Source organism: Stegodyphus dumicola, chromosome 9 (genome assembly GCF_044657685.1).
Source record: "Stegodyphus dumicola isolate Sdum_Otavi_A_Nest chromosome 9, ASM4465768v1".
Lineage (NCBI taxonomy): Eukaryota > Metazoa > Arthropoda > Arachnida > Araneae > Eresidae > Stegodyphus > Stegodyphus dumicola.
In genome coordinates, this window is record NC_140776.1 from 175,532,364 (window position 1) to 175,604,452 (window position 72,089).

The window sequence follows — 72,089 nt, forward strand, 5'->3', positions numbered from 1 at the left end:
ATTAACCTCTGAAATGTGTTGAAAAGAAATTCCTTTCTCATTCGTTATAGGTAAAAATGTGAAGATTCCCAAAATACAATCCTTTGACACGAAGCTGTCCATCTTAACAGAACCGTTTCCTTCCCGCTCTCAAAAAATAAACAAGCCGCAGGCAACCACGCGAAAGAAACAGCATTTGTTTTGTTTTATTTCATAACAAACTTGCAATGTTCCAATGATCAGACATTACATATTCACAGAGAGATAGGAATGAATGCTTATCGCGAAATTGGGTCACCAAAACGAACATAGGCGGTGCCGGTGTGGAAAGGAAGGCCGGCTTGGATATGTGGCATACCGGCTTTGGAGTAAAGCTATAAAACCTGTCCCAGAGGCTCTCGCAAGCATTATTTGTATTTTGTGCAGCGAAAAGGAAGTTATCGAGGTAACGGTCTTAAACAAACTTCAGCATCATGAATCAGGTGAGTTTGTTTTCTAATGGTAACATTTCCTGCCTTAAGGTATTGTTTTGGCGATCTTGTAAATTCCGTAATTACTTAGTTACTTAGAGCGCGGTTTTTGAATCTGAAGGAACGTGATATAATACTTATTTCGGCAGTTTTTATTGATACAATCTGCTTCAGTCCGTCGTACTATTGTTTACACATTTGTTGGATTTTGTTAAAGTTGTAAAGAAGTGTATAATTACATTCCGTCTTGGAAGATATGCTTCGAAATTGAGTGAGGTTACCAAACTTCGTCATAAGGCAATATGATATTACTTGTTACTTGGAATATATAGTTACTTATTTGGAATATTTGTTGTATTTCATTTGCTTTGATGCTACCTTTAATGTCATTCTTCTTGCAGCTGATTGCACATACAGTAAGACCCCGCTTAACGCTGTTTCGTTTCGCGCTGTTTCGGTTTAGCGCTCTTTTATTTCAACCCGGGGATTCTCCGAAATTGTGCGCAGCGCTAGGTTTCCAAATAACATATCCGAAACAGTGTAGTTGTGTTTCTTGCTTGGTGGACGCATTTTTATCATTTGAAACATTTGTTGACATTATTGTAAGTTTAAATTTGTATAATACTATAACGATTAATACAGTGACAAATATTATGATCTTTAGTTTTTATCATGGGTGATAATAAAAAACAAGAAAAGAAAGCAACCAGAAAAAGCATTTCACTGGAAACTCAAATGCAAGTGATTAGAAGATTAGATTCTGGTGAACGTCAATCTCAAATTAGCGCTGCATTGATTTTGGCAACTTCAACAATAAGGACAATTCTTAAGAATAAAGAAAAAAATACTGTCATCGGCAACTGTAACTACGTCAAGCTCTGCAACTAGAATTACCCGTTCTAGAAATAACATTATAGAGGAAATGGAAAAACGACTGTCTATATGGATTGACGACGAAATTGAACGCAATATGCCATTAAGCCAATCTATCATAATGCCTTCTTAACAAAAAGACAGAAAATTGGAAACCCAGAATAGACTGAATGATCTGACTGAGAATTTTATTTGTTTTTAAAAGTATATGCGTTTATATTGTTGTTATTTTTGTAAGAAATAAATGTTTGATTTTATTTTTATTAAAAAAAAAATTATTAAATTTAATGCCTAACCATTTTTTATCCGTCTTCCCCTAACCCCATTATTTACATGTTAAGATAGCCTCGCTTAGCGCTGTTTCGCATTACGCTCTACTTCGATGGAACGTATCCCCCGCGTTAAGCGGGGTCTTACTGTACTGTAGAATTCCAAACATTGAAATTGAATGAGACCGTATATTAAGAAGATCCGGATAATTTGTTTCCCCTTTTTTCAGCGCAAATATGTTTTTATAATTCTGAAAGCATGAGAGTTTTACATTTTCGACTAATTCAAATACTGCTAATTTGTGAATTACTACTAATTTGTGAGTGAACTATTTGAATTATTGAAACATAATTGTGCAGTTAAAACTATTGCAGTGAAGGTTAAAAAATATTTTTTATCTTAAGGACCAAGGATCACACATAGCAGTTAACGCGATGCTCATCAAAATACAGAAATAATTGACTGCAAATTATTAAACAAATGTCCCTTGCATGGAGATTTAATTATCTGAATGTTATGAGGTTTGTTTAACATCATTTTAATAAAAGATAACTTTTAGAGCTTTTCCAGTCTCAATAAATAAGCAAGTGAGGAGTACACAGTTACTTTGTCGGGGGCTATTTTTTCGCAGATAGAAAAGTGAAAAACTTGTGCTCCCGCCCGGATTCGAACCTACTCGACAGCTGAATGGGTTAACCACCTGCATAGTAACAGCTCGCAGAGGAAACTGCAATATTTCCTTGCAGATTTTATTAATGTTTACTAATTGTACATTTGTTGAATATTACAGCTCAATTTACATATCACATACAATTAAATTCATAATTTAAAAGCTTCTTAAAATTATGAATTTTTTTATTATTGTAGTCTTTTTAAAATATTTAATAAAAATTAAAATTTTATATTATAAATTTATTAATAAATTAATTTTATTAATTTTATATTATAAAAAAATTTATATTATAAATTTATTAATATTATTTAAATAAATTTAAATAAAAATTATGCAATTTTTTTATTATTGTAGTCTTCTTAAAATATTTATCTTAAAATTGTAGAGTCATTAAGTTACTTTTAAGCAGGAGATGAGAAAAATGTCTAGTGCCCTTGCCGGGATTCGAACTTCGGACCTCCCGAATACGCGTCGTGTATGCTTCCAGTTACACCACGAAGGCATGCGGAAAGGAGGGAGAAAATACCACACATACTCTCCCTTTTAAAGGGTAACTGGGAATGAGGAGACCTCCATTGCCAAATCTTGGTGGTGATAAATTATCAACAATCACCTTTTAATTTTATAATTTCATATTATAAAAAGTTCGGCAGCCACTTATAGAGTCATTAGGTTATATATTATAAAAAGTTCGGCAGCCACTTATAGAGTCATTAGGTTATATATTATAAAAAGTTCGGCAGCCACTTATAGAGTCATTAGGTTATTTTGAAGCAGGAGACGTGAAAATGTGCAATGCCCTCGAGTATGCTTCCAATTACATCACTAACGCATTTGGAAAGGGAGGAAAAAATACCTTATAAAGTAATTAAAAGCTTATAAAATAAACTGAAAAGGAGTTTAATTTATGCAATTTAGAAAACAAAAGAAATGATCCGAAATGTTAGAGTTATACTGTATGTTAATCTTACAATTCTTACATCCTTTGTGATGTTCATAATGACTGATAATATATATTCGAAACTGACGGATTTTAACGCCTTAAATAAATCTCAAAATGGGATTCCTAATTACCTGTCATCAGTTTCACTGTAATATTTAATTTGTGAGCTGTTTTACACTTTGTATGATTTCTTACCTAAGTTACATACCTAAGTCTTCTCATTTTAGGTGCAGTTCTGATTTCTTACCTAAGTCTTCTCAGTTTAGGTACAGTTCTGAAGATAATTTCACTGTTTTGCTATAAGATTTCTGTCGCAGCTTGATAGTTTGCTTATGAAAGAACCTTATTTCATTTACTTCAACGTTTTTTATATTTTAATTCATAACTTACGATTTCTGCGTTATTAAAATGTTTTTTTGAAGGGGAAACAATTTATATATAAATTTGTTACATCGAAGTATAATTTCTTTAAAGGTGCTTATAAGGGAATTTTAATGAAAACACCCTTCTGAAATGGCCAGTTCTGAGTCTTGCCAAGTTTTTGAAAGTAATTCTGGTGGCGTTCAGTTCGCATAGCTGAAGTCTCGGATTTCTTAATTTTGGCTTAGCAGCAGAATCTTGTCAGTAAATGATGTGGGATGATGAGATTCTTCATTTAGTTGTCTCGCTCCTTTGGTCAAGGCAGGTGGTCTATTAACATTATTGGACGCACTAACAGACAAGATGGGAGAAGTTAATATTTGCATTTTTCTACTTAATATAATGTGCAAATTAATTGGAACAAAATGAGTTTTTTCTAAAATTTATGTACGTACTTTCATATACTCTGATAATAATAAAATTAATGGGAACTATGACCTTATTTATCAAAAATGACCTCTAGATTTGCTTAGGCATTGGCTTTACTGGTATTGTGAATATTTTTACTTCTTTATCATGGAACCACACTTTTATATCATTCTTAATCATGCGCTGTTTTGTCGTACAATCCATTTTGATAAGATGTTCCTGTAGAATTGCACTATAAGTTTTTGATCGGATTTAAGTCTGATGAATTTTGAAATTCCAGGCCAATCTAGTGCAATAATTTATTTCATAAAATGTGTGTGTGTGATTATGGCAAAGCCTCGAGGGCTATCTGCCTAAGGGGAGGGATGCCTTCGTGGAGGACTTTCTAAGGGAAACTGGCTCGTATACACGTTACACATGGGGAAAACCACGAAAACGCCCATGCAGCCAGCCCGTTCGCGGGATTCGAACCTCGGACCGAGCTACCAGTGTTCAGCTACTATACCGCTCGGCTGCTGGTGGGCATTTCATAAAATGAACTTTCTGACAGATTTCAATGTGTGGCATGAAACCATTCATGTTGAAATGTCACTGCAAAGGTTTTGCATAATTGCGCAATCCTACATTTAAAAATTTCTGTATATATACTTCAATAAATTCATCATTACATGAATAGGAACTAGGCTTCCAGATTCATCTGCTGTGAAAAAAACCCCAAACATTTGTTTTTGAGGGTATTTTACGGTTTGTTGAATATGCTGAGATTTTCTAGATTCACTCTTGCTTTGTCTAACAATCTTACATTTGTAACCATGCACAAAAGACCGAGTGTTCATCGCTGAATGAAGATTTGTATTTTTGGGGCCCACAATTATCGCTTTTGCTGTATTTGGAATGACAAAAGTTTTTATTAGTTATCTTTCTCGCCTTTGAACCAGCAGTGAGAAATCTATGCCCAACATTTGACGTATGAATATTAACACCAATAGACAATAAGTATTTTATGATCTTTGCTAGTTTTTGGTGAATTAACCCTGTAGCCGGCAAGGCCGTATATATACGGCCTAGAATACTTTTGTTATGCCTGTTAGAACGTATATATACGTGTATCTTGAAATGCGTGCAAAACCTTAAGGCAGTATATTAAAAGTGATCCAGATTTGGGAATTGTTTTCCTTTTACGTTTGCCCTTGCGTTCCGGAGAAAATGATCCAGTATTATTACCTCCCCTCAGAATTAGAGAAACGCTCTATTTTTCAACACCAACCACGGAAGCAATATTTCTTACACTCATTAGATGTGTGAATATTTAGTGCAATAATCTGTCCTCTTTCTAAGCGTTATATTAACTTTTAATACATTAAAATAAACGAATCCAAAACATATTTAAAAAATACGCAAAAGTAACTTCAAAAACCAGTTTAAAATAGTGCAGCAATCCTAATTTATGGTCTAAATAGTTCTAAGTAGTTCAAAGAAGACGTGTCACACGACATTAAGACAGATAAAGCTTTTTTGAGGGACCTGCTGGCAGTGAGTTACCTTTGCACCACGAAGGCATGCCGAAAGGAGGAAGTAAATACATTATAAGTTTATGACCACTAAATACTTTAATTGTTAACGCTAATCACAGTATGCTACTTTCATATCTCCTGCGTGATACTCGTAATCACAGTATGTTACTCTTGATCACAGGTATGTTACTTACCTGCGTTTGGAAGTTATTTGAGTAACTTTATTAGCTAGTCTATACACAATGCGGAAAAAAATAAGTAGAAGTCTTCGCTCTGTAATCGTTCATTAGATTTGCTTTAATCGTTTTAATAATGTGTCTAGCGTCTTAGACTTCAGTTGCGTGACACATTAAATACTACTTTTTAAAATTCCCAGCACGTTTCCGATCGAGTTGTTGATCGATGCGTAACAACGATCTCATTCATGGATCGTAAAGTGTTTTCGTTTTCTTTTGTTTCTCTCATATGTTTTCGGAGGATTATACGTGATTGACAACTACCTGACACATAATCGTCCAATGATACAGGAAGTGATTAGTAATGTGTCCCATCGTTGTTGTTGCATTCTGTGAACAGTTTACGACTTACTAGTTAAGTGAAGCGGAACTAATAATGGATTATCTCAATACGTTTTGCGAATTTTTATTTGTCAATACATGTGTTTTTACTCTTGAGAATAAAAGGTAAAATTATCATAAGAAGTTTATTTCACTTTTTTTTGTTGTGAAGAAGTTTTCACAACATATGTACGTATCTACGTACGTATCTCGCATAACTCAAAAACGAGTAGCCTCAGAACGTTGAAATTTTGTATATAGGAGTGCTATGACATGTAGATGTGTACCTCGCATTTTGGTTCCAATTGGCCTCGCCAAACGTATATAAATATATTTATATATATATCCACTCTGTTACCCGGCTCAGTGATCCCAGTTTCTTTACTCTTATATGTTTGTAAATTGTACATTTTTTGCTTTAAAAATGATTGAATTATGTTGTTTATATCTTCCAGTTAAGTTTTTTATGCCTTTAGTAAATCTGTATGCAATATTTTTAGAATTATCAACAATTTTAAAGTTGTTTAAGTGCCGCTAAGCATTTCTATATGGCGGCTATTAATTGTTTACATTTGAAACAGCAGACTAGTGGATTTGTTGCCAATCTAGAGAAACTTAGCTTCGCAAAAACAAAGATAAGGCCTTCATTTATTATTGCCAATTAAATCATGCTTAATCCTTTCTGGAATGTTTTCGAGGAAATAAGTGTTTAAGATTTACTTCGTAATTTTTAATATAGATATTTTTAGTTTTTATGTATTTTTGCCTTGTCGCGAAGTGAGAACCGAATTAATTGAATGAGAAATACTCAATCGTCTGTGAAAAACTGTTTCTTTTTTGTTTTGTTTGCTTAATTTCTGTTATACATCGTTCTAGCTTTATTATAGTATTTGAATAGAACATGTGGCAACGATTAGATAATTCTATTCTCTAAATGATATAAATTTTGCGCATTATGAGTTATAATATGAACGAAATATAATACTGTTAAGTGAATCTAGCGCCAGAGTGTCGCTATGGTAAACAAATACTAGAGTGAATTTTAAAGAATGCATTTATTCTATTGTGGTTTATGCGCTGTCGGCGAAGTAGATTTAATTCAATCCAATAAGTTTAAATGAAATGCAAGAAAACTGCGTATAATTTAATATTCCGTACAAGGAAGTCATGTGGTGTAAACATCAGATTTTTTTTTCCCTGGTAAATGATGTTGGCAACAAGAGCCTAACCTCTAAGGAGTACATAATATATTTTTTTTCTAGTTCTTAGAAACATCGCTCATCTTCAAGAACAAATTCGGAGAAGAATAAAAATACTGAAATAGAAGGGTTATATTTTTCAGTTGCTGTAACTGAAATAAACAAAAAGTTATATCAAAGTAGCTATTAAAAATATGTATTACTAAAACAAAAAAACAAAAAAAAAAAAAAAAAAAAATCTGATATATTTCAGATTTTACATTACGCCCAAAGGGGCGTTTTTTTAACGTTTACTGTGTTAGCTTTATTTATTAAATATCATGTTCTTCGCACTTAAACGATACAATTCAATTCAACAGCAATATCACAAAATAATTTTAAAATAAGCATACGTTTAAAATTTTCGATACATAGTCTCGTGCGCTGGAGATAATTTTTTTTTTCTGTACAACGTTGCCATTGCTCGCTTTTAAATCCTTTGAGTTTGTTAATCAAAACTTCGTTAATGTGTTACAAAATATGAAATCGATAATAAAACAAATTCCAACTTCCAAGTTGGGGGTTTCCAGATGCCCACATTCGGAAGAGAGTTATGTTATTCAAAATTGGATAGCTCTAGGTACCGCTGTTTTATCACAATGCGAGAAACATGCATACATTTATGCAGATTTTTTATTATTTAATTATTATAATACAGGGCTGTAATACTTGGTGGGAACAGTTTGAAAAGTGAAACAACGCAGAAAGTGAATCGACGCAAAATGCAAAAGGAAATTAATAACCCTGAGCTTACGCTCGTTTGGGATAAAAATTTGCATTTAACCTAATTAATAATATTTTCAGTTTATTTCTATTCGTTATACATCTTTGCACTGTAGATAATTCCTACAAACTGCACATACATAGTACAAACATGAATGTTCTTTCATGAAATGAATAGAGTAAATATATGCTGAAGAAAATGTAAAATAATAATAATAATATAAAGTGTCGCTAAAAATTCATTATATCCATATTGATAGAAGTACAGTGTTAGAAAACCTGCAAGGCAAAATAAGTTTTAGAGATCTAAATTTGTTAATGTTTCCTTTTCTTTAATCATAAGAATATATATGCACTTTTTTCGAATTAAAAAAGAAAATCACTTAAATCATTTTAATTTTGTCAATTATTTACAATTAAAAATTTTAGGATTCCTGCAAGTATCAAAGATAAAATATACTGAGCTGATCAGATAAGGTAAACTTAAAGTGAATAATCTTTAGACAGTTTTTAATTGTGCATCAAAGGGAATGCAAAGTATTATTTATTTGGATAAAATCTTTAGTTACCTAATTATTTAAAAAAATTGAATTTTGAATTTTTTCTATAAATCCCGATAAATTTTACCCCATTCCTACTTTGATAATTTGACTTTCGATCCAACTATTAAACGTTTGGTGTTTTGGGGCATTCAGTCGCTGGGGAGCTTTGTAAGGTTTTTCTCCCTTTCCTTGTAAGGTTTCTTATTAGCATGCCTTCGTGGTGTAGTGGTCAGCACGCTCGACGCGTATTCGAAAGATCCATAGTTCGAATCCCTGCAAAAGCATTGCTTATTTTTCGTCGCTCCTGCTTCGAAATACCCTAATGTCTCTACAGTGGCGCCCGAACTAAAAAAGGTGGTGGATGATAACTCTCCACCACCATGATTTGGCTACTGCGTCCCCTAATCCCCAGTCACCCTTTAAAAGAGGGTAGTATATAAGGTATTTATCCCGCCTTCTTAGTAAGCTTTCGTAGTATAGTGGTCAGCACGCTCGACACGTATTCGAGAGGTCCGAGTCTCTGCAAGGGCATTGCTCATTTTCCGTCGCTCCTGCTTCTAAATAACTTAATCTTTCTACAGCTTCGCGGATGATATGGTAAATGTTTAAAAGGGGGAGGGGACTTAAGAACAGTCTTCTGCACATAAAAATTCGAAATTTAATTTTTTAAATTTTCATTCAAAAAACAAGGTTTCTTAACATATATGATAAACTCAAGCTCAAATATTTTATACATCTGTTACTTAACATTTTCATAATGAAATTCTTAAAATATAACCCTTTTTTTTTCAACATTGCTTAATAATGTATTTGTAAATATACATTTTGGTATATAGGTTACTTCGTAATTAATTAGCAAATGAAATATTTGGGGGAATTTTTTGATTTACTTGAGTATAACCTCTAGAACTCTAACACTTCTCACCCGGCGTGTGTCCTAGTGAATGAGTTGGCTGCATGTGCATTTTCGCAGTTATGTTTCCATGCAACCTCAACTATTTTCATTTAGAATGTCTTTCTTCTAGGAAGGTCGCTTTCCTATATTTTGTCGGAATTAATTAAACAAAATGTATAAACATATTTTCATTAAGTAAGCTATTAGTATGTTATTAAGAGAAACATTTCTATCAAGGAATTTTAATTAAATAAATAAAAAACAGTTATAACAAATTCTTTACAAATACATTTTACGATTTTTAACAAAATTAGGGTAAAAAATTTAATTATGGCTGTTTTTTTTTCATAAAAATTCAAGAATATTTAAATTCGTGTATAGGGATTTTTCAAAAATATTTAGAAATCGTATTCAATTTTTTTTTGGGGGGGGGCGGGGGAATATTTCTTTGCATAATGCCTGAAAATTTAGCCGCATACTTAAAAATAAACAATACCGGAATATAAGTTATTGTCAAGAGTAATATCGATTAGACGTATTGTTCTATATCAAGTACGCAATCTTTCCACATTAAGTATTATCTCATATACATTTCACAATAGTCCAGTCAGTGGCCAAAGTTATATGATCGCTGAATATTGCTGATTCGACCCGATTTCGCATTTCGACTACTAGTCTTCATGAATATTTTCGTAATTTTTCTTATGTATAACGTGAAGATGAGCCATTTTCCCTTAAGAAGTCTCTAGTGAAAGCATTCTTTTCCTTTACGTGGTCAGTCGTTTTGTAATTTATTATTATAAGCTGCACTGAGTATCTTGCAATAAACCCTCAAAATAAAATAGTTGATTGAATGCATAATAGAGATCTAATAGCCAAGGATAAGTAAGCAGAATGAAAAAGTAAGATTCTTAGCACATGAATCTCAAGTAGTATCTTATTTTCCTTCAATGTTTTCAAATTTGCCTCATGCTCTTTTTGTTTAAACAAGAATTTACAGCTGCATTACATTGCTAATTTGTCCTCTTTTTACTTTTAGCTTTTCATTCTAGTAGCCGTAGTGGCTGCTTTTGCTAATGCCAAAGAAGAACCATTTTCAATAGGCCTTGGCACTCTATCCCCTTCTTACAGGCAGACTGTTGGAAAAGAAAATGTTAAGGTCAATGTGGAACAGAGAGACGACGGCTTTTCTTACAGCGTTGGAGATCCTAGGACAGGTACAAACACTTATCTCAACTTTGGAGGAGCTTCAGCAGGTCAAGCAGTAAACCCAGCTGGTTATGCATCTGGATATGGAGCCTCAGCAGGTCAAGCAATTAACCCAGCCGGCTATGCATCTGGACATGGCGCTTCAGCAGGTCAAGCAATAAACCCAGCTGGCTATGCATCTGGACTTGGCTCAGGATATGGCTCACTAGGTGCTTCTGTCAACCCTGGTGCTTATTCTCAAATGCCATCTATCAGTCCTGGAGGATATGGTGGTTCAGTTTCTTCCCAATATGGCAGCCCTTCTGCTTATGGTGGACTTTCTGGACTCCCTTCCCCTTCTTATGGTAGCAACAGTGGTTTAGCTGGATATGGTGGACCTTCCGGTCAAAGTGGATTGTACAGTGGACCTGCTTCAGTCCAAGGTGGTTACGGATCATCCTCTCCTGTTGGTGCAAGTGGATTTTATGGAAGCAGTAATCTCGAAGCAGCTCGCAAACCTGAAGATAATCCTGCTCCAATAATACCAGCTGGATTCTCTTATCATGGCACTGAAGGACAAGCATTTTTGAGACAAGGAGATTCCCCTAATTTTGTTATATCTGATGACAACAAAGGTGCAAATCTCGGTCCTGCTCAACGAAGCTTTCAAACTCGTGGAGGTCTTCCAGTAGGGGGATATGCCGGACCTCAGCATTCTGGTACCTTCAAAGAGCAAAATGGATATTTTCCTTAAACAGATTTCTTCAACTCTAAATTAAAATTTCTAAGACTCATACTCGATATTTATGGGAGTAGTATTGCTCTAAAACGTGGAGCAAGTGGAAATCTTTCCAAACTAGAGAGCTGGACTGATCACTACCATCAGTTTAGTAATGTGAGTTGTCATTCAAAAATATTGTCAAGCAATCGATCTTTCGAAAACTATCCCTTTCTGAGTTTTGGTGAATACTTAATGTTTTTTTCGACGCTATTTTAAAAAGAAAACCAATTGCTGCTTCTTCGAAACAAAATGAAACATTATCGGTAAAAACAATACTGAAGAATAATTACTTTAGTGCCAGAAATAATCAAATATCAAGCTAAGAATGTCAGAAAAATGTACAAGATAAATGATAATTTTAATATTTGGCTTACATCTTGCAGTATTCTAGCGATATCAATTAACAATACATTACATATAAATTATACGTTTTCGATCGTTTGATAAAAATTATACACATCAGATTTTTTCTTCTCTAATCAGTCAATGCTTTAACATTGACTGTGTCTGCGCCTCAAATTTTTTTCGAAATTGCTGTGTTCGGAAAAAAATTGAGTATTTCATCGTGAGATTAAGGCACTACTCTTTACTGTTTTAAGTTTATCCCCATAATGCATTTTTGATGAAAACTAAATACTCATTGGAAGCATATTCAGGATCATAGTTGCATTTTTCTTAAGCCTATTTTTATTCCTAAGCCTATTATTCCGTTAAGCTTAATTTTTTCTATTTAACAATTTCATCCGAACGCTAAAATGTTTTACCTGTTCAGAGAGTGTAGAACATGCGCTGTGAAAAAGAGAACATGAGAAATGCAACAAGTTTAGGTTTTCTTTTTTCTTAGAAACACATTTCAATTTAAACATATTGAAGATTTTGTTTTTCAGTTTGAGCATAGAATTTATCGAAGAAGATTAAGTAGAACAACGTTCAAAAATGATAATTTTAGTCATGCTTACCCTACGTGCTGGCGCATGGGATTTTATTTATTTGTATATTCATTTCAATATAAAATTATCTGAAACGTATTCAGATTTGAATTCTGTTAAGTATAAGATCGAATGTTGACTCTATTTTTGACGCTGTAAAAAAGCACAAAATCAAGCACAGAGAACTGTGAATGAATGAAATTTATATGAGCACAATTATGTGATCTTTGTGATTTCAACTGTCAATAACTACATGTGATCATTGTGTTCCAGAAGCATTTTAATATTTATTTAATTTATTCTTCTGCAAATGCTACAAAGAAACTGTGAGATACAGTGTTTTTAATAAAACTATTATGTTGAATTCTTGTTGTACTTTACCTTTTTTAACACTGAGCGTTAAGGGAATGATTTATTCCAAATCAATACTAATGTTTTATCAATGCATTAATATACTAAGGCAACAAAACATATATATGTGTGTGTGTGTGTATGTGTGTAAAATTTAAGAATATTTAAGTAATAAATATTTTTAATGTCGAGCAAAACACTACAAAATTTAATCAAGAAGGAAATAAAATATGCATAATTAATATCAATAAAACTAAGAGGAAGGAACAAATTAAAATTAGTTTGATACCCCAAAATCTCAAAAAACAGTATCAAAATAAAAGTAAATTAATACAAAAATAAAAAATGTAATAATTAAATATTAAATCTGAATAGTAAAAACAATTGAAAATTTCTTGGTCTTTGTTTACTAATGTTTTATCAATGCATTTATATACTAAGGAAACAAAACATATATGTGTGTGTGTGTGTGTGTAAAATTTAAGAATATTTAAGTAATAAATATTTTTAATGTCGAGCAAAATACTACAAAATTTAATCAAGAAGGAAATAAAATATGCATAATTAATATCCATAAAACTAAGAGGAAAGAACAAATTAAAATTAGTTTGATACCCCAAAATCTCAAAAAACAGTATCAAAATAAAAGTAAATAAATACAAAAATAAAAAAATGTAATAATTAAATATTAAATCTGAATAATAAAAACAATTGAAAATTTCTTGGTCTTTGTTAAGGAGCATCCAAAAGAATTATCATTAAAGTAAAGTTTCTGAATTTTATATGGATGAATTACAAAAGAATAACCCAAAATTCTTTTTTTAATTTAAAATAAAAAATAATAAAATCTGAAAGCTTTCAGATTTTATATTGCGCCCAAAGGGGCGTTTTTTTAAACATTTTGTGTGTTACCTTTACTTATTAAATATCATGTTCTTCACAATTAAATCACATAAAATTTAATTCAACTAGCAATATCAAATCATATTTAAAAATAGCTTAGCTTTAGAATTTCTGATAGACAGCGCTCTCGCGCACTGGAGATAAAAACGTTATTTTCCATACAGCGTTGCCACTGCTCGCTTTGAAATCATTGAATTTGTTAATAAAAAATTCGTTTTTACATAAGTTTTACAAAATGTAAAATAGATAATAAAACCAATTTGGAATTCGGTTGGAGGATTATGCGAGAAACATACATACATTCAGGCAGACTCTTCATTCTTTAATTTTTTTAAATATAATACAGGGCGATAATATTTGGTGGCAACAACTGGAATAGTGAAACAACGCGAAGCGTGACGTTTCAAAACTAGTAGCCCTTCTGGACTACCACCCCTTTGGGCTAATAATTACATGATAACATAAACATACAGTTTTTTTTAAAGGGAACTTTTAAGAAATTACCAAATGCGATCATCAAAATATAACCGGCTCGAAGTGACATCAATGTATATAATATATAAATAATAGTAATAATAATATTCATAATAGGAAAAAAAATAAGAAGTAAAAATTCTGAAAAAATAGAAGGAATATACTATTTTAATTTTAAAAATAGTAACTTTGAATACCAAAGAGGCAAAATTACAATTAACTAAGAAAACATCAGTTGGAAAAAACAAACTTATAGAAAACGCAAAATATCCTAAGCTTTGTGGAAATCCAGCCCACCAGCAACCGAGTGGTAAAATCGCTGAAGAGTGGTAATAGTTCCGACTTGCGTTCGATTTCAGGCGAAAGAGCTGGCTGCATAGACACTTTCGTGGATTTCCCCACGTGTAACGTATATACGAGCCAGTTTCCCTTAGAAAGTTCTCCTTAAAGGCGTCCCTCCCCTTAGGCAGATAGCCCTCGACTGCTTTGCCATAATCTACCAAAATAAACTTCGTGGAATTAAAAAAAAAAATACACAAAAGTGAAAAATCAAATACAACTTAAATTTCCGGAAGTTAATTTAAATTTAGATTTCAGAAGGGAAATGAAGGAAAAGCAAATCAAAAATTGGGCAGCGAAATATGTTGCCAATTTCCGGCAAAACCGAAATGCTGTTGAAACTCGAGTAAAATTCAAACGTTAAAATGCAATCTATAAAATTGAAAATGCAAAATTAAATTTCAAAGTAAATGGAAATAACTAAAAAAGAAATTGTCCGAATTCCATGTCCTGGAATTTTGGAAAAGTGGTACTAAATAAGGAATAATAAAAATACATTTTTCGTAAAGTAGGAAATCAAAATAATCGTGTAAAGGAAAGTAAAAAACAATGAAATGAGAATAAAACTTTATCTCCTGAGCTTTCAAACTTGAATTTAAACAAGAATATGTATCTATCATTTCTAAGTGTACAAAAAGTGTACTAAGTTAGAAAACAAAAGTTTAGTATTTGTATTGCTGGGGAGGTATAATTTGAGATGTGGGAAACGCTGCTTTAGTAAAAATGAAAGCAGTACTTTTTTATTAAGAAAATAAAAGCGGTGTAATTTTTAATTTCAAAATTGTGGCAGATTAAAAGAAAAATAAAAAAAAATGGTGTTAAAACTGCTTAAAATTAAGGGGACTCATACACCTTAAAACCCATAAGATCTTCGAATATGTGACTGTTGCAAGAATTGGGATAACTTATTTATTTTAAAAGCAATTACTTCCAACGTTTTACAGCTGACTACATAATATAGCTGCTTTCTGAAATACTAATCAGAAAGTTTGTGTTGCCACAAATATTTTTATAATTTAATCCGCTTTGTGACAAAAGTTTTCCTCGTGTTCCCACCTTGCGCGCGCAGTTTAAAACTTTCTGTTGCATAATTTAATTCCATATTTAATATATAGCTTTTATAACATTTGGAAATGACTGTGAAACGAAAACTCTAAGAACTGCATGTTAAATTTTTATTTTATTTTTAGTTGAGTTTATGAAATGTATTTTATTAAAAAAATCTGTAATGTTTTCGTGCACAAAATTGTTTAATATTAAAATATTCATCAGATTTTTGGTTCAGTTAGAAAATAGTGCCCATATAAAGAATTCCACCAAATTTCAAGTATGTACCATTAGCCATTTTTAAAATATGTGCGCAAGGTGGAAACATGATGAAAAATTTTGTCACAAAGCGGATTAAATTACAAAAATATCTGTGGCAGCAGAAACTTTCTAGTTACTAGTTTCCAAAGCAGTTGTATATTATGTAATCAGCTGTAAAAAATTAAAAGTAACTGCTTTTAAAATAAATAAAATATCCCAATTCTTGCAACAGTAACGTATTCGAAGATCATAAGGGGTTTAAGATGCATGAGCCCCCTTAATTGACAGAGGAAGTAGGAGGCTCTAGTTAGGTTTAATAAAAATGTGTAAACTTTGACAGGGAAATTAGGAGAAAAATTTCTTGATTTTTATCCTACTTCTTCTGTTAATTAGTACGTTAGAATATTTAGCCCTGAGAATACTTTCAGAAATTCTATCCCTTAATACATTTTAATAAAATTAAAGTTTTATTTCACAGAAATTCACTTTCTAAATTTTCAAATCAAATCGCTGTAAATACGTTCATCAAAGTGTTAATTTCAAAATACAGAAGCACCCTGACTCTTGATGAAAGGTATTTGGAGGTAAAAACCGATCAGTTGATGTACAGTTTAGAAGCTAGTAATATATTGAAAATTAGTTCAGTCTTAGTAAATAGTATACTTGTGACCTGTCTGCAACTATGTGGTATGAAATAAAATTAAAGATTTTCATTCATGATACCGTTTCTGAAAGCAAGAGCCGAAGGATCATATATGGTGGAGTCTCATTCATCTGTTTTGCACTTTGATATGCCATTCTTAGACTTCGTTATTTTTTTGGGGTTTAAGCAACACAGTCTTGGTGTCCGAAACAGTTGATTATTGAGCAGTATAGAATAAGGAATTATTGCATTTATCTGTGCAATTTATAAATATCTAAGTATCGTTTATTCTTTAATCACTTCACCAGCCTATGAAATCCAGTATTTGCTTCCTTTTTTCCTCCAAAGAAAAATATTTTGCATCTGAAACTGGCATTAGAAATATTTTTCCCAACCCTTTCTCCAGTTGTCAAGAACTTATTTAGGAAACTGCCTACTCGTCTCCCTACCCAAGATAATTTTTTTTTTTTTGTTTCCTAGTTTCTTCTCTGAAAATTAACAAAAACAGTTCCCTGAAATCATGCATTTGTATGAGAAGTAGTTCCATTGCAATACCATCTGAAGGAAGTCGAAAGTAAAGTTCTAATAAACCGGATTTGTAAGTGAATTCACCTTTCGTGCGATCTTGATATAAATCCGCTTTGGTGTGGGGAAATCATGACCCTCAATCACCCCTTTTTTTTCGCTGGGGGGCTTTATTTTAGCATTCTTGGGGGGTTGGAAAATGACAATTGTCTCGGAAGTAGGCCTAATTTAACCCCAGTGAGTGGATCTGGCCGAGGAGTCTAAAGTAATAAGTCTAATATCACAAAAGGGAAACCAAGAAAATGTCAGCAACATGACTTATCATGGCCGCCATATAGCATACGATTAAGACTATGAAAGATATCGTTAAATAAAATTACACTGACTTTTAGAGCAAATATCAGTGTCGGCAGGTTCAGAAAAGGATTTTTAGTCATAATTTATACAAAATACTGTTAAAACTTCCACTGATTTCCAGGTTTTACCATGTATACATTTGTTTTACAGCTACCATTTATACATTTTCATGCACCAAAATTTTATTAAATTTGAAACAGTTATTTGGAATCCTTTTGATTTTCTGTACACTAAAGTAGAAAATCGTAAGTTATGTGTTTGATGAGAAAGGCACATTTATGTGAGTTAAACCATTTTCAACCGAATTAAAGAAAATGAAAAGATAATGAATGCTTATTTAGAAGTATACAAAAAAAATCATACTTCATAAAAGAAAGTTTTAATATTTCAGTAAATAGTAATTTAAAACCAACGCTTCTTATTCTGCCTCCATTTGTAGAAATGGTAGTTTCAAACCAATTTAAAATACTGTTTGTTCTAAAGAAATAAGTATTATCAAGAAATCTGCATTTGCTATTTTAACATGCGCCGTCGTGGATCAAATTAGTATAAAGCCAACATTTTATTATTTTGTCCATATTAACTGTCCTCCCCCCTAAATTTCATTAATAACATCTGATATAATTTCCATTGTATGAGGAGAGACGTTTTAGTTTAGTTTTTAGTTTTTATAATTTCCATTGTATGAGGAGAGACGTTTAGAGGAGAGACGTTAGACGTTTTATAAGGGCGTTAATCCAGAAGGGCAATTAATTTTGTTTCGGTATTTTGAGTCGGAAACTTTAAAAGTCTAAATCTGTCTTCAAATTGTTGCCACCGAATACTATCGCCCTGTATTATATTTAGAGAAATTAAATAATTAAGAATCTGCATAAATGTATGTATGCTTCTCGTAAAAAGCGTAAAAAAGCTTAACAAACCGTTTTGGGCGACAATTAAAATCTGAAACCTTTCAGAATTTTTTTAATTTCTTCCATTTTTTTTTTCTATAGGTTGGTTGCCATTATTAAATTCTGAAAAGGATATTTCTTTATGCATAATTATAAAACGTTCGTTTGATTTTTATTCTGAGCTTTTATAATCCAGCTACGGTCAAGAAACGGCAATGAGCAAGTTGTAATTTACATGTTATTTTCTTTTCGTAAGGCACATATTTGCTTCAAAAGAAAGAAAACCATTATGGCATTCAATAGTTTAAATACATTTAATCCGTCGAACCAGAAAGATGCATTAAATAACACCGAAATGACGCAATTTTTATTTCAGACACATTTAATTCTTTCAAGAATGGGTATGCTACAAATGAAAAAAGTTTTTCTATAGTTCTACTGTACATAATAAGCAATAAAACAAACTGGAAATGAAATTGTGAGACATATCTCCGAAGCGTATGAGAACCTTGCAACACATCGGTGATTTTGTAACACTGCTTAACGAAACTATAAAGCTAACTGAAATTTAAATTTTTAAAACTCGTATCAGACTAATTACATGCAAAGTTTCTTCATAGTTTTAATCTATTTTATAAGTTATGTGTTCTAGTTTTATCCTTTTTGAAATATTATTGATATCACGAATTTCAAACATTGCCTAAATTCTTAAGTTGTAATATCAAATGCTATTTTGTCCTTGAGAGAAGATTATGGTAATCCGAAAAGATAATCCTGATTCATTGTATTGCAAGAAAAAGAAGGTTTTAACAGACAAAAATGTAAATTTAAATTATGCACATTTATAAACTTTGACTTGGGGATTATTATACGGAGTGTCCCTGATTCATTCACCGGACAAAGAATTGTTTTAAATAATACAGAATTAGAGGGAAGGAAAAAAAAGCTGACTGAATTTTATTTATTTAACATTAAAAAATATATATACTAATACATTTCAAAAAGATCACCATTAGTTCGCTCGTGAGAATATCAAGATTTCCCTCCAGATGTTATTAAGCATAACCACAATAGCTCAGAGAATAAAATCAGCTAAATCAAATATGCAGAAAATTTGGCTAGGTTTTCAAGCCATCGAGATTATTTTGAAGTTTTGCAGTTCGAGATAAGCATAGCCGAGCGGAATAAATCCTCAAATTGCAGGTCCTCACACCGTGCGTTCGGGCCTCAACCCTGCTCACTCTCGTTTTAGACAAAAATGGATCTTCTTTTCTACTACAATTTTCGCCAAAAGATGGCGCCACGTTTACTTCTCTTCTACAGACTCTTCACTAGGTGCAAAAGTGTACACTCTGCACTAGGTTTTGCACCTTACTGGATTCAACTCATCATTAAAGATACCCTATTTATAACATATTGGTAAAGCCCGCACTAGGCAGATTGTCTCTTAATTGCGTTACGACATAATCATAGACATAGCTGTTGCTGAGATGATTCGATTTTTTAATTCTTCGATGCTGCGAATCTCTTCAGCGTAAACTCGGTTCTTCAGGTATCCCCAGAAAAAGAGGACGTGTGGTGTGACGTCCGGAAAAAGAAGGGGGCATGAAATTGGACCACTTCCCTACCAATCCAGCGAGCTGAAAATGTTTCATCAAAATATCACGCATGTGTTGTAGCCTATCGACATGGGTCCCATACTATTTTAAAATAGTTGTCTTTCTTCTATCTCAGCCCCCCATATCGTACCTGAAGAATATTAAAAGACAAAGCCACTCAAAAATAGCAACTGGAGATGGGCTCTGAAGACGCATGAAGGACGCATGAGTTATATCCAAAGGTGAGGACGGACCGCCTGCAGAACATAGCCGTGTTTACCAATTTTGTAACGGGGCACGGTCCGTACCCCACATATTACAACCGCCACGGCATTTCGAATACGGCAAATGCATATGCGGGGAAGAGGTCTTCCCAGATCATTATGTGTTTACATGTCCTGCAACAACAAATCACCATCTACCGCAACCCTCAACCAATATGACAGCTTTCAAAAGTTTCCTAACAAGAAACAGAACGGCCACAAGTAAGATTTGTAAAGTCACCAAATTCATCACAGCGTACGGCCAAGACATTTGTCAGCCGCACTAGAAAAGTCTCAACAGATTTACCCATACCAGCATTGTATATTATTGCATGCTCATTATATCTGCAATTAGCTTTTACAATCATCTATCATCTGTATTAAGTGAACTGTGCTTAGTTACTTCTATTCAAAGTGCAACCGCTTGCCCTTCGTGCTAAGTGAAATGCGCATTAAATTTTAAGTGCTGTGTCATCCTGTATATATTTTGCATATATCTTCTGTATCTTGTATGTATCATCTTATATATATCTTAAGTATTAAGTATTATGACTTAAGTAGTAAGTATTGCGCATTATATTTTAAGCGTTGTGTCATCCTGCATGTATCACCTGTATCCTGAGTCTTTCATCCTGCATATAACTTAGGTATTAAGTACAAAGTATCAGTATGTTCAGTATCAAGCGTTGCGTATTATATTTTCAGCACAGTGTCATCCTGTATATATCTTCTGTATCTTGTATATATCATCTTGTATATATCTTAAGTATTAAGCATAAAGTATCATGACTTAAGTATCAAGTGCTGCGCATAATATTTTAAGCACTGTGTCACTCAGTATATATCTCCTGTATCCTGTATGTACCATCCTGCTGTATATATCTTCAGTATTAAATATTATGACATAAGTATAGAGCGTTGCGCATTATATTTTAGGCACTGTGTCATCCTGCATATATTTACCGTATCCTGTATGTATCAGCCTGTACATATCTTCAGTATTAAATATTACATGTACCATCCTGTATATATCTTCAGTATTAAGTATTGAATGTTGCGCATTATATTTTAAACACTGTGTCATCCTGTATTTATCTCCTGTATCCTGTATGCATCATCTTGTATGTATTTTAAGTATTTAGTACTAAGTATCATGACTACATAAATGTTGCGCATTATATTTTAAGCACTGTGTCATTCTGTATGCATCTTCTGTATCCTGCATGTATCATCCTGTACATATTTTAAGTACTAAGTATTAAGCATCATGACTTAAGTGTTGCGCGTTATATTTTAAGTACTATGTCACCCTGCATATATCTCCTGTATCCTGCATGTATCATCCTGTTCATATCTTAAGTATTAAGCATTAAATAATATGACATATGTATTAAGTATTGTGCATCGTATTTTAAGTACTGTGTCATCCCGTACATATCTGCTGTATCCTGTATATATCATCCTGTATATACCTATCGAGTTAAGCATTCAGGAATTATGACTTAAGTATTAAGTATAGCACATTATATTTTACGTACTGTGTCATCCTGTACATACCTCCGCACAACGTACCGTGCACTATGTTCTGCATAATAATGTCTTAAGTATTGCATACTGTATCAAGTATAGTAATTCGTATTGTGTCAGCATATTGTAATAAATTTATAGTTGTACTAATATATTATATCTTAAGTAATGCGTTTTGTAGTAAATATTGTGTAGTGTAATGTGTCATCATATTAAATATATAGTTATATATAATATCTTACGTAATGAATATTGTAGTAAGTAATGCATTAAATATTTATGTACTATGTCCCGCATTATGTACCTAAACCAACTTTAAGTATTTATTCCTGCGATATGTACCACGTCCTAGAGTAATTCTTAGGCATTCAATCCTCCTTTTATGTTATATCCTTTTATGTGTTTATGTTTTTATTTTATGTGTTATCTGTGTGTAAATGGGCGGTGTTCAGTGTGTGTTAAGTGTTTACTTGGTTGAGTTCGTGCATGTATTTGTTTTATTTTTTCCGTTTTTATGTGTTATTCACTTTACTTTATAATGTACTTTGTATGTCACCTCAACCACATATGCAATCCACCAACTTATGTCAAAGAATTGCCCCTGTATGGCCTTGTAAACCTTTCTTAAATCTTAAATAAATTCCCCGTGCGGCCTCGTGCGGCTCCTGGGAGTTGTTGCCTCTGGATAGTGTAGGACGCGGGACCCCCAGATGCCTGTTTACCTCTGTTAAACACCAGGCGTCCCCGTTCTCCATCACCTGTCATCAACAATGCACTAATCAATCTCAGCATAACAAAGTAAACTCCGAATTAATTAAAGACTTAGAGAAAAAGAAGGAACCAATCAATAATTATGAGCACATCCAAACGTTTCTTTTAGAGTTACATCGCTCAATTCCCCATGCATAATATGCAGGTTTTCTTATCTTGAAATCATGCATATATGTCGGTTAATTTCTACTGAAACATGAAATTTTGCTTCGTCACTAAATGCGGTTTTCTGAAGAAATTGATCATCCTTAATGATACAGTCAAGAATATCTACAGAAAATTCCTTACGAACGACTCTATCATTAGATTTGATTTGTTGACAAATCTGCTGCAATTTATATGCAGTCAGTTTCAACCATCCAAAAATAATTTTAGTAAAAATCGACCTGGGAATTCTTGTTTGCAGGGTGGGACGGTGAATGATTTTATTGGGATTATAACACATTTTGAATGGCAGAACATTTTTATTACTGAATTTAGGTCTACTTGCACCACTTTTATGCAAAATATGTTCGGTTTGTTTTCAGCATCTCCTAATTATTGTCCCATTTGCGGAGATTTATTAAATTCATGTCGGAATCTTTTCTGAACTGTTTTCGGAGATTTCGTTTCCCATAGCTAGAAAACGCACATTGCGTTTTTACTGCACGACACCAATTAGTCTGTCAGTAAACTAGTTCCTTGTTGCCATTCCCAAATATTAGAGCAAATGAAATTCCTTGAACTAAATAAATTCAGAGCTTTAATTTTTTTTTTTTTTTGTAAAAAATAAATAAATAAATAATAAAAAATTAACTGTATGCTGTCTTTATCTCGACCCTAGGAACAGAATCCGAATCCAAGCTTAGTTGCAACTAAGTGTTGAGAAAGATTGATGCAATTTCTTGTGCAAAAGAAGGCAATAAAGCATTGAAAAATATTAAGATTGAAATAAAGTACTGAAAAATATTGATCCCTAAACATGTAACTGTAACAGTATCCGGCTTTTTATATGAAACTAATAACCGTATCAGGACTAGTGTTTCTTTTGACTTGCTTTGGAAACATGAATGGTCCTGAATAGGAACAGGGAGCTTACTCAAGCTATGTTCAAGAATGTGTGAAGTAGACAATACAAGCAGGAAGGGTACACGAAACCCTTTATTTTCTATACTTTACAGGAATTTCCGAAACTTCGGAATACAGAGACCAACCACTTGTGGTCTGAACGTAAGAATATAAAAACTACTAACTATTAAAACTAACTTTATTTATTTATTAGTATACAAGTGCCTAGCACTAAGATTGGCCTTTATTTAATGAAAGGTACTTATGTAGTACGCCGAGCTGCTTAAACTACAATAAGTTCGCAAATAACAAGAGGGCTAAACCTCTGGCCTTGAAGGCAACCAGCAACAGAGTGAAAACTCGTAAAACTACAGTGGCAGGCGGCTTGCTTCCAATAACTTCTTCCTCTCTCTTGCTTGGCAAAAAGCCACAACTTAAGTACTTGGCGTTAGCAAGACAATTTGCATAAATAAGTTAAAGCGTTTAATTCTGGCCGGAAGTAGAAAATAAGAAGTGATAGTACAGTTTAAAATAAAATAAACGTTAGTAAAACTTAGGATCCTTACAACCGTATATGCCTTCCAGTAATTTCGAGAAATGGAAGGTACTAGACATTTCTTGGCAATCTGGGAAAAACTATGTAAGCCTTTCAGTTTTTAGTTCAGAGTTAAATCTCGGAGCGAGGTTCGCTCTTCGCATTGCGATCTGTACAACATTCTTAGTAGTTTAAAGAGGTAACTACGGATTGTGCTCTATCATAAAGAGAAGAACTTTGCCATTACTTTTGGGAAAACTCCTAGGACTGTAAAGTGCTTATGGTGTGTGTGTGTGTGTTTGAAATTAAATTTTATCGATTCTGTGTGCATTCAGTCCATGTTTAAGTTTCATATTCCTAGAAAATTTAGTTAGTTTGTTTGGATGTAGACACAATTGTTTCATAAATCTTTAACTTTTCTTAGAATTTACTTACAATTTTACAGCCATATTATATCAATTTTACTTCTGGAACCAGCTTCTCTCAAAGCAATAAAATAATCGAATAATAATGAAGTGTTTGCTTTTAAACGTCTTTTAATCATAATTCTATGCAAATCTGCATTACTCGATCTAGAGGAAAATCTTACCAAATATTTTTTCAACTCATTAAGTGTTTTGACATCTTGTAGATCGTTTATAGAAGTTTTAGATAGGCCGATAAGCACATTTTTAGCCCAAAAGGCGTTAGTCCAGAAGGGCTATTAATTTCGTTTTGCCATTTTGCACTGAAAACTTTAAAAGGTTGTATCACCTTACAAATTGTTGCCACCAAATATTATCACCCTGAGCTATATGTAAAAAAATAACGAAGAATGTACATAAATGTATGTACGTTTCTTGCATTGTGATAAAAGAACAGTACCTAGAGCCATCAAATTTTGAATAACGTAATTCTCCACCCGAATATGGGCATTTGGAATTTCTTTTATTACCTATTTCTCATTTTGTAAAACTTTAACGAATTTTTGATTAACAAACTCAACGATTTCAAAGCGAGAAATGGCAACACTGTACAAATAAAATAAAAATTTAAAAAAAATAAAAATATTTTTTTTTTTTTTTTTTTTATCTCCAGCGCGTGAGACTGTGTATCGGAAATTCTAAACATATGTTCTTTTTAAATTATTTTGTAATATTGATGTTGAATTGAATTTTATGGTTTAACTGCGAAGAACATGATATTTAATTAATAAAGGTAACACACAAAACGTTCAAAAACACCCTTTGGACGTAATACAAAATCTAAAAACTTTTAGATTTTTTTAAATTTTTATTTTAACAGAAAGAGCACAACTTGTGTAACAAAAGAAACTTCAACTCTTTTTTTTTTTTTTTTTTTTTTTTTTAATATAACCTTGTGTAGTTCCATTCTGTTGAAATAATTCTTAAAATGATTATATTAAATTATCAGAAGAACCGTCAAAAGGTTTAAAGGTTTTATATATTCATATAAATAACGAAAAGAAATAATAAATCCACTATTTTCGTTTACCACCGATTACATGAATTTGTGTTATTTATTAAAATCTTTAATGTGCACTTTACCTAGCATTCTTGAGATTAACTGATTTGCTCCGTTAAAGTGCGGATCCAAAGGTTTTCCGCATTTTATCTAGGTATTGCACATTGACGACTTCCCTTATCCTTAAAGTTCAAAAGTTTGTTTCTCTCATTTCCTTTCCCTCTCCTTCCACTTTGCACAATTACCTACTAGGCACTCGCTAATGTGCACATTGCCTACCAACCACTCGTTAAACTGAAAATAAGAACTTTGCTGGATTGACAGCAACGTTTCTGTAAGCTGAAATTAACATAGATGTTATCTATTTATTTTTCGATATATATATATAAAAATTAATACTATAAAAAATCAACAAATTAATTGATAGAATCAATCATCAGTCAATTAAAAAACTATAACACAAAAAATAAAATGGTTTAAAGTATTATTTATTACAACTAAGGAAATAAATTTGCAAAATATATGATAAAATTATGCTCACTTATAAGTGCAATCTAAAGACTAGTGACACTTTGAATTACACAGCAATTGGATTTTGCAATATGCACACCTATTTTGTGGTACATTTAGATTTTCAGTAACATTTGCCGAAACCCTGCGCCATCAGCAATTTAAAAGTGTAATTGGCGGCTGTTTTAAGTGTACAAGAATATTGCTGTTGTTCCAGTAAAGATCTTATTTTCACTTTGTAGTAAGGCCTAGTAGGTAATCTGCAGAGTATCTAGGCAATTTGAGAAAAGAAACATTTTTTCGCACTTTAACGGTTTAACCTAGTTAATCTGCCGATTTGCTAGTTATATATAATTATAAGAATGTTGCTTTATATATGTATAATTCAGTTTTTTTTATAATATTAATATAATTTGTTTCGTATAATATTTCATATTTATTCTGTTCATGCAAGCCTTTTAATAAAGTTTTCATAACTCATCACTATGCTTACAAAATGATTTTCATTTTTCCTAATTACCGTGAAAGCAAAGGCTCAAGAAACTAAAGTTCTCGGGCTCTATAATTCATAGATTGAATTCTACATAATTTTTCATAAAGAGAAATGTATATAAAATATAAGATGATTGCGGAGGTAATCAAAATATTAGTTGCGAAAACATATAACAGATGGCGCCATTTGCTTTGGTAAACCATATTTGCCTTCGTAAAAGAGAAAGATTTTTTAAATCTAACGAAGACTCGATAATTCATCCTTTCTTTAACCACCACTTTCTGTTATCTCTCAGTCACTGATACAATATGATTGGCAGAATGGATTCATCAAAATAAATAAAATTTAAAACAGGTCGTATTGAGCAATAAAATATGATTATCTGGACGTCGTAGTTTGCAGCACGAGATAGGAGAAGGATCCTAGGTAGAATTTTTTTTTTTAAATTTAAATGCTATGAAAGTGGATCTGTTTCTATTGCTCATAGAATGATTGACTTGCAAATTGTTTCATTTTGGAAAAAAAAAAAAAAAAGAAAAGAAAAAAAATTAGGAATGAAATGCTCTTTTCGCGAGCTTCCTTTCTGATCAGCTCTTTTTATCTCAACAATATTCAAGCATCATTATTTAATTTCTAAATTAAAGTTACTAGAAAATGATGGGAATATATTCTTCTGCGGATGCGCTTGATTTCTTTCAATAATTCTAGTGCTATAAACTTAGGCTGATTGTTGGTATAGTCACGCTTATATATGCGCATATACACTGTAACAGTAGCTGCGCAGTTGTGATTTCGGCAGTTTTCATGCACAGTTGGGTAAGAACCATAATGCATACAAAATATATATATATATTGCATGTATTTCATATGCAAAATGTATTGTATGCAATATATTTACATACAAAAGGAACATATTACATACCCATATATTACATGCAATATATTTACATGCATACTGCCATATCGTCCAATGCATGGACATGCATGTCCAATTAATTTGCATAGTTATGAGCATTAATAAATTGCATACAAAAAATAATATTACAAATAATATTTAAATAATTAATGTTGCATACGAAATTGGTTAGGAAGCATAATTGGGTAGTTTGCGTACAAAATTGGGAATGAAAATGTCATTGTACAAGATATCGTAACGGGCCGAATTAAGGAATTTAAAAGAGGCGCATTTAGCCTGTGTGCCGGCTTTTGCCCATCCCTGGACTGGAAGAATGAGGGACGTTGTAATGTATCACATTTCTCTCTAGTATTTCATACAATAAAATGAAACATTACTGTCGTTCTTCAGATTCTGAATACAAAATGAGAGATATGAAGTCCTGTCCATTTAGGGATCAGAAGTGCTAACAGCACATCTCTGGATAATTCCTTGTTGAAATAAAAATCCAGATATTTTTTAACAGCGAGAGACTCGTGGTGGGGGGGGGGGAATAGTACATGTGAGAAACATTCAAGAAAAGAGAAGCAACTCTATAATGCAGAAAAAGATCGAAAAAAAGGAGTTATACCATATAAATATAAATATAAATAACTATTAATATTCCATATAAAGAACAAAAATGGAGTTTTTTTAGTAAATTCAAAATTAATCATTTTAAATAGATGCAAATTTTCTACTTTCGTGTTGTCCACGAATGGGGATATGAAGGCGTTTTAAGGCTGCTGTATTTAAATTTAAACATAAAGGCTATTTCAGTTAATGCCATCTCAGGTAATTTCGTCCTGAATGATTTATTCCTTTATCGGATTTTTACTTATTCGGCATTATTTCTGTGGGGGGGGGGCATAAAAATTCGAGAGACTTCTCTTACAAAGAATCACAGGATCAAAATCTTTGCAGTTCTGAAAACTTATTTCATATGTTTATTTTTTAAATTCGAATTCTGAGTCCAAAACCTGTCTTTTAACAGGCAGGTTTCGTACGCAGACTTTAAGAATAGGGAATCCAAAATCGAACCAATTTTACTTAAGTACATGTGGCCGCAAATGTCACTCGCATGTGCTTGTGCACTTGGGTGCCAGAAAAGGTGTTAAGCTGTGTGAATTATCAAGATTCGAGACACTAGGATTTACCATTTTAGGACGGGAAAGCTTTCTCTTCTTTCATTCCATGATTTTTCGAATCTTCCCTTGCTGATTTATTTTTCTGAGTTTACCTCAAAAACCTTCACGCTAGAACTTACAGCTTAGGATTCATTGCACAGAAATCTTTAAGAGGTCTGTTGTTTTGAAACATGATCATTGATTCATACTTCGATGCTGGAAGACATGCATTATAGCTGAAAGAGAAAAACTTCCAATAACTCATAATGCACTTAATGTTTTTGCTGTTTTCTAAGCTCCGAATTCCTAAAACTTCAGATGCAATTTTAGCTCACAGTGGACAGAATGAACAGTTGACAGATTACAGTCCACAGAATAAACTTACAATAACTGATAATGCACTTAATTTCTTTGCTGTATTCTAAACTTCGAATTTCTAAAACTTCAGATGTGAAGCAAATAATATAAATATCGAAAATAATACATAACTAAAATATTATTTTCAAAATAAAAAATAATGTATTTTAGTAACCCATTTTCATTTGCGCATGTTTGATGAACCTGTTACATTACCTTAATATGCGAGTTTAGAAATTCAAATGAACGCATATAAAATAATGCATTAGTTTCAATAGTTTCAGAGTCAGTATTAATTTTAAAAAATCTGATGTGTACACCACATGACTTCCTTGTACGGAATATTAAATTATACGCATTTTTTCTTGCATTTTATTTAAACTTATTAGATTTAATTAAACCTACTTCGCCGACAGCGCATAAACCACAATAGAATAAATGCATTCTTTAAAATTCACTTTGTTTACCATAGCGACACTCTGGCGCTAGGTTCACTTAACAGTATTATATTTCGTTCATATTATAACTCAGAATGCACAAAATGTATATCATTTAAAGAATTATCTAATCGTTGCCACATGTTCTATTCAAATACTATAATAAAGCTAGAACGCTGTATAAAAGAAATTAAGCAAACAAAACAAAAAAAAAAAAAAAAAAAAAAAAAAAACGTTTTTCACAGACGATTCAGTATTTCTCATTTAATTAATTCAGTTCTCACTTCACGAGAAGGCAAAAATACATAAAAACTCAAAATATCTATATTAAAAATTACGAAGTAAATCTCAAACGCTTATTTCCTCGAAAACATTCCAGAAAAAATTAAGCATGATTTAATTGGCAATAATAAATGAATGCGTGATCTTTGTTGTTGCGAAGCTAAGTTTTTCTAGATTGGCAACAAATCCACTAGTCTCCTGTTTCAAATGTAAACATCAATGGCCGCCATTAAAAACAGGTTTAGCGGCAATTAAACAACTTTAAAATTGCTGATAATTCTAAAAATATTGCACACAGATTTACTAAAGCCATAAAATCCTTAACCGGAAGATAAAAACAACATAATTCAATCATTTTTAAAGCAAAAAATGTACAATTTACAAACATATAAGAGTAAAGAAACTGAGATCACTGAGCCGGGTAACAGAATGGATATATATATAAATATATTTATATATGTTTGGTGCGGCCGATTGCAACCAAAATACGAGGTGCACATCTACATGTTATAGCAGTCCTATATACAAAATTCCAACGTTCTGAAGCTACTCGTTTTTGAGTTATGCGAGATACGTACGTACGCACGAACGTACATACGCACGTACATGCGTACGTACGCACGTATGTACATGCGTTCGTACAGACGCAACGGAAAATTCTTTTCAGAATTAATTTTAAAGCAGTTTTATAATTTTTTTGAAGGAAAAGAGTATTTTATTCTGTCCTTACGTAAAGATATCACGCAAAAACATCGTTAAATTGCATTCGATAGCGGTCAAAATGGATATTTTTGTTGAAATATGCTGCCTGAAACTTTTCGCGATTACAATACTTCCTTTTTACTTCGTACAAGGAAGTAAAAATCCTGGAAATTAAAGGTCTTTTACATAACTTAGACAAACGAATCATAGTAATATAAGCTTCCTTCCGCTTAAGTTGTATAGTATTTATTGGTATTTCAAAATTCATATAAAATACTATAACTAATTATTGATATATATATTAATATGTACATTAGTCAATTTTTACGAGAAAAATGAAATGGCAACAAGAATTGAAATCACATTCAGTTATCGAAGTCTTCCTCTTCGCTATCTTGTCTTCCACCAAACATCTTTCCCACCATGTGCTTTGTTCCCCATTTGAAGGTACCAGCGAAGTCTGTCTTCACGTGGGTGTATAAAGGACCGATACGACCTTTGGAACCCCACGAATCTCTTCTCACTCTTACATTAGGCAAACCGTAAGTGACATCATCTTCTGACATGATGTCGTGGTAGAACACATGGGCTAGGACAGTGTGGATGGTAATCGTTGCCAAGAAGAAGTAGCAGAAAGATGTCTGTGAAAAGAATAAATAAATAAATATGTCAGAAATTCTAGTTTAAGAAATGAATCAAGGATGTAAATGATAATTTGCAGTTAACGCAATTTTTTAAATTTTCATTTACTGACAGAATTTGATAATTCGAATCTGTTGTGAACTCAGATTTTGGAGAATTATAGCTTAGATTCCTTTTGCATTTTATAAAGAATAAGGACAAGAAATTCTAGACCCCTCCTGTAATGTATCAAATCTCCTTGATAAATTAATCAAATTTCCTTAATAAATTAAGATTAATCTCCTCAATATATTAATAGAATCTCCTTAGTAAATTAAGATTACTTTCCTCAATATATTAATAGAATCTCCTTAATAAATTAAGATTACTCTCCTTAATAAATTAATCGAATTTCCTTAAATATATATATATATATATATATATATATATATATATATATTTAATCGAATCTCCTTAAATATATATATATATATATATATATATATATATATATTTAATCGAATCTCCTTAAATATACATATATATATATATATATATATATTTAATCGAATCTCCTTAAATATATATATATATATATATATATATATATACTAATAAAATTCCATACTCAAGAATACACTTAAAATTCTAACTGTATGTTCTTTTAATTTTTAAGGGCGACGTTCTCTTATTTGAAAGTACGTGGAATTAAATCCACAGCCCCGTAGTCAACTTGTTTCTCCCGCCTTTTCTACACGTACAGTTATAGAATGTTCTCTATATAAATAGAATGTTTATTGAAATATTTAAAGCGAACTGGATTTGCTGACGAGGCTGACGTCATTTCTTGGAAGCTCCGCCCTTCCAGAGGCTATAAAAGGACTCGCAAAAGGAATATCGGGGCTTTTTCTTAAATGTCACGATGCAGTAAACTTCATACAAAAAGTTATTAGTAATTCTTTTTATTTACTCCGGATATCTGATTTTTGTAACTGCTATTTCTCCTGAATAATAATAAATGGATCCTGTTTTTTAAACTTATCGTCTGATTATTTAAGCTACGACTGAAGCTGGTACATCACATATATATATATATATTGCAATATGCTACCTTTTTTAAAAGTGGAATAAGATAGTTCAGGCAATGAAAAAATATGTAAAAAATTACCTGATCATTTTCAAATTAAAACACATTGAATAGTATAGTTAAAATGTTTCATTTATGGAAACTGCACAATATTTTACTGAAATAAAAATTTAATTCTGATTATCAAAAACATAGTTTTGGGAAAGAAAATTACAACTGATTTAAAACAATAAATTTTGGTTACATGCTCAAATATAAATTGCACATAATTTTTTAAAAAATTAATTTTTATGGAAGCACTTATGGAATTTCCTTTGGGGTTTATAAAAATAAAAGAGCAAATTAAGTTAACTTACTTTTATAATAATATGTGTACCATTAAATTTAAAAAAAAAAATTTGGTGCCGCATTCTTGTTTTTAAAATTTAGAAAAACGTTTGAGAACATAAACTTGAAAACAAATTTGAGCAATTGATTTCATTTTAAAGTATTACAGCATATTATAAAATGAAATCAATGGCTCAATAAAGCTCTTCTTGAACAAAAATGAAACAGATTTTCTGAGTACCCATGGTATTTCAAAGCACGTATATTTAAGCAGTAATATTATAAAATAAAATTTCAAATTTGTAGGGCGGATGGAATATAAATATTCCCTAAATATTGAACAAAGCCATTTTGAGGAAAACATGAAAAACTATACAAGTCGTATTATTAGGTATGTTTTAAAAGTTTTCTTTTTAATATCCACCATCATAATCATCCTACGATCATTCCAGATACAGGTTTTCTTTCATTTTGTCATTAAAAAATCCTTGCTTATTCAGTAATTTTTAAAATCATTGTTTCAAATTTAAAAAAATCTGATGTGTACACCACATGACTTCATTGTACGGAATATTAAATTATATGCATTTTTTCTTGCATTTCATTTAAACTTATTGGATTAAATTAAATCTACTTCGCCGATAGCGCATAAACCAAAATAGATAAATGCATTCTTTAAAATTCACTCTATTCGTTTACCATAGCGACACTCTGGCGCTAGATTCACATGACAGTATTATATTTCGTTCATATTATATTATAACTCATAATGCACAAAATTTATATCATTTAAAGAATAGAATTATCTAATCGTTGACACATGTTCTATTCAAAAACTATAATAAAACTAGAATGATGTATAAAAGAGATTAAGCAAACAAAACAAAAAAGAAACAGTTTTTCACAGACGATTGAGTATTTCTCATTCGATTAATTCAGTCCTCACTTCGCGACAAGGCCAAAACACATAAAAACTCAAAATATCTGTATTAAAAATTACAAAGTAAATCTTAAACACTTATTTCCTCGAAAACATTCCAGAAAGGGTTAAGCATGATTTAATTGGCAATAATAAATGAAGGCGTTATCTTTGTTGTTGCGAAGCTTACTTTCTCTAGATTGGCAAGAAATCCACTATTCTGCTGTCTCAAATGTAAACAAGCAATGGCCGCCATCAAAAAAATTATTAGGTTTAGCGGCACTTAAACAACTTTAAAATTGTTGATAATTCTAAAAATATTCCATACAGATTTACTAAAGGCATACAACCCTTAACCGGAAGATAAGAACAACATAATTCAATCATTTTTAAAGCAAAAAATGTACAATTTAGAAACATATATAAGAGTAAAGAAACTGAGATCACTGAGCCGGGTAACAGAGTGGATATATTTATAAATATATTTATATACGTTTGGCGCGGCCGATTGAAACCAAAATACGAGGTGCACATCTACATATTATAGTAGTCTTATATACAAAATTTCAACGTTCTGAGGCTACTCGTTTTTGAGTTATGCGAGATACGTACGTACGCACGTACGTACATACGTTCGTACAGACGCCACGAAAAATTCTCTTCAGAATAAATTTTAAAGCAGTTTTATAATTTTTCTGGAGGAAAAGAGTATTTTATTCTGTCCTTACGTACAGATATAACGCAAAAACGTCGTTAAATTGCATTCGATAGCGGTCAAAATGGATATTTTCGTTGAAATATGCTTCCTGAAACTTTTCGCGATTACAATACTTCCTTTTTACTTCGTACAAGGAAGTAAAAAGAAGATTTTGTCTATTTTTTAAGCGTTATTGGCTTGATTAATCCCGTAAACTTTTAATACTTTCGTACAAAAATATTTTAAAACATATAATTATATCCATCCTTTCAATTTATAATATTATTTGTACTAAAATCTAATTTTAGGAGATTAAAGTTCATCCTTTGATGCGTGCAGGTAAATGCTCCTCCGAACTTTGAAATGCTTCTTTGTTACTAACAGGGCTGACACTGAAAAAAATACTTATGCGTATTATTTTTCCCAAAAACCAAAGATAATGATTAGAAAAATAAATAAATATAAGATCAAAATGAAAACTTAGTTGGAAGCTACTTAAAAAAAATTGGTACTTTCTGATTATCCGTATCCTTCCCGAAAAGTCTGAAACTTATTGGCGATTCTCCAGAGAAACAGGGCTCTATTCATAACATCTGTTTGGCAGTATTCAAAAGTTTTCTCCAAGCTTAATGAGCCAAAGGCAAAGCACAGTTTTAAAATGGCGACGGACGTAGGATTCCATAAAACAGCAACAATGAATTAAATTAAAGAAAGCCAGATGCATCAGTAATAAAATACTTGCCTCCCTCGAATAATCCTTCTGTAATTTCTTTTATACCGTTGTCCTTTCCATGTACACATCATCTGTTCCGCTACAGATCGCAGAATTCCACAAACTTTGGCGCTGCGCTAAGACTAAAATAAACGTGTGTTAAGCTCATGCATGAGTTTACACATAAATACTATCTGTTAACATCATGGGTTGCCCAGTTTCAGCTTGGGTGACATGCTGAGGTTACTTATGAATACTTCTTCACGAGTTTTCTGTGTGTGGGGGGGAGGCGGATAATCACAAAGCACCAAGAAATCGTTTAGAAACTCTCTTTTTTAAAAAAGACACGTGTATCTGTGTGAATTCGTATCGCTTAGCTTAATCTACTTAAAAGTGAAACAGAAATAAAAACACTATGAAAAACAAATCGGTAAGCAAAAAGAACCAATTAAACAAAAATCATTAATTAACAAAAGACTAATTAAAATTAAGTACGATTTGAATTATTAAATTAACAAAAAGGACCCCAAGGAACATTATAGCACAGAAATTAAAACAATTATCACTTGACTTCAAGTAGTAATATAAGCATGAATTTAACATATAGTCTATGGAGTTTTCCAGGAAAGAACCACAGTCTCAGAACGTAAGTTTGACAAGTTCAAAAGCATTACTTCTCTAGAGATTATAATCAGTAACAACATATAAATTTAGAAAATATTTTCTATGCGTATGGCAACTTCCGGTTACAGACTCTTAAGAATTTCGAAGAACAGTGGTGTAAGATAGCGTCCTTTTTGTACCATAGTATAAAAATCTTAATTAATTATCCTAATTGTGATAAAACTGTCCAAAAATTTTTTGTAAGTCATAAAATCATAAAAACATTAATATTTAAAAGAAAATTGCAATTAATTTCACCAAAAGGACCATAATTAATTTGAAAACAGTCTTCTGGAGGCAGGGGCTTTAATCCGTGTAAGGCAGACATCATGTCAGCTAGGTAATGGAGCCCCTGTTCTCTGGTTAACAGCTTAATCTACTTACGTTTGGCACTTAAACCAAAATGTGTTATATAGAATGGTACCTCTTGGAAGGGTCTCCTCAGGATATGTGACTATTTAAGGGACAATTCTGCTGGTTCCGGTCCCTTTGAATAGGGACCTTAATATATTTACCTCTTATAAAGGGTCACTATATTTAAGAGACTCTGGGGGGAAAGTTTTAAATATAAGATATAGGTAGAGAAAATATTAAAAATAAGATATAGGTAGAGAAAATATTAAAAATAAGATATAGGTAGAGAAAATATTAAAAATAAGATATAGGTATGAATAAATATTCAAAAGGATATTTATTTACATTCATAGAATTCATAGAATTGAATAAAGCCAGTTATTCTTGTTATAGTTCACAGTAAGGGGAAGAAAACAGTGTTAGCAACTTGCAAGGCAATCCAGGACAGGGACCAATAGCAAAGCAATCGTGGTGAGATGGCTGGACCAACTTCCAAAGACAGAAGTCTCACAATGTGAATAGAGTGTAAACTTTTAGTTCTTGCAACGTGGAGCAAAAGAAGTTGAATTTTGAGCTTGATTATTATTTTTACATATGTTATCTAGCATGGCTTCAAAGAGGAAAAAATTATCATTAAAGCAAAAGGTTGATGTAATTTATGTAGTAGAAATTGAAAAGCTTTGTTTGAGAGATTTAGGAGAGAAATTTGGAGCAAGTTAAAACAAAGTAAGACTTGTTCTAAAGAATAGAGAAGAAATAAAAGTAATATAGATTACTATTTCAAACGACCATTCCAAGATAGTAAAATTTAGAAAAGTCTGAAGCATGCGAAATTAATAAATTAGTGTGTAGAGACATTACGTTATTTCGAAGCAGCAGAGATGAAAAATGAGCAATGTCCTCGCCGGGACTCGAACAAGCTCTCGAATACGCGCCGAGCGTGCTGACCACTACACCACGAAGGCATGCTAAGAAGACAGGAGAAATACCTTACATACTCCCCCTTTTAATGGGCGACTGGGGTTTTAGAGGACACAGTTGCCAAATCCTGGTAGTGGAGAATCATAATCCACCCCCTTTTTTAGTTCGGGCGCCACTGTAGAGACATTAGGTTATTTCGAAGCAGGAGAGATGAAAAATGAGCAATGCCCTTGCAGAGACTCGAACCACGGAGCTCTGGAATACGCGCCGAGCGTGCTGACCACTACACCACGAAGGCAGGAGAAATACCTTATAAGTGTTCAAATGGCTTTGTTCTGTAAGAGCAAAGAATATTCCTGTAAATGGCGTATTATTGCAAGAAATGGCAAAAGAAATTTTGGAAAGTCTGGGAATACAGAAGTCCAAAGCAACAAATGGTTGGCTAGACAAATTTAAGTAAAGGCGTAACATTACTTTTACAACTATTTGTAGTTGGCGAAAAATCAGTAGGTACGCAACATGTAACAGACTGGATTAAAAAAGTTAAATTGTTGAAGGATATGATGCTAAGAACTTCCATAGTGCAGATGAAACTGCATTGTTTTATCGAACTGCGCTTAATTAAACTCTACGCTTCAAAGGACTAAAGTGCTCTGTTGTGTTGGTCAAAACTCAAAGGAACATCTCGCTCTACTCCTTTGTTGTAACATTGAAGAAGAGTTTGAGGAACCATTTTTAATTGCAAGGGCCAAAAAAACAAGCTGCCTCAAACACGTCAATACAAAAGCTTTATCGGTCAATTGGCATAATAATAAAAATGCATGGAAGACGCAAAGCAAAATGAAAGAATATTTGATTGTCCTTGATGCAACAACGTCTAGGAAAAAATAAGAAGATTTTGCTATTTCTTGACAATTTGCTAGCCCACGCACCAAATGTAAAATTGAAATCAGTGAAATTCGTCTTTTTTCCTACCCAATGCAGCATCAGTATAAACGTTTCTGGAAACAGCTTGTGGGGTTTTATTTAATTTAATTAACAGTTAGTTTTATTTTTGAAGCAGTCTTTCCTATAGCTCTTGTTTCCAAACCCCACTTTCTCCCTAGGTTGAGATTTCAGTTAGCTCTGGTGTGAGCTTTAACAAAAATAACTTACAGAGCAGTGAGGAAAACGAAGAAGATCCTCAAGAAAAGTATCACATAGAAAATTATACAGATGCCTTAAAATACTTATCCCAAAAAAATGCCATCCAACATAATGGCTGGCCACCGTCACACCTCCACCACCATAATGATGTTTTTCTCTGATGAGGGAGGGATGGTATCGTGTTACAGGCTCTCTCTAGATACAGGTACGCAGGGAGTTACTATCCAGGCTGAATTTCAACTCATTTGTAAAAAGCAGGGTAGTTTACTAAAGTCTGCTCCAAAGCGCATGTTGTCTGCACCATACTAAATGCGCTGTCTTAAGTGCTACAGCGAGCGAGATGCAAACATTTGTGTCACATAATGCTACCTCATAAGGCCTTCGGGAATTTGTAGACTGTTAAACAGGGTTTGCAAGGGCAGCATTCAGTAGCTCACGTGAAAGCTGTCAAGCTGTAGCAGTCCTGTGTGTCGCCGTTCTGAAAATGCCAAATAACGATCCTCATTTGTTATTGATACAATAAATTCCAACAATCCTCTTCTTACGTTGGCAATTTTCGTCATACGTGTATCGTTCCAACGCCAATTATGAGTTTTCAATGCCCTGATTATGTATTGTCATTCAAAAATTTCGAAGCGTTTTCACTGTGATGACAGTAGGGAGAGCTGTATTGCTTTAAATCATCACCACCTCGATCGCATGCCTTCAAACAACAATATCTGAAATTTCATTTTGACCGGTTGAGCGAATACGCCGCTAGGCATTTACGAATCTGAGAAGCTTTTTTATGTATTTACCCATCGTATAATACATAAGAAAGGTAAATAACCATCCTGTTATTTACCCCTCGTATGTATTAAAGTTTTGCAAGCATACGGGTATACTTTAAAGGTTGAAAAATAACGTTGCTTAATGAAAGAAAGCATTCTTCCATCCGTTAATATTGGAAAGTTCGTTAATATAATTCATTTTTTAACATCCTTTTCACAATTGTTTAAAATATTCATATTTAGCTTAATGAATTAGAATATATTGTATATTTTACATATATAGTGATTCGTCATCAGATTCACACCAGAAGTGTTGGTAAACTGCCGAAAATTCCGATTCGGACTTTTTAGTATTGAAAGTATTTAGACTTCAGCGTTTGGCTGTAATATATTGTTGCGTGCGTACGGGTTCGTTATGAAATGAATGCACAAGTCCGATGAAAAATGAACAAAAATTTATTATTATCACAACAAAAATGCTTAAAATTTCTCAAATTATCATGCAGTATTACAATATCTCACAGTAGTTATCTTTTAACTACTCAAATATCCAATAGAACGTAATTCAAAACAGCTAAAGAACGCTAATCCGCGAATTCGCTACAATCAACAAGAGCAGTTTTCTAAACAACAACAAACTAAGCAACTACTACAAACTGAGATGTTTTCCTCCTTTTATAAGATTTTAAAATCACGCGCTAGAATTTTCCAGTACTTTCTCGAAATCAAAAAGAGATATTTATTTATTTAATGCACGCGCTCTTGTATTTTTAATTTTTTCCGGCTTAGCTTTCTTTTAATATTCGTCACGCGCTGCACTGCGCGAGAAATAAAACCATTTAATTTATAATTGAACTAACATTAACTTTTTAAATACCAAATTCGTAACAATATAAATATTCAGCAGCGGATTTAATAGGGTAATACTCGTAGCGAATACACAATTAACCAAAATTCCGGTCAGAGGGAATTCAAAAAAAAAAAAAAAAAAAAAAAAAAAAAAAAAGAGGAAGAGAAGAAAAGGGATTAAATTTATTGATTAAATATTATGTTATTCGCCCTTACTCCGCACACAATTCAATTCAGCAACACACGAAATATTTATAAACAGCATTATCTTATTATCTTTAGAATTTCCGATAGGCATATTATAATTAATAAAAAGGTATTAACAATTCATCCATACAATTTAAACTTGAGTAGAAATGTCGACTAGAACTTTTGTTTGATTTTATTGTACAATTTATTGTACAAGAACTGTACTAGAAACATTTTATCATACAATGTTGATATATCCGGGATCGCGTACGCTTACATTACCCTCAACTGTGGTTAAAAATAGCTTCCTAATATTATAACTTTATCTAATGTGACCTCTGTTAATCCTTCTTTCTTTTATATTTTCCGTAGACAGTTTTGTAGTCTCTGAAATATTGTGGCGATAATTTTTTTCATCGCATCGCAATGAATAAGCTTAATTCTTTTAGACAGCGCCCATTTAATCCGTTCCTCATTAATCTGGAGTTGATTGTACACTCATATAGGATATTATATAATTACGTTTTAAACACTAAGTGCTGTACGCTGTGCTTTCCATATTTGTCTTTAATTCAAAATTGTTGACTGAAAAACATACAGTTGTAGTCTTATGTTCAGTCTTAAATTAGATAACCGTATTTTTTAAACTGCATCTATTTATGACGATGATACATTGTAGCAATTAAAAACCGGATGCGTGGTTCAGAAAGGATAAAACTTTCAATAAATCTGATTCAAATAAATTCAAAAATCGGAAATCAGCTTACCTTCATTTCTGCAATGCCTGTTACTCTGTATAATAATCAGTTGTAATCTCTGCTGGGAAGTTTAAACATCTAATAATATGACCCCTTTCATCAAATTCATTCGGCCATTTGTAGAAGGAGAAAGTAAATCCGTGCAAGGAAAAGACCGACGGAACTAATGGTGCCATCAACGTTTGTAGGTCATCGAACCACTTGCAGGAAGATTCGGTTGTTGCAATGTAAGGAAAGGAAGCCTCTTCGCGATTTTACTTATGCTTGTTCTCTCACAACATGTCAAAAAAAGGTAATTTTTTTTTAAAGAATTGTTCTCCACAATAGAGATTGCGTCATTTCTTTCCGTTGATCATTCTTCTTTTTATGTACATCGTTTTAGAAAACAAAAAATTCCTCATAATTCAGTTCCGGATTCATCTCACAATCAAATCCCGCTAATTTAGCAATAGCTTCCTGTTTGTAAAAAAAAAAAAAAAAAAAAAAAAAAAAAAAAGTTAAATGTTTTAGATTTTAAATTACGTCCAAAGGGCGTTTTTTTTTAACACTTTGTGTGTTACATCTATTTATTAAATATCACGTTCTTCGCACTTAAATCATAAAATTCAGTTCAGCAGTATCGCAAACCAGTTTTAACATGAGCATATCCTTTAGAATTCCCGATACAGAGACTCGCGCGCTGGGGATAAAAATGTTTTTTCTGTACAACGTTGCCATGGCTCGCTTTGAAATCCTTGAGTTTGTTAATCAAAAATTCATTAAAGTTTTACAAAATAGGAAATCGATCATAAAACAAATTCCAAATTTCAAAGTTGGTTTTCCATATGCTCATATTTGTAGGAGGATTACGTCATTCAAAATTCGATGGTCCTATGTACCGTTGTTTTATCACATTGCGAGAAATATACCTACATTTATGCGGATTTTTCATTATTTAATTTCTTCAAATATAGTGCAGGACTCTAACATTGGGTGGCAACAGTTTGAGAAGCGAAACGGACTTTTACAGTGAACCAACACAAAATGGCAAAACGAAAACAATAGTTTTTCAGGAACAAAGCCCCTTTGGACTAAAAATAAAACCTTGCAAGAAATTAGAATAATAAATTTTTTTTTAATATTTAGCAATTTCGTTTTTGAAAGTTATAAAGAACTTCTCTAGCTTTCCTAGCGTGCCTTCGTGGTGTAGTGGTTCTGCATGCTGGACCGGTATTTCAGAGGTCCGTGGTTCGATTTCTGGCGAACACGTTACTCATTTTTCATCTCTCCGGCTTTTCCAATTTACCTAATGTCTCTACAGTGGGGCCGAACTAAAAGGGTGTTGGATGAGGTTTCTCCACACCCAAGATTTGGCGATTGGGTCCTCTAAAAACCTTAGTCGCCCTTTAAAAAGGGGAGTACATAAAGTATTTCTCTCGATTTTCTAGCGTGCCCTCGCGGTGTAGTGGTTCTGCACGCTGGGCTGGTATGTCAGAGGTCCGTGGTTCATGTCCTGGGGAAGGCGTTGCTAATTTCTCAATCTCTCTTGTTCCAAAAAATTCTAATGTCTCTACAAGGTTTACCACGCATTTTTGATTATAATTCACAAAACCTAGCTGGGCACTTGCTAATAATTCGTACGGAATTTTTTCAGTATGCAATGTATTTAGTCAGACCACTCCATTCTATACCTTACTGCATTATCATTAATTTCTTTTTTCATCAGTTTCTTCATCTTTCAGCATCTTTTGATGTTCATTGAGGATACGCTAGGTTTTGTTGCATACGTAGAAAGAAAAAATGAATAATCTTAGGACAGTATTAATATACAAGATGATTGTTATAAACAACTATCGTGTTCTCTCTCGTCATATTCTCCAATACAAAAATGATAAAATCGATATTTTACCTAACAATATTGTCAGTGCATACTGAAGAATAGAATATCATACCAAAAATAATCTGAAAAGGTAACGATTTTAACAGTCCCCCAAAAGGGTTCGTTAAGGTTTTTTATGTTCTCGTTGAGCTCGCAGCCCATTTCTTTTTGTCTTTTTAACTTTATTGTTAAGCATAATTTTCTTCGCACTTAAGCCAAACACAGTTCAACAACAAATTTTTTAAAAAAAAACCTAAAAGCAACATATATTTAGAATTCCCAATGCAGTATTAAGTACCGGCGTACATTCTTATATATTTTTCTGTCTTTTTCAGGTCGTCAAATTAGTGCTCAGTTTTCTTATTAAGATGGCTTGCAAAACTCTTTTTTTTAATCTTTTTATTATTAACGTTTTGAACGTTAAATTTATTAGTTAAATATCATGTTCTTCGCACTTATCTCACATACAATTCAATCCAACAGCAAAATCACAAAATATTTAAAAACGGCATATCGTTAGAATTTCCGATAGACAGTCTCGTGTGCTGGAAATAAAAATATTTCATTCCGTACAGTGTTGCCACTGATCGCTTTCAATTCTTTGACTCTGAAAATCAAAAGTTCATTTAAGTTTTACAAAATATGAAATATAAAATTCCAGAGTCGGGCTTTCAGGCGCACACGTTCAAGTGGAAGACTACATTATTCAAAATTTGACGGCTCTAGATACCGCCATAGTTTCACAGTTCGAGGAAAACTCGAACATATGTTACGGTGAAACACCGAAATCTGGAGAATGCCGACTCTCACCAGTGAATGTCAACATTCACATAGTCTCTTGGTGTATGTCCGAAATATTTTCCAAATACTCTTATTTCTGACTTACACCGGTCAATGTCGACATTCACCATTAGTACATGGTGAATGTTGAACATGTAACAATATTATATTTTCTTCTCCATAATTCAGTCGCGAATAAACGCACTCGAGACTTGAAATAAGAACTTAAGAACATGAGAACCTAAAACATACTATACATTCAAAATGAGAAAGGAAAATAACAGAAGTTAAAAATTTACTTAATTATACTGTACGTTCTAAATGAGAAAATACAAAAACAGTCGTAAAAAACTCACTAAATTATGTGATTCAAATCTTATTTATTGCAACAACTTAAACTATTATGGCACTTTATGACCTCTTTTTCGACTTTCACCAGAGCACATCTGTGATTGTCGACATACACCGGTGAGGGTCCGAATATACAAGAATGTAGTGAAATATTCGGTCTTTCACCGACGTATTTGGTGAATGTTGATATTCTCCGGTGAAAGTCGATATTCTCCAATTTCGGTTTTTCACGGTAACACATACATTCACATTCTTCATTATTTAATTTATTTACGAATAATACATGGCTATAATACTTGGTGGCAACAGTTTGAAAAATGACTCGCCGTTTATGGTGGACAACACAAAATTGCATTTCGAGACGATTAGGCCATTTGGACTAATGCCCTTTTTGGACCAATAAATTATAACGTGTTTCTCCCCCTTTCTTGGCATGCCTTCGTGGTGTGAGATCCGCGGTTCGGTTCCCAACGAAAGCGATTGCTCTTTTTTTTTTTTTTTTTTTTTTTCCATCTCGTCTGCTTCCAAATTTACTAACGACTCTACAGTCGCGCCCGAACTAAAAGGGTGGTGGATGAGGACTCTGTACACCCAGGATTTGGTGATTGGATCCTCTAGAAACCCTAGTTGTCCTTTAAAAGGCGTGTATAAGGTATTTCTCCCACCTTCTTGGCATGCCTTCGTGGTGTGGTGGTCTGCACACTCGGCGTGTATTCCAGAGGTCCGTGGTTCGATTCCCAGCGAAGGCGTTACTAATTTTTCATCTTGCCTGCTTCCAACAGAATCATAATGTCTCTATAAAATATATTTGAGAAGATCTGAGGGAAAGATATGCACTGATCCAATTTCAATTATGAATTTAACAAGTAATATAGAAAAAAAATTAAAGTCAATTCATACTTAGGTCAACAAAGGAAAAATTTATTTTAGTTACATTATTAACATTTCTTCGTTTTAAATTTATGAAGCTGATGGTGGTCTATAGTTTCTCCTTCTATCCATCTCTTGCAATGCTTCATTATTGCAAGAAACCATTCCAGTGAGACTGGAGCAGTCCAGTTCTTCAATTAATATTCCATCTAATGATTTCACACGACTCACGGTGACATACTATGCTTGACTTGCTGCGAAGAGTTTTCGTAGGAAGCTTTTCTTGGCGCTTTTGTTTTTCTTTCTGTAATCGTCTTGCGTTGTGTTGTAGTTTCATTCCGCTTCTTTTCGTATTCTCCATTTGTACAGCAAGGGAAATTTTAAAGGGTTATATTATAAAAATATATTATTATCACGTTAACATCGAAATATGCGGAGAATTTTCACTATATAGTGGGACATTATCTCCACTTCATCCAACTCTAATTCTTTAATTCCATAAAAAATCTTTAGAAATATGTCTTACTGTTGCCACCTATTTTCGTTAAATATTACAATCGTATTTATCACAATCATGTACTAAAGCTGTTATAAAATTAATTTTTACAGCACGAGAGAATTCCTGATAAATGGTCATTATTTGTAAACCTAATATATTTAATAAAAACAGCATACTTATGGTTCTGAAAACCAGGAATAAATAAGTAGGAATTGACATTAATATGTGAAAAAACTGTATTAACATCAAGTGTCACCCGCTATTAGTTTAAAAAAAAAGGTATTTTAACCTGAGTGGATGAATAAAAAGCGTGATGTAGCCGTTCCTCAATAGACACTAATGCCGGCTAGCTTTAAAAGGATTTATTAACAGAGCACACAGGAACGGTTACAAACAAAAGAAATATACATAAAAAATGAAACATATACCAAATGGAACATCAAACATTGAGAATAACATAACACAGTAAGCTATCATCATGGCGGCTGGAGGTCGACTGACGTTTTTTTTTCATATCGCCACGAGATGGCGGTTAAATAAAATAGTTCGGTTACAGTTCATGATATCATGGCGTGAATAAAATAGTTCAATTACACTTAAATAGGTCTGTTACATCCTCCCCCTCTGACATCGTAGACGTCTCGGCAAGAAGTCAGGAACTGACATTTGTCTACTTTGTGCAGCGGGCGGAGAATCAGATGGACGGGCTCCAGTTTGACAAGCAGGAAATTTAGCGTCACCAGCACCTTGTGCAGCAGATTCGGGTGGTATTACACGTTTCGGGCGTCCTCTTTTCTTTAAGGGAACCACTGGAGTTACACGAGCTGCGTTTTGAAACTTATTTCGATCTTGATATGGATTCAAGGCTGAAACATACTTGCCGAGAATTTTGACTGGTTCATGAGTATCGGCAATATCATAAGTGGTTGGAGATCTTGTAGTCACTATCACATAAGGACCATCTCTCTTGGGCATGAAATTAGCAGTTTTCTTCAGTGGACCTTTGCTGATTGGATGGAGGGTGACCCAAACTTTATCTCCAGGAATGAATTTCGGTGTTTCTCTTCGCTTTCTGTCAGCATAACGTTTCTGTTTATCTTGATGCAATTCGACTCTTTCTCGTACCTGTTGTACATTTCTTGAAAAACGTTTCAAATATGGAGTAATTTCGGGAACAAAATTATCGTTCTCAATTACGGCTTTTATATCATGCTTTACATCATCTAAGGTTCGTAACTCTCGCGCAAATTGAAGAAAAGAAGCAGAATGTCCAGTTGAATCACATTTGGCTGTATTTAAGGCAAACCTTATTAATGGCAGTTTATCCTTCCATGACTGATGGTCGTTACCAACAAGTATTGCTAAACGTGGTTTCAGATCTCTATTCTTCCTTTCAACTGGGTTAGATTGTGGGTGATAGACAGGAGTAAGACTTTGATCAATGTTCAAGATATAGCATAGTTGTTGCATAACAGCACTAGTAAACTGGGTACCATTATCACTTATTATTTTCCTGGGTAACCCAAATCGAAGGGCGACTTCCTCCAAAAGAATAGTGGCACATTCTCTGGCCGTGGCTTCCTTTAAAGCAAATAGTTCTGTCCACTTCGTAGCACAGTCCTGCACAATAAAAATCCATTTTTCACCAGACAGTGTTTCAGGAAGGGGACCGAAAAGATCAATTGACAAGGTTTCAAAACGTTGAGCATAGACTGGAATTTGAAGTAAGCCAGATGGCTTTTGATTAGTGGTTTCTCCCCCTACTTTGAAGACAGTGTGATATTTGTTAAGCAATGCATCAGTTGCAAGCCGTTGGGCTGTAGTTAATTGCTGTCTTTCATTTTCTCGTAGTCGGCAGTTGTTTACAACAACTGGGGTTTCTTCCAGTACTTGGGATTGATGAGGTTTCACGAAGCTATATTTTCTTCGAGGTTCATCAGAAAAGTTCCACTTATTTTCAGCAAGATTTAAAACAATTTTAGCTTTTTGAAGAAAGTCAATTCCTAACAGAGTCGAGTTATTTTTGGCATCAGGCAACACAAGGAGCGGAGTTTTGAACTCTCTGCCTTCGAGAAGAATGATTTGTTCGGTGCGAAGTACCTCTTTTTCAGATACCAAACCATCAGCGAAAGACATCTCTAGTGTTGTCTTTTCAAATACTGCATCTTGTTTTTGCAGAATAGGATAGAGGGATTCACTTGCAATTGAGTGACTAGCACCAGTGTCGGCGAAAGCTGTACCGGAAACACCACCAATACTAATTGGAAATACAGCAGTCCGAGTGGAAGATAAACAGGATCGGATTTGGATAGTGCCAAAATTTGATGAATTTGAAGTCTTCGGGGGGTTACAGTCTGGACATTTAGACTTCATAAAACCAGTTTTTCCGCACCCATAGCATGTTAAAGGAGGTCGCTTTTCCTCTGTTTGTTGCTGAACACGATTTGAAAAGGTTTTATGAGTTCCCTGTATGTCACTTGTTCGATTTTCCACTTTGTGTTTGGATGGATTAGTCGATTTGTAAGAATAGTTCCGCCTGCCAGGAAGTTCAGTTTTATAGTTCGTATTTTTAACACGTACAGCTTCATAATCATCCAATTTCTGTACTAATTCAGATGAACTCTTTATTTTTCCCCAAGTATCAATAAAATGCTCCTTAACGTCACTACTGACTCTTCTTTTAAGCTGATCCGTCAGGACCAAGTCTTTGAGTGATTCAAAGTCTGTAACATCGAGACTATGGAGCCACTCTTCCAGATAATTGTTTAATTCGTAAGTAAAATCTTTCCATAAAGACCCAGGGTGTTTTTGGTGTGTAGTAAGTTTAATTCGAAATGATTCAGCATTTAATTTGAATCTTTGTAGCAGAATCTTCTTGATGTAAGAATAATCGTCTAATTTGTCTTTTGGTTCTCTTAAAATAATTTGCGAAATGTCTATAGGCAGAAGAGGTAGGAGATGAGTGATGTAATCTATTTGTTTTATATTAACTTTCTCACATTGTCTTTCAAAAATTTGCAGGTAGGTTGCAATGTCAGAAGTTCCTGTAAATTTAGGGATTAGGTGTTGAATATTTGTTCCAATAGCTGCATTTGAAGCAAAGGCGGCATAGTTAGGGTTTGAGCTAGCAGCTGCCAGGTTTAATTTTAAACGTTCCAATTCTAATAAAAGTTCTTGTTCTTTTCTTTGACGTGTCTCCAGATCGTTGCTTTCACGTTGTTTTTGTTGTCTAGTTTCGATTAAAGTTTCCAGAAGATTCCTGGTAAAAGCCTCATCATAAGTGTCAGAATTGACAATAAGATCTTTAAGATCTATTACTCGCATAGTGTCGTTTACAGTGAAACCCAGTTCTGCAGCGAGAGATTTTAAATCCTCTTTTCGCGCTTTGGCAAGGTAAGCCATAATTATATGAGAGGTCAGGGGGGAGGGAAAAGATGAAGTTGAATTTGTTGTTATTTCGATTTTATTCACAATACAGTATTTTAGAATTAATAATTCCTTTAAGTAAAATGTATATACCTCTATTAAACAGCATGTATGAATGTAAACAATGTTACTCATACATTTATATACCACTATTAAACAGTATTTATAAATGTAAACAATAATACTCACAAAGTTTATTATTTCGGAGTCGTAAAAATATCATAAAATGCCCTCATAAATTCAACTTATATCAAGAAAATAACATATAATAAATTGCTCAAAAATTGTTTACTACTTAGCAACATACATAAATGTCTTACCATAAGCTTTTATATTTAAGCTGAATTCTTCGAAATCTTAATCTTGAAAAAAATATTAAGCTGATTAAGCAACACACACTTAGTAACTCTTTTACTTTATTTAAATGGTCATTCGATGTTATTCATAATTATTTTCTTTCGCTTCAAGAAATATTTTCAAGACATGCATTCATTAAAGGAAAACAATCGTATTTTCTTAAAGTATTATACTATAATCATTTTCTCAAAATGTTCGTCGAAAGATAAATCAACAAGTACAATATTTTATTTTATGTAGAATAAAACATTTAATAAGGAACAACAGCACTCAAAGGAAATAAAAATAATAAAAGATTTGACGTAAACACATCATAAATCATCGCTAGTCTAAACATTTCCGCGGGGGGAAACATCTGCTGCTGTAAATCAGAAGCGAAATTCTAATAAATTCCAATGAACAACGTCCATAAATATATTCAAACTTTAACATCAAAACATGTATTCAGTGACACAATATTATCTACAAATTAATTTAATATGCGCATTAACATTTTAAAATAACGCGCATTAACATTTTAAAATAACAAATTACAATTCAAGAAATAACGTTTGGTTAACAGAAAGCCGTTTGCTTTCGTTTAATACTCTTAAGTAGTCTCAATAAATGAGATTTCAGTAAAGAATTTATATTTGCTTTAAGAAGCAGCTTATAATAAATAATCAGTTTAAAAGAACTTTAAACTCAGATTAAACGATAATGTAAACGAAACTTATCTTTTCCGTTGAAATTGTCCAGTTGATGATTCGATGTGCTAGCAGCACGGTATGACAATTTTAATTACAGAATTCGTTTCCAGAATATTTGACCAGTAGTCCACACCTGAAAAGAAACTGAGCCGATCTCCAGCAACTAAAAGTTAAATTCGGGAGTAAGAGCTTGTTAAAGCCAAACAGAAATTCTAAACATTTTGTTGCGCCATTTTGGATTCAAATTTAGTTGGGCGCCAATGTGATGTAGCCGTTCCTCAATAGACACTAATGCCGGCTAGCTTTAAAAGGATTTATTAACAGAGCACACAGGAACGGTTACAAACAAAAGAAATATACATAAAAAATGAAACATATACCAAATGGAACATCAAACATTGAGAATAACATAACACAGTAAGCTATCATCATGGCGGCTGGAGGTCGACTGACGTTTTTTTTCATATCGCCACGAGATGGCGTTTAAATAAAATAGTTCGGTTACAGTTCATGAGTTCATGGCGTGAATAAAATAGTTCAATTACACTTAAATAGATCTGTTACAAAAGTATTTTCTTAACAATTAAAAATAGGAACAAGATATAGGGAGAGTCTGAGCTAAGAATTAAAAAAAAAAAAAAATGATGTGTACACCACGTGACTTCCTTGTACGGAATATTAAATTATACGCATTTTTTCTTGCATTTCGTTTAAACATATTGGATTGAATTAAACCTACTTCGCCGACAGCGCATAAACCACAATAGAATAAATGCATTCTTTAAAATTCACTCTAGTATTTGTTTATCATAGCGACACTCTGGCGCTAGATTCACTTAACAGTATTATATTTCGTTCATATTATAACTCAGAATGCACAAAATTTATATCATTTAATGAATTATCAAATCGTGCCACATGTTCTATTCAAATACTATAATAAAGCTAGAAATATGTATAAAAGAAATTAAGCAAACAAAACAAAAAAGAAACAGTTTTTCACAGACGATTCAGTATTTGTCATTCAATTAATTCAGTTCACACTTCACGACAAGGCAAAAGTACATAAAAACCCAAAATATCTGTATTAAAAATTACTAATTATTAAAAACTAAATTATTAAAATTTAAGTAAATCTTAAACACTCTTTTCCTCGAAAAAATTCCAGAAAGGTTTAAGCATGATTTAAATCGCAATAATAAATGAAGGCGTTATCTTTGTTGTTGCGAAGCTACGTTTCTCTAGATTGGCAACAAATTCACTACTCTGCTGTTTCAAATGTAAACAAGCAATAGCCGCCATCAAAAAAATTATTAGACTTAGCGGCACTTAAACAACTTTTAAATTGTTGATAATTCTAAAAGTATTGCATACAGATTTACTAAAAGCCTAAAAATCTTAACCGGAAGATAAGACAACATAATTCAATTATTTTTAAAACAAAAAATGTACAATTTACAAACATATAAGATTAAAGAAACTGAGATCACTGAGCCGGCTAACAGAGCGGATATATTTATAAATATATTTATATACGTTTGGCGCGGCCGATGGCAACCAAAATACGAGGTGCACATCTACATGTTATAGTAGTCTTTTATACAAACGTTCAACGTTCTGAGACTACTCGTTTATGAGTTATGCGAGATACGTACGTACGTACATACGTTCGTACAGACGCCACGAAAAATTCTCTTCAGAATTCATTTTAAAGCAGTTTTATAATTTTTCTGGAGGAAAAGAGTCTTTTATTCTGTCCTTACGTACAGATATCACGCAAAAACATCGTTAAATTGCATTCGAAAGCGGTCAAAATGGATATTTTCGGTTGACATATGCTGCCTGAAACTTAATATATAAGTATTGCAGGTGTTATTTCAAGTGTTACGCAGTTTTTCTACAACTAGTAAACATCATAATGAATTTTTCCTTTTGTACTTAAAAATTATATTGAAAATGAAAGAAAGCGCTAAAATTTGAGGAACCTCTAAGTAAAGTGAATGAAAAGTAACCAGTGAATCCATCAATAAGTGGGTGTTCAATCAACGTCCGAGTGGTTAAGGCCGCAGAATATTTTGCAAAAGATTTAACTGCATGTTTGTTTTCCCCCACGTAACATGATTGCCAGCCAGGTTTCTTCAGAAAGTCCTCTAAGAAGGCACTCTTAGGCCGATAGTTTTGACTTGCTTTGCGTTGTTCAAATAATGTAACCTAAAATACCATCATAAGATTTTCACTTTTCTAAAATTAGACACTAGGTCTCCTTAAATTGTAGGCATGCCATTGCTGATCTCCAAATGTAATTTAGATTTAAGTATCTAAAACCTTTAAACGTATAAATCTCTAGAATATTAAGAATAACTACTACCACTTTTAAGAGAGATATAAATTTTATTTATCAATGAAATTAGCGTTTTAAAATAATTCTTTCACTCTAGTTCGATAGAGAGAGAAAAAAAAAGGGGGACGGTTCTATATCTCACGTTCTATTTGGCCAATTGACGAAATTCATCTTGCATTTTGCACGTCTCGAAAGAGCGACTTAGTATATGTATTAGATTTATATATAGCATTGTTCTAATACAGGTATTTTGACAAAAAATTGGACTTTTTTCTGCAATGAAATGCCAATATTTTTTCATATTTCGATTCTACGCCTCAAATTATGCCAAACTGCCAAGTTTTGTCAACCCACGAGTAGGTTTCAAAAATTGTGCTCTCAAAATTTTAGCTCCTCAATGTTAATTGAATTTGATATAAAATTATTTATATCTGTTTTTTATTCAACTTACTTGATGCGTTCTTCCAGAATTTTAAATTTATGTTCATTCCAAATAAAATTCGTCCATTTTTGATAATTTATTTTTAAAGTATTTTTTATAAATTTATCGAAAACAATTTTGTATTATAACCTATACAATTTTTACCATCATCTTAAAGAAGACGAATTTCTAAGCATACCTGCAAAAAATTTGAGTTTTTTTTTTTTCAAAATTTCCGAACATATACGTGAATTTACATATTGGCGCGTTTTGAAACTTGGCATATTTGTTATAAGCGATAATAACGCCAGATTTGGTTTACTCACTTTGTTAAAATTATTTGAAATAAAGAACGATGAATTTTTTCAGCTCGTCTACAATGCAAAAAATCTAATGTGTACACTACATGACTTCCTTGTACGGAATATTAAATTATATGCATTTTTTTCCTTGAATTTCATTTAAATTGATTGGATTGAATTAAATCTACTTCGTCGACAGCGCATAAACCACAATAGAATAAATGCACTCTTTAAAATTCACTATATTTGTTTACTATAACGACACTCTGAATACACAAAATTTATATCATTTGAAGAACTATCTTATCGTTGCCACATGTTCTATTAAAATACTATAATAAAGCTAGAACGATGTATGAAAGAAATTAAGCAAACAAAACAGAAAAGAAACAGTTTTTCACAGACGATTCAGTATTTCTCATTCAATTAATTCAGTTCTCACTTCGCGAGAAGGCAAAAATACATAAAAACTCAAAATATCTATATTAAAAATTACGAAGTAAATCTCAAACGCTTATTTCCTCGAAAAAATTCCAGAAAGAATTAAGCATGATTTAATTGGCAATAATAAATGTATGCGTTATCGTTGTTGTTGCGAAGTTATGTTTTTCTAGATTGGCAACAAATCCAGTAGTCTCCTGTTTCAAAAGTAAACATCAATGGCCGCCATTAAAAACGGGCTTAGCGGCATTTAAACAACTTTAAAATTGCTGATAAGTCTAAAAATATTGCACACAGATTTACTAAAGGCATAAAATCCTTAACCGGAAGATAAAAACAACATAATTCAATCATTTTTCAAGCAAAAAATGTACAATTTACAAACATATCAGAGTAAAGAAACTGAGATCACTGAGCCGGTTAACAGAGTGTATATATATATAAATGTATTTATGTACGTTTGGTGCGGCCGGTTGCAACCAAAATACGAGGTGCACATCTACATGTTATATCAGTCCTATATACAAAATTTCAACGTTCTGAGGCTACTCGTTTTTGAGTTATGCGAGATATGTATGTACGCAGTTTTCGTGTACGAGAATTTTTCGTGGCGTCTGTACGTACGTACATACGTTCGTACAGACGCCACGAAAAATTCTCTTCAGAATTAATTTTAAAGCAGTTTTATAATTTTTTTGAAGGAAAAGAGCCTTTTATTGTGTCCTTACGTACAGATGTCACGCAAAAACATCGTTACGTTAAAAATCGTTAAATTGCATTCGATAGCGGTCAAAATGGATATTTTCGTTGAAATATGCTGCCTGAAACTTTTCGCTATTACAATATTTCCTTTTTACTTCGTACAAGGAAGTAAAAAGGAAAGGAAAATAGTTTGCTATAAATTAAGAAGTTCGTCGAGTGATTTATTTTTGGCGCAAACTGGAAAAAAAAAAAAAAAAAAAAAAAAAAAAAAAAAAACCCTGCCAAGGTAAATTTTTTAATTTCTCCTTAAATTTCGCATTAAATTTTATAAAATTTAATATTTAGGCATAATTTGAGTCGTAGAATCGAAATATGAAAAAAAAAATGGCACGTCATTTGAGAAAAAAGTTCGATTTCGTGTTAAAATACCTATAATAGAACAATCCTATATATAAATCTGATATATATCTTAAGTCTCACTTTTGAGACATGGAAAACACAATTTGAATTTCGTCAATTGGCCCAGTAGAACGAGAGATATAGAACTGTCCTTTTTTAGTCCAAAGGGATTTGAGTCCCGAAGGGATTTTAGTCCAAAGGGATTTGAGTCCCGAAGGGATTTGAGTCCCGAAGGGATTTTAGTCCAAAGGGATTTGAGTCCAGAAGGGATTTTAGTCCAAAGGGATTTGATACTTTCGTTTTGACATTTTACTTCAGACTCCTCTAATTGTCGATTCACTTTTCAAAGTGTTGCCACAAAATGTTAGAGTCCTACATTATATTTGAAGAAATTAAATAAGGAAACATCTGCATAAATGTATGTCTATTTCTCGCATTGTGATAAAACAACGGTACCTAGAGCCATCCAATTTTGAATGACGTAATCCTACTTCGAATATGGACATCTGAAATCGAAAATTTGAAATTTGAAATTTGTTTTAATATCGATTTCATATTTTGTAAAACTTTAACCAATTTTTTGGTAACAAACTCAACGATTTAAAAGCGAGCTATAGCAACATTCTTCCGGGGGGGGGGAAAACCTTTTTATCTCCAGCGCATGGAACTGTGTATCGGAAATTCTAAAGATAGGCTCATTTTAAAATTGATGTGCAAAGAACATCGTATTTAATAAATAAAGGTAACACACAAAACGTTAAAAAAACACCCCCTTGGACATAATTTAAAATCTGAATCATTTTATTTTTTATTTTTATTTATTTATTTATTTTTTGTGGGCTTTTGTCGCGAGCGCTTTCGTCCAGTGTTGGCTATTGTCTGGTCACCGTAGACGCATATTATGTGCCGTATGTTTAGGATAATTTTCCTGTTGGAAATAGAAGTTATGGCATAAAAGAAGTTTACGGACTCTTAGTTGAATATCACGTTTAAGGACATTGAAATAGATATGTTGGTCCATTGTGCCATAATTGAACTCAAGATTGGCGACGCCTGCACCCGACATGCAGCCTCATACCATCACACTTTTGACCCATCTCAAAACTAAATTTCTTCTGTTGCAAAGAACTGATGAGAATTTATTGTCAATGAAAAACAATAAATTCCGCCAAACTGCACTACCTTTATTGAAATTCTGCCTTACAAAAGTAAGCCTTTTCTTTCGATTAATTTTGCAGATATATGGTTTCCTTTTGGCTACTCCAAAATTTGAACCAACTCGACGAGGAATTCTGAGGATAGGTTTTGAATGAATTACGTTGTTAAAGTCTTCCTTGAATATTATTGCGATAGCACTTGAGGAAATAATTGGATTCATAAAATTAGTAACACAACAACCCTAAGTTTAGCGTAGATTTATATCAAGATCTCAATAGATTTAGAGGGCAAAAAGGTACAAGTCCCTCTTCGCCAGGAGTAAAGAAATCTGCAAGATTTATTATCGATTGAAATGTGTGACAGGTTTAAAAATATTAATGCTTTGAGATGCCTCTAAATAATTTTAACGTAATTTGAATATAAGTTTTGGAGATGGATTTTAATATTTAAAAAAATATTAAATAACTTAACTTTCTCTTATAGCCGTGATCTAAAATAAACCAGTTTCATATGCAATTTCTTTGTATTCCTCTAAGGCAAATATATTTATTCGTTAACATGGAATGAAGCTACTATATTCAAAGGCTAACTCTTACACAGGAAACTGTAAACTATAGTACTGGGTAATACACAATTAAATTTTTGAATGATAACAAATACCAGGGTAAAGAAAATTTATCTCAAATGCAACTTCAAAAATCATCAGATGAAGTACATTTAAAAACATCAAATACTGTATTGATATTTATACATACATTTTGCAATTAAGTATAAATTTGGAGAGATACCTTTCAACCGAATATAAACGATGCACAATGGCTGGGAGCTCACATTCCAGGACTTGTGACAATTCCCGTGTTGTTTTGATAGTTCTTAAGAAGATACTAATTTCAATCTTACTTAAAATCTGACTGTTTACTTAAACGCAGATTATAATATCAGTCAAATCACCTTTCAAGGCAAGAACCATTTCCTTTAAACAATTTTAGCAATGACATTAGTGCCGTACACAGCTGTTGTAATGACGTAAGAAGACATCCTGATCTATCGCCATTACACTAGATAATGAATACGCGTACAGGAGAGCCGAATAAAACCATAATCTTAATTCATCTGCTACGTAAAAGACATGACAAATAGTATAATCGTAATTAATTACTGAAGTAGGTCAGTTCTAACTAGTACTGCTGTTATTTTTACAATTTTAGATGAAACACAATTTGCATGTACTAACACATGATGGAATTCATAACGTGGTGTTTTTCGAACAATCGAAGACTCACGACAGCGTCTATTTCCTAAAAAGGCATTGTACCTATGAAATTTTAACCTCTAGTCTTGAAGATCATTCATCAGCTTCAGAAATTATTCAGTCAAATTCGTTATAGCATAGACCAAATTCTTTTCCATCAAAAACAGCAGTACTACATTGCAGACAAGCGAGTCATGGCGGCAGGGAAGGAGCAGGCCGAGGCCCGACCTTCAGCCCCGAACTCCAAACGAAGAAGAGAAGCAAAAATGGTTGGGAAAGTCCCCTTGATGGGTTGTCTTGATTCGATGACAGTTCTAAACGATACGAAATGCAAAGTACAGGCTTGCTTGAACAACAACACAAATTGTTTTTGCCGTTTCTGCTATTATTTATCCCAGGTTTAAATTCGAACAGCCATTCAATCAATTAGCTCTATTGAACACCCATTAAGACCTGAAATTTTGCAGTGTCAAGAATTCCCGAGAACTTTCACTTTAAAAGGGAAACACATCGTTTTCCAGAGGGGGCCCAGCCTTTGGGGCCATTGGACAATGAACAAGCGGACTTTCTTGCAAAAAGAGGCAACAACTTACTATAACATCCTAATACAGCCATTTCTTATTGGAGGATTAAATTGTTTTTTAAAAAATTATTTACGTCTAATATCTTACAAGATTTTCAAACTCGTACAGCCTTAAAAAGTTGGAGAATCGAAGTCCTTCTCTTATTCACTATAGTCCAAGACGCAATGCAGTTGCGGCTTTCCAGAGCATGGTTGCGTGGCTGCCAACCTGCACAAAAAGGTATTTCAAGCAATCTTATTTACCCACTTTTGTGATTCTGGAGAAGAAATGGACAGGGACTCCTTGCTTTGATGTGAGGCTCTACGTGGTCTTACAGAAGAGTCGAGATACTGGGAGACAAAAACGCTTCTTAGGCAGCGACTTTGGTCTTTTAGTTCTTAGTTGTTTATAGCCTGTGTTTATAAGATTTTACTTCCGTGTAATTTTATGCCTAGCCATTGAAGATAAAAAAAAAGTTCGATAAGCCACATGTTTCGTAAAATCTCAGCCTTTTCAGTTTGACACTGTACCTTATTTCGTTTACAAAATAGAGAAAAAGTACTCATAGTTAAAATTCACTGATCTTTCACGCTACAGATAGGGACAGATACGCCATGACAGTGGAATAATGGAGAAAGAACTCATGGAAACGCAGTGTTGTCAAGCCATAATGACACGCTGCTAAATTATGCTCCCACCAATAACTCACCATAGGCTTGAAGTTAAATTTTGAAAATGTGGCTTCAGTTGAAATCACCTTCCGTCATATATATATTGGTTTTGCATCACTCTTAAAGGAAAAAAAATGCGTTTTTTGAGAATTTCCATTGTTTACTCTTTTCAGTCTGTGGGCATGCCAACTTCCTCTATTTTTACAATAAAAAAGATAGTCTCTTCTATTTCCTTATCAATAAATTGCTCTTACAGATGCTTCCTTCTTAAACTCCTCTGTAAGACCTTCTCAATCAATTATTATTTAAACCTCTTTCCTTCCGTTTCATGTAAAGAAACGAAAGAAGGAAGTATATTTTTTAAGTAAAATATTTATGAAAGAAATTAGCCATCAAAATAATCGTAGTTCAATTATACACAAATAGTCAGTTGCGGATTTAATAGGGTAATACTGGTAGCGAATGCAAAATTTAGCAAAATCCCGGTCAGAGGGGATTAAAAAAAAGCGGCAGAGTCCTGTATTATAATGAACAATAGGGTATTAAAAATTTATTTATAGAATTCAAACTTGAGTAGAAATAGCTAGAAATTTTGTTTGATTTTATTGTACAGTTTGTTGTACAATGTTGTGTACACGAAAGGTATAAGAAACATTTCATCGTACGATGTTTATATATCCGGGATCGCGTGCAATTTAATTACTCACAGTTGTCATTAAAAATAGCTTCCTAATATTGTCTGCTGTTACCTATGTCATCATATCTCTCTTTTATATTCTCCGTAGACAGTTTTGTAGTCTCTGAAATATTGCGATGATAATTTTTTCATCGTTTCGCAATGAATAAATAAACTTAATTCTTTTAGACAGCGACCGTTTAATACGTCCCTCGTTAATCTGGAATTGATTGTACACCCATACAGGATTTTATATGCCGTATTTGTCGGCGTTTTTTTCTTTGAAAATAGGTCTGAAAAACGGGATGCGTCAAAACAACTCTAGAAATAGCCACAAACACTTTTCCTTTAAATACAACACAGAACACTTCAAAACACCAGGGAAAGACAAATCTCACAAGAAAGAAGTTAAAACACCAGTTCAGATAATATTAATTAATCAGTTACCACACACTTAAAATTAATTTTCCTACTACCGGCTAAATTACTATGGTTCAAAATGAAAAAGAGAAATAACCATGCTTTACGTAAGGATCACATGGGTGACCTACAGTAGACCACCCGAAAAAACTCAAAATGAAACATGTATAAAATAAAATGAAATAATAATAATAAAAAAAGGGTAAGGGGGAGAAAATGCCCTTACAATTTTATTACCTCAGGGTGACGGTGTTTACTTGTTTAGTTCTGCATTCCTTTCCTCGGTTGGCTAAAATATGTATGCCATATAAAGTAAATCAAAAAATGAAACGTGTTTTCAACAAGATTCGCTTAGTAAATGAAAATTTACCAGGACTTAATCCGAGAATTTAAACCATTCCTTTTCCTGTGATAGTAACTGATCACTGATTGAATTGCAGATATTAAAGAGAAAAGAAATGAACGTGCGCGAAAGTTTCAATAAATTCTAATAATTAAATACTCAGTTATATCAAGCAGAAGAAAAGAACTAACAAGAAAAGAAAATCTGAAAGGTTTTTCAGATTTTAAATTACGTCCAAAGGGGCGTTTTTTTAACATTTTGTGTGTTACCTTTATTTATTAAATATCATGTTCTTCGGATTTAAACCATAAAATTAAGTTCAAGAGCAATATTGCAAAATAATTTTAAATTGAGCATGTCTTTAGAATTTCCGATACACAGTCTCACACGCTGAAGATAATTTTTTTTTTTTTTTTTTCTGTACAACGTTGCCATTGCTCGCTTTGAAATCTTTGAGTTTGTTAATCAAAAGTTAATTCTTTCAAAATATGAAATCGATAATAAAACAAATTTAAAATTTTGGGCTTCCAGATGTCCATATTTGCAGTAGGATTACGTCATTCAAAATTGGATGGCTCTAGGTACCGTTGTTTTATCACAATGCGAGAAACATACATATAATTAGGCAGATTTTTCCTTATTTGATTTCTTCAAATATAGCACAGGGCTCTAATATTTGGTAGCAATAATTTGAAAATTGAAACGGACATTCAGAGTGATTCGGTGCAGGACAAAGCCCCTTTGGACTAATAAAATCTAAAAGCTTTCATATTTTACATTACGCTCAAAGGGGCATTTTCTTAATGTTTTGTGTGCTACCTTTATTTGTTAAATATGATGTTCTTCGTACTTAAACCATAACATTCAATTCAACAGCAATATCGCATGAGCAGATCTTTAGAATTTACAGTCTCAACCGCTGGAAATAATATATATAAATATTTTTTTCCGCACAGTATTGCCATTGCTCGCTTTGAAGTTGTTGAGTTTGTTAATCAGAAACTAGTTAAATTGTTACAAAATATGAGTCGATAATAAAACAAATTCCTAATTTCAAATTTGGGCTTATTGGCAGTAGGATTACGTCATTCAAAACTGGATGGCTCTAGGTACCGTTGTTTTATCACAGTGCGAGAAACATGTAACAAACATCTATGCAAATTCTTCATCATCTAATTTCTTTAAATATATTACAGGGCTCTGATATTTGGTGTTCATTTACACGTTGAAACGCGTACTTCTGTAGCACAAAAGACTTTATTTCAGAATCTAAGACAAAGTTACACTAGCTCCTTAAAATCTAAGACAACTAAACTTTGATTTTAAAATGTTATTCACCAGTTAAAACTTAAGTTTAAACAATATCTGGAATAATATTATTTTCAAAAGAAATCATTTCACTTATTGAGTTTTTTTACTTATACAGTAGATAGCAAAAGCTAAGTAACAGAAAGTTATAACATTTTTTACCGCCTAAGGATTGTAAACCCCACTTTTATAAGGCTCCAAAATCATCCCGTGGGACTCAAAAGAAAGCTGTGCTTAAAACCCAAAACTGTCTCCAATGGAACTTGGAAAAGATTACTTTATGCAGGTTGATTAAAAAACCATGGAAATAGAAAATACATTCCATCGTATTGTAAATGTTCTAGTCATTGCAGCCTCTGTGTTTATGTAGATTCTCACACTTACACACTACTGTATAACGCATTAAACACGAATAAATCCGTGTCTTTACAACAAAGTTTCTTTCTTCAAGCTAATATTTCCGAAATAGTTTTTGCATTTTATTTAATCACCTTATATTTAATTCTAAAATAAGAAGTTCAAAGAGAGAAATATTACCATGTCTCCTAAAGGTGTAAAATTTAGTAAATATACTTTTGATGTTTTAAGATGAAAATACATATATTTATTTAATTGAAGAACAATTTTAAATGCTTACTTGAATTATAGGTAGTGGCGCCATCTATTAGCAAATAGTAAAACTAATAGCTTCGATGCTATAAATGTGAAAGAAGCTTTAAGTATAAGCAAAGTTAGCCCTTCTTTTGATATTTTTTAAAACAAAAGGCTCAATATGCTTCAAGATGAAAACAGAATATTTGAATTTCTTATTTTTTTAGTATAATTAAGCGTTTACAAAGTTTCTATTCAACATTTTGAAACTGAAATACCATAAACACTTATCATTAATTCATCTCCGTAAGTGTTTTGAAAATACCTAATCAGTTAATACTAAATAAAGCAGAGAACCCAAAGTAACACTTAAAGCAGGAGCTATGTAACATGTACTATGTAAAATAAGAAAAATGTGTTATATTATTGGCTGACTTACATTTAAATAATTTTTATGCCACTTTCGGTTGAATTTTCGCAAAAATACCTACTCTTTAAAAAAATACTATCTAAAATCCAGATATGATGACTCAACTATAAATTATACTAAGTAATAAGTTTTTGTTTATTTCTGGAATGCAAGGAAAGGTGTTCACCTAGTCAGCATACATAAATTGATTCTCATATGTCTGTTTATGACGACAAATAATTTAGAAACCAAGCTATCATTTTTTATACCCACCTAATTAATGAAGAAAATCTGCCCATATTCAGCGAAATGTATAAAAACACTGTCCAATTAAACAGCAATATTGATTAAAAATTAGCTGCGATAATTTTAGGGCAACTAAGAAGAGACACAAGATTCAGCGGAAGCAATCCAAATGGTACAATTTATAATCGTCAACACTTTAAGTGAAGTGTCAATACAAACTCTATTAATTTTTCGAAGCAAAAAATGTGAGGATAAATTCAATCTCATTTTTCTCAGACATTCAAATTACAGACCCTCTACTATTAACTGACAGGCTAACAAGATATATGCTGTTACAAATTTTTGTATACATGTAAATAATTTTAGTGAAATTTATGTTTAAAATTGTAGTATCTTTCATATAATGTAACATGAAAATCTGAAGATGAGAGAAAGAGGTGATCATCTGAAAAAGAGATGAAAATTTGAAGAGTCGGAGGAAAATAAGATTACAGGGGCATATCTAATTAATACTGAATTGATGGCCATCTCGTTAAATTGAAGAGATATCGCCAAGCTGGCGGTGGTTTTGGCGACATTTTCGTCCCGTCCTATTATAGCTTATTGACAATAGTTGAATAACTGTAATTGATGTTTTAAGATGAAAATACATATATTTATTTAATTGAGGAACAGTTTTAAAGGTTTATTTGAATTATGTGTGGTGGCGCCATCTATTATTGTATAGTAAAACTAATAGCTTGGACGCCATAAATGTGAAAGAAGCTTTAACCATAAGCAAATTTAAGCTTTTTGATACTGTAGTTGAATAACTGTAATTGATCTCTATATGCAAATGTAACCGTATCCAGCTCATGTATGTAACTAACCGTATATGCCTTCCAGTAATTTCTAGAAATGCAAGGTATTAGAGATCTGGGGAAAAACTCTATCGGAGGAAGCATCAGCTCTCTGTTTTAGCTCAGAGCTGACTTCGGAGTATTTAGAGATCTCCGTGTGAGCTTCGGTCTTTCAGTTTGCTTTGAATTGTGTTGTGTTTAATGTTATTAGTAGTTTGAAGTGGTAACTCGTGTGGTTTAAAGTGGTTTCTCTCGGCGGCAGGAGGAAAACTATATGAGATCGGAGAAAGCATCTTCGAAGCATTCAGAGATTTTTGTGTGGACTTCGGTCTCTCAATGCTCTATGCATTGTGTTGTGTTTGATGTTATTAGTAGTTAAGTGGTAACTACCAATCGCATCCTGTTATACTGAGAAAAGATATATGAATATTTTTGTGGAAAGTTTCAGAACTGTAAATTGTTTCTTTCGGTAAATTTAATTTTATCAAGGTATCATTGGTTTTGTATGCATTCAATCCATTACGAACTTCTACACAAACAAGCATACTATAAGAAGAAGCTCAGGGTGATGCCATAATTCACTGCATACTAATGATTTAAATTCATTATGTTTAATGTCAAGTGGTAAGTATTTGAAACATTAAACCGGGCTGATTAATGAGTTGTGATAATGTGGCATAAAAATTCTTTGTCTAGGAGTTTTCAGAGTGCGACAGTTTTCATATCAGTGGTGAAATCCTGTGCCTTTGTCTATGATTCTGGTTGAAGCCTCGAAGGTCACTCCAATGGACAAAGAGGTAAAAGAAATCTTTTAATAAGGGTCAGGAGATGGACACTTTGTTATGTAGGAGTGAAAGAATCATTCTTCTCGGGAGTTCAGCGCAAGTAAACACATGGAGATATATAAGGTGGTTTCCTGAGAAGAGAAAAATGTTTCCTGTTTAGAGCTATGGGCATGTTGGCCTGCTAAGAACGATCATTCTTCGTGTATGAATGCGTTAGAGCTTTTTTTCTGGAACAAAATTCTGAAATTACGGGAATAAATATATCCAAGTCCCATACTGTCAAAATATGTAACTATTAAGATTTTCATCTTATTAAAATTCATGTTATTGTTAAAACTAAAGTTAGAAGTTCATTTCAGTCCTTTGTCACAACCTAGGGTTCGCGTGGCGGTTTCGGCCACAAAAATATAGTAAATTAAAGAAAACCCTGTAGCATTCATTGTACGTGAAAATTCCGAAAACTATATTTATCAATTATGTACCATTTACGGGGGTCAAACATACAATTAAGAAAGCCTGTCTCGTAAACATGAAGACCTTATTTAATTGTACAAATTTTTACTCGTGAATAAAATGTAATCTTAAATCTTTTTTGGTGCTGCAAATTTTAACTATGTTCGGAAAATGAAACATAAAATATTATAAACTTTAAAAAAAAAAAAAAAAAAAAAAAAAAAAAAAACTTTGTAGATGTAATTTTGTAGGAAAACCTTGTGATTCGTGATGCTTGTCTCGAAATGACGTGTATATTCTTCAAAAGAAACTTAAATTTTTGATAAATAACGAAATCTAACTTTTAATGCAATCTCTGGTTCCTATACTAATATTTGTGAAAGATTTATACTTGTTATGAAAAAATATAATTAAAGGAAGTTTAACTCTCGTATGAGAAAAATTGTCCAAGATATTTAATTTTAAAATTTGCAGTTTTTGATGTCATTTTCAACTTGCCTTGAGAAATTAGAATAATTCGAGGAAATAAGTTTAAACGAAGTGCAGCAAAAAATGGGTATAATTTAACAGGAAGTCATGTGTTGACTACATCAGGTTTGTTTTAATAAAGTGTAATACTGCTCATATGTTTTAACATAAATTAGAATCATCTTGCTTTTATAGATGCCCTGTTTACGAAAGATGAACTCAGTAAACAAGTTTTTCCTGAAATAGATCGCATAAAAGTCATTAGTCTAGAATGCCTGAGGCTTAAGTAGGATAAGTACCAGCAATAGTGATAGTGATAGTGCGAAACCTTGTAAGAAAATTATATAGGGTTTTAATGGAAGTCTCATTAAACAATTTCGAGATCTTTACTGGAATCTTCACCGAAATTGTTCGAATATTTTTCACTGAATTCGATTGCTGTTTCGAATAATCTTTACTATTATGTTTTATCAAACTAATTAAACAATTAATTAACCGGCTAGGGTTTTCGCTAAGAAAGCACAAATTTCCCAAAACTACTATGAGAGAACATTATTTTCTTGATTTTAATGTAAAGATTCTCTTGATATTTTGTACCTGGATTTGTGTACTTTTAATATATTGGCTTAATTTCTTTGATATACTTAATATGCACGTATATATACGTTCTTATCGATATCGCAAAAATATTACAGACCGTCTATATACGGCCTTGCCGGTTAGAGAGTTTTAACTGAGTTCAGATAATGAAAAGAAACTATTTTGTATAAACACCATTAAGTTATCAAAATTACTCAGAAAATTGTATTTGAAGATAGTCATTGCTAACACAAAATGAAGACGTTTAAAAATAATTGTAGGTTAGTTAGTAACTAAGTTAGATTTTCCGTATAGTTAGAATGAACGCTCGTTAAAAGATGTCTTGAATGTAATATAGCTGTTATTTATTGATTGTGCTGAAGAAGAAGTGTAAACGATTTAGAGAGCCGGTTTCATTATGAATCTATAATAAAAAATACATCCATTATTCAGTCTACAAACCATTTATTACTTAATATGCATATTATCTCAACGTGTTTCTATATAGCTCTTATAGATGGCAGCATCATTGAGATCATCATTATATATATATATATATATATATATAACTGCCGCAAATAACTTAGTAAAATGGTTGGTAAATTAAAATTTTCGACTCCCACGTTTGGCTTGGTTTCATTTAATTTATTAAGGCAAAGTACTCTAGGGCTATCCGTCTAAGGGAAGAGCAACGTCTTCGTGGAGAATTTTCTTAGGGAAACTGGTTCATATACACGTTACATATGTGGAAAAACACGAAAACGCCCATGCAGCCAGTCTGTTTGCCTGAGTTCGAACCCAAATCGGAACTACAAGTGTTCAGAGATTACACTGCTCAGCCGCTTTCGAGCATCAACTTCTATGATTCTTGAAAAATATTTGCGATTAGGAAACTTGAATCTTGACACATTTTTCGTAATTTGAATTTTTTGATTTAAAAAGGCTTTAAACATCCTAATCAAAATTTTTGAATGATCTGACTGATGTTAAAAATAATATAAAATAAAATGAAAAATAAATGAAAAATAAAAATTATAAAAAGCACTGTCAAAGGAAACAAAGATGGCAGGGAAACAGCAGTTGCTATTTTATCGATATCTAGATACTAAAAGTGTTCGGTTTTAGTGTTGTTATGAGTTTTAGAAAAACGCAACATTTTTAAATTTTTTAATTTCTTGGAAAGAATTTAATGATCCAGATGCTTAATCCTTCCTTTAAAATGATTTTTTAATTGACAAATTTTCCGGATATCTTAAAAAAATAATAATCCCCTTTTTCTTTATTTAAATAAGAAATGAATGTTAAATCGTTTAAATATGGTATTTAATTTAAAGTTCCACTGACATATTTTTGCTGTAAATTCGCATATATTTATATTGACACTGTTGTACTAACCACTATACGAAATAGTTCTTAATTGTTATTTAATTTAAATTAAATTAAGCATAATTTTTGCAAATAAATTTACTACGTAGCAGAACTCTTGTGAGAAAGCAATACAAAATCAACAAACGTTTTGCCTGCATGCAGCAATACGTTCCGATCCTTGGAACCAAACCTTTTAAGATACGTAACATGAAATTCAGGTTAATCGATTTCTGGATTTCTGTTGAAACGTTTCAGTTCAATGACCGCTAAATATTGCTCAAAATGTAAAAATTCAAGAAAGTTAATACATGGAAAACTACGGTTGACGAAGACAACTTATGGCGCTACATGACTATGTGATTCGGTGTTTGACTTCAAATACTGCGGCTTCCAACGAGCCTATCAGGAGAAAATCTTCACATATCATAAACATATTATCAGTTTGGGAAAGACATGTATGCTACGTCTTGAGGGCAACAGGTAATGCTGAGGACACTATTGTCTTCTTAAATATGTGACACTGCAGCCAGTTAAGTAGCTTAAAATAGTTCTAGTATGAACATCGGAGACAGACAGTACAACAACGCACCTTAATGCTGTGTTTCACCATTGACGGAACCTAATTTCATTTATTTCTAAGGGTAACATGATGCCGAAAGAAAAAATACTGCCTGGAATACCGTGCCACTTCGAAATCAATGCTGAATGACAGAACAACTGCTTATGGTTAGTCTAAGAGTGTGCTTTCGGCTTCCAGATATACGATTATACTGGGTGTCCACATTGGTTTTTGACAGCTCTCGAAGTCATCTGAGTAAACTAAAAACACAGTGGCGCAACAGCCGTAGTGGGCCTCGGCCTGCAGTGTCCCGAAATCTGCTTTCTTGACCTTGAACCCCGGAATGCATCAGCATAAGCGCTGGGAAAGTTGTCAGCTTGTCGCAGGACCCCCGGTGTTTAGTTCCCAAGCGAACATGGTACTCATTTTATGAACCCACTCAAGGGATGAAAGGCTAAGTCGACCTTGCCCAGCCCGGGGATCGAACCCCGGACCTGGTGTGCAGCTGCGCGACGCGCTAGCCACTGCAACACTGGGAGGTCAAGTCATCTGAGTATAAGCATTAAAAGTAAGAAAGAACAGAGGGGATATGATTACTGAAATGCTGCAAGTACTTGACATATCCATCAGTCATCTTTTAAAGTCTCATCTGAGACATTTTTTATCTGGACTGAAAATACAGAGCTGTGAACGTGATGCCGACCGACAGACTAAAAAAATATCTAAATCCCAATTTTAGATGTGCGAATGAACTGTTGTTTCATGTAAGCTGATAACAAAGTAAATGATGTCCAAATGATAAAGTTACCCAGCCGATATAGTGGTTAGTGACATTGACTGCTGTACCAATAGGCACGGGCTCGAATCCAGAGAAAGCATGGATGTTTATCAGCGTATGGTGTCTGTGCCGCAAGAGGGCACCTCAAGATACACGGCGAGCCGAAAGTCCAATGAAAATGATGTGCTAGGAAAAGAGGGGGGAAAGACTTTTGAGCCCCCGCTCCCTTCGGAGCTCTTTTTCTGAAAACTGGAGCGGAACTGCACAGATTGTGCGGCCGAACTATGGTGAAATTCGATGTCGACTTCGTTTTTATCTGTATCTGTTCAAATGATAAAATTTACAATAGGAAACTCAAGATCTTTAATTTATCTTCCATTACACTGGAAATTCCCAGTTTCCTGAGTGTTGCAATTTTTGCATAAATCTTTAATGATATATATCTTTCAAATTAAAACAGAATATTGCTTAAGGCAACTGAAGAATTCAGAAGCTATAAACCCTTTCTTAAGAACTTAAATTTCTTAAATTTAACTCATAAATACTTCAATTATGTGACTAATTAATGTAATGTAATTAAAATAATATTTAAAATTCACAATACTTCCAAGTGATAATTTTTATGAACAGTTGAAACATTATTGAGCCCTAGTTAAATATATTTCAAGCGTCATATATTACCCACTTTGGAACACAATCGTTTTGAGATTTATGATTAAACAACTTGCATGTTCCAAGGGGATTATCGGATCATAAGTTGATACTGTGCATCCGGCATCATCCGAGAATAAAGACTGTTGTCGAATGAAGACAGCTTGTTGAAAGTGAGCCTGATAGTGACGGTGAAGTTTCATGTGACGAATAATACAATAACTATTAGTTTCAAATGAAGACACTGATTTCAGGCTATAGCCGTTCTAAGGCATGCTATGCATAAAATTATTCATTGTCTCAGATGTCTGCGACAATTTTCCTGGACTTTCAAAATGTAAAATCATTTTGTAGAAGAAAGGATGCAACATTAGCTTGCGAAAGAGGGTTTGCATTTTACTAATGAAGTATGATCTTTTAGTGGCATGTGTTCCAGTGCCATTAGATTATCTTGATAAAGGGTTCTCACCAGGGAAGGGAATTCCATAGCTTAAGAAGAAGAAGAGGAATCGTTTTGCTTCTTGCTATGCTTTTAAAAATAATCTAAATGTATACGTCCCACATAGCACAAAAACATCCTTGGGATATCCCGAGGATGTTGCTTGCGGGATATGCGCACATCCTCAGGACATCCCGGAATATCCCGCAAACCTTCTAAACATCTCTTCCCGAGTGCTTAATGTCACATCCCAGTATATCCTCAGGACATCCTAACAAAATCCCATCGACAGCGTACGGGATGTTTTTAGGATTTGAACTCCTACTTACTACATCCTTAGAACATCCCGGGATATCCCACTAACCTCCTAAACACATCCCATTATATCCTAAGAACATCCTATCTATGTCCCATCGACAGCGTATGGGATGTTATTAGGATTTAAAGTCCTACTTACTACATCCTCAGGACATCCCGTAATATCCCAGTTTCCTCCTAAACTCATCCTCCCGAGTGCTTAATGTCACATCCCAGTATATCCTTAGGACATCCTATTTAGGTCCCACTGACAGCATATGGGATGTTAACAGAATTTGAAATACTAGTTACAATATCCTTTTAACCTCTTAAATACATACTCTCAACTGCTTGTATTTTGGAAGTTTCAGAAACGAGTGTGGGGGGGATAGGAATGATCTTCTAGCAGTAGTGAAAGGGGTGCATGGGGCATAACCGGTTGAGAACCACTGCTCCAGACGCAAGTGTTCCAGATTTCATGAGGTTTCTAAACTACATTGCAAAATTCTCTATAAACCGGACTTTTAAATTGCTAATTGTAGAAAGATTAGGAATAAGAACGAGTTGGGAATAAACTTAACGATACTTAAGATTTCGAAAACTAAACTGTCACCAATGTATTAAAAAATCAAAGAAAGCAGTATTCGAATTAAAGGAACTCTAAGAAAGCATTAAAAGAAAGGTAGGAAGTTGATGGTAAAAACATTCAACCAGATGCAGTCCGTTTCATTTCAGCCAAAGATTTTTTAATTCAAGTGTAAAGAACTGTATGTTCCCGCGCTGTTCTATAAGGTTATGTTTGTGGAACGTCTGGAATGTCGATGGAGTTTGCCACATGGTTAAGCTTCCAGTTGCGTTTTAAATTATCCTTGATATACGGTTGAGTAGCCGGGCGATAAATTTGTTAAAATGTCTGCCGAATCGACGAACAAGTAAAACCTTCACTTTCTGTTTCATGTATATTCGTGTTTTTCCCTCACGCCGCATGTCTTTCCTAGCAGCCCACACTTAACAAAAAAAAAAAAAAAAATACTTCCTTGGACTTGAAATTTATGTCCAAATCCGCAAAGGTGTGTTTCAAATTCTTTATCTCTAAATTTATTACACTTGGCTGCTGTTTTTACTGGAGATATTACAATTGGTTTATTTTTTATCATTCAGGTTGTTTGCACGCTTGAAATTAGATTATTTTTTTGCAGTAATAAACTAAGCAGGATTTTTTAACAATTTTGTTTAAAAAAGGTGTTATCATTAGAAAGAAGTAGGTTGCACATTTGGAGTGCTTCATTAGGAGTTGCGTATACTACAGAAAAGCATGCAAAGTAATACTTTATTTTCCATTCTTCTAGAAACATGAGCTATACCTTAAATTCTTTTTAACTAAATTTCCTTGAAAATTAATGCTCGTTTAATGAGACACCTGGCCTTTCTTTTCTAGCATTCACAAGTCTTTTAATGCCGTAGATGTATCATTCCTACATATTTTATTCAGCTTCGCTACCACATTTACTTCGTTAGGAAGTCTTTATTAGATATGCCTGGTGGGTTTAAAAATTAAAAATAATAACGTTGTAGGGTTTATTTTAATTTTAGGAATTCTTTCGTTTAAATTCTTGTTTCCCACCAACAACTTCCTACCAGAATTAGTTTCCAGTATCGCATTTTATGTAAATGAATAGAGCCAGTATTTAATGGGAAGTTCAGTCACTTCCGAAGAAGAGATTAGAAGTTCTTAGTAGAGCGAGTTCTGCCTTTGTGCCACATCGTTATTTTAAGCCTATCTTACTACGTTAGTCTTACGTGTCTGTTAGTATTCGCCGATGAGGCTTAATTACGGCCTAACTGGGTTAGACATTTCTATATAGCTTCGGCTAAGTTAGTTAGTTAGTTAGTTAGTTAGTTCTAAGCACTGGCCCCCAGCCCACCTAGCAGGAGAAACATGCCATATGGCTATGAGGGGACAGGCCAAGCCACAATGGGAAAAAAAAAAAAAAAAAAAAAAAAACGTAAAGTAGATACATGCATTCCAAGCACTCTCGGTGAATTAGTATTAGTAAATAAATTACCTCAATTATTTTTGTTTTCAGTATGATTTTCTGCTTTGTTATATCTCGATACCAATATTCTTCTTGTTCTCATTCACCGTTTGCATAATATCTCTTGGAAATTTTCTAAACAATTTATAACTACTAAATAAATTCTCAAACTTCCGCAAATTTATATTTTTCTCTCACACTTCCAGTCAGGCAACAGTCCTCGACGAAATGTTTTGAATAGCCGACTTTATTACAAACTTTACATATATCATTTTCCTGGAGGTGGAACCTTTTTAAGCAAGCAGAGAACCTTCCATGTGCAGTGAGAATTTGATTAACATCTGCATCTCCTAAAATTCCCATTTTTTTGCTAATTTTTAAACATTTTAGATAGTTTTTGTTTCTTTCAGAGAGATCCCATAAATTTTTTCCAGTCTCTAACAAGCTTGTCATATATTATAGTACATGTCTTCCTTTTCGAATCTTGAATAAAACCTGAAGCAACTTTTACTGGTCCTAGATTCGGATTAATTACATAATATCCTAAGTGTCAAACTTATACACACCTGGGTCATACTGGATATATTGGTTGCTTAACTAATAAGAAAGGTTTATTTTAATTCTTCATCTGTGCTGACTGTCTTCACGGATCCAAAGACAAACATTCAAAGTGGTTGAGATCTATGTTACTTCTCTGAGATAACCAGATATGAACCTGTCCCAGATTTTTGAGAACATAAACTACATTTGTGTCCACATTTATCTCCATGCACATAAAAATAATGATATTATTTGAAATATCCAATCAATGGAACATAGCTATTCGCTCTGTGGAGTATGAGTTAAGAAATTAAACAGATTTTGAAATGCTTCATTTAAGGGAAAAAAATTAAATTAAAACACAGTTATAGGATCTAGTCTTCTTTTTTAACATACACTGTAACTAGATCTACTTAAAAGTGTATGTTGCGACTTCTCGAAGATGTGTGCAACAGGGCTTTATTGAACGCAATAGTTTACAGATGGCACGGACTTAAGTGCTTACACATTCACCGACCACTTGCTGTGAGGAGCTTAAAAGATAACGTAACAATTAAATTAATAGGCAAATAGTAAGGCAAGACTGCACAATTCGATTTAATTGATTTACATACTGGCGAAGAAACACGAGGGAAACAGAAAAGACAGAAAAGGCTAACAAATTAAACTAACTATTAGCAAAAATAATGGAATCCTACAAAGTGCTTGGCGTGATTAATGTAATATCTTTTACATTAATTACATTACAATACTATTTGCTATTTATCAAAAAGGTATTTTGCAACATTTTTAGTCCAAAAAGGCTTTATTCCTGAGGGACTATTGTTTTCGTTTTGTGATTTTGCGTCGAATCACTCTGAATATCCGTTTCACTCTTCAACCTGTTGCGACCCATTATTATCGCCCTGTATTACATTTGAAGAAATTAAATAATTAGAAAACAACGGTACCTAGAGCCATCCAATTTTGAATGACGTAATCCTACTACGAATATGAGCATATGGAAGCCC

The 72,089-nt window shown here is 32.9% G+C and overlaps 1 protein-coding gene and 1 long non-coding RNA gene across 2 annotated transcripts; one reads left to right on the top strand and one right to left on the bottom strand.

Moving 5' to 3' along the window:
* Positions 1–303: 303 nt before the first annotated feature.
* On the top strand, positions 304–12,728 carry LOC118184745 (uncharacterized). Its single transcript, XM_035354462.2, has 2 exons — positions 304–461; positions 10,506–12,728. Exons 1-2 carry the CDS (start codon positions 453–455, stop codon positions 11,406–11,408), a joined length of 912 nt encoding a protein of 303 aa, XP_035210353.1. The 5' UTR covers positions 304–452; the 3' UTR covers positions 11,409–12,728.
* Positions 12,729–30,425: 17,697 nt separating this feature from the next.
* On the bottom strand, positions 30,426–40,378 carry LOC146995561 (uncharacterized). Its single transcript, XR_015043239.1, has 2 exons — positions 40,224–40,378; positions 30,426–30,842 (listed from the first exon to the last, which is right to left on the bottom strand). It is a non-coding gene; the product is annotated as an uncharacterized LOC146995561 (long non-coding RNA).
* Between the last annotated feature and the right edge of the window lie 31,711 nt (positions 40,379–72,089).